General features: G+C 40.6%; 5 protein-coding genes, 1 long non-coding RNA gene and 1 pseudogene across 8 annotated transcripts in view; 3 read left to right on the forward strand and 4 right to left on the reverse strand.

Annotated features, from left to right (window-relative positions):
• The window catches only part of LOC146575919 (peroxisomal reductase activating PPAR-gamma-like), a 4,846-nt gene extending 1,061 nt beyond the window's left edge, over positions 1-3,785 (reverse strand). The window contains exons 1-6 of the mRNA XM_085270854.1: positions 3,492-3,785; positions 2,825-2,999; positions 1,247-1,365; positions 919-1,129; positions 652-744; positions 401-553 (exon numbers count right to left, since the gene is read on the reverse strand). Of these exons, the coding sequence (XP_085126980.1) occupies positions 401-553; positions 652-744; positions 919-1,129; positions 1,247-1,365; positions 2,825-2,978 (730 nt within the window). The 5' untranslated portion in view covers positions 2,979-2,999; positions 3,492-3,785. The remainder of the gene's footprint in view (positions 1-400; positions 554-651; positions 745-918; positions 1,130-1,246; positions 1,366-2,824; positions 3,000-3,491) is intronic.
• A 2,724-nt stretch (positions 3,786-6,509) lies between these two features.
• LOC146575920 (uncharacterized) lies at positions 6,510-11,109 on the forward strand (annotated as a pseudogene). Its single transcript, XR_014892338.1, has 7 exons — positions 6,510-6,869; positions 7,118-7,783; positions 7,876-7,921; positions 8,348-8,439; positions 8,808-8,918; positions 9,040-9,320; positions 10,195-11,109. The product of XR_014892338.1 is annotated as an uncharacterized LOC146575920 (transcript).
• On the reverse strand, positions 10,726-12,875 carry LOC146575921 (G2/M phase-specific E3 ubiquitin-protein ligase-like). The gene is made up of 6 exons (XM_085272607.1): positions 12,781-12,875; positions 12,546-12,708; positions 12,366-12,469; positions 12,132-12,276; positions 11,199-11,319; positions 10,726-11,030 (listed from the first exon to the last, which is right to left on the reverse strand). Exons 1-6 carry the CDS (start codon positions 12,873-12,875, stop codon positions 10,726-10,728), a joined length of 933 nt encoding a protein of 310 aa, XP_085128733.1.
• Positions 12,876-20,110: 7,235 nt separating this feature from the next.
• LOC146575922 (uncharacterized) lies at positions 20,111-21,321 on the forward strand. Its single transcript, XR_014892339.1, has 3 exons — positions 20,111-20,934; positions 21,020-21,131; positions 21,212-21,321. It is a non-coding gene; the product is annotated as an uncharacterized LOC146575922 (long non-coding RNA).
• A 2,629-nt stretch (positions 21,322-23,950) lies between these two features.
• Positions 23,951-30,547, forward strand: LOC146575923 (uncharacterized). The gene is made up of 2 exons (XM_085270857.1): positions 23,951-24,718; positions 29,793-30,547. Exons 1-2 carry the CDS (start codon positions 24,125-24,127, stop codon positions 30,117-30,119), a joined length of 921 nt encoding a protein of 306 aa, XP_085126983.1. The 5' UTR covers positions 23,951-24,124; the 3' UTR covers positions 30,120-30,547.
• LOC146575924 (zinc finger MYM-type protein 1-like) lies at positions 25,184-27,477 on the reverse strand. The gene is made up of 3 exons (XM_085272456.1): positions 26,558-27,477; positions 26,029-26,143; positions 25,184-25,822 (listed from the first exon to the last, which is right to left on the reverse strand). The coding sequence occupies exons 1-3, from the start codon at positions 27,475-27,477 to the stop codon at positions 25,295-25,297; spliced, it is 1,563 nt and encodes a 520-aa protein (XP_085128582.1). The 3' UTR covers positions 25,184-25,294.
• A 1,556-nt stretch (positions 30,548-32,103) lies between the features above and the next one.
• Positions 32,104-36,130, reverse strand: LOC146575925 (uncharacterized). Of its 2 annotated transcripts, XM_085270856.1 has the most exons (4): positions 35,405-35,503; positions 34,646-35,038; positions 33,977-34,093; positions 32,104-33,467 (listed from the first exon to the last, which is right to left on the reverse strand). In XM_085270856.1, exons 2-4 carry the CDS (start codon positions 35,021-35,023, stop codon positions 32,391-32,393), a joined length of 1,572 nt encoding a protein of 523 aa, XP_085126982.1. In that variant the 5' UTR covers positions 35,024-35,038; positions 35,405-35,503; the 3' UTR covers positions 32,104-32,390. The 2 variants fall into 2 exon arrangements, with proteins under 2 accessions (XP_085126982.1, XP_085126981.1); XM_085270855.1 differs by lacking the exon at positions 33,977-34,093 and having other exon boundaries at positions 35,405-36,130.
• Positions 36,131-70,984: the final 34,854 nt, after the last annotated feature.

Below are 70,984 nucleotides of genomic sequence, written 5' to 3' on the forward strand. Positions count from 1 at the left end.
AAGAGACATGTTGCATCATTGATACAAGAGAGTACAGATTACTTCAATTAATTCAAATTACTTTTATTTATATAGTACCAAATCACAACAGCAGTTGCCTCGAGGTGCTTTTTAATGTAAGGTAAGAAAGACCCTACAATAACTTATAAATTACTCTGGTTATGTTGCTTCTTACTTTTATTATTTAGTTATAAAAATCCATTTGGCTTGTAGTCTTTTCCTTACGTAGTCAAAAAAAAAAATCAGTAAGAAAACACAAAATCCCAGCTGGCATCAAAGATCCACACACATTCCAACACCACCTTAATAACTCTGAGATTTATCACCTGTTACCAGCTGACTCTTAAAAATGCTGCTTTTGCTACTGTTACTCTTTTGTTCCATCCTCTCACTGCCTCACCTCCATACTTGGATCCATCTCCTGTGACAGCGTTGATCGACAGGTTGGTTCGGATGTACCCGGGGCTGATCACAGTCACTGGGATCCCGTAGCGCTCCATCTCTGCCCGCAAGCAGTCGAAGTAGGCCTGGGTGGCGTGCTTGGACGCAGCATCTGACCAGCATGAGACAAATCAGAGGCTTGCTTTAGTTACCCTCCTCCTGCTGGCAAACTCATGTTGTGTTTGTTTGCATTAATCAAAGACGACTTACAGGCTGACCGGTAAGGAATGGCTATCTTCCCCTGGACGCTGCTAATCACTACAATATGGCCGCTGCGCCGGCGAACCATGGAAGGCAGGAGAGCTGTGGAGAGAGGAAAGAAATGAAAGAGAGAGGGCTGACTCATATTCATGATAATCTTCACCTAAATCTCTACATAAATGACTTATTAACTTCACATTTAGCTCGGCTCTTTCAACCACAAGCCAAAATAAATGAAAACATCCCGTACGCTGAAACCAACAAGATTAAACAAACCTTGTGTAAGAGCAACGGGCCCGAAGTAATTTGTCTCCATAACATCCCGCTGAACTGAAATGTGAGTCTCTAGTATATTGCCACGGTAACTGATTCCAGCATTATTAATGAGGATGTCCACTTGTCCGTAACATTTCAGGATCTCTTCTGCAGCTCTCTCCACCGTGTCCGTTTTAGCCAGGTCGAAGACAACAGTACAGGGAGTGTGAATCTGGTGGATAACCAAAGCGAAACAAAACGACTCTTTACATATGGATCCTTAGAGGCTAAGCTATAGTTCAGACAGACCAGACTTTATTGTGTTACTCCTTTGTGTGTATATACATACCAGTTTCTGTGTGTTTGCTGAACTCGCTGTTAGTTCTTGGACCACCTGCTGCAGGCGAGCTGCGTCACGTCCACACAGCACAAGCCGTGCACCTGCAGCGTGGAAGACCCGCGCACACTCTACAATGCAGAATTCTCGTTGTAGATTAGTGAGCATAAAACAGGGGTGGGTGCAGAGAGCCACACCACTAAGCTGAACTCAAATCTGCTCAGTATCTCTTTAATTCTTACCAGGAGCACTTTATAAAACTGAAATAAGCATAGAAGAAAACTGCTAACATTTTTATCATGATATAATAAACATTCCCCAAAACAATTGTGCACAAAATGTCCATATTTTTGCAAAATTTAAAAGACTTAACTTTATTTTAAAATAAGTGCTATTGCTATTTTTAATTATTTTTTTCTTGCTCAGCTACAGGAATCTAGTCCGTCTTGAGTTTCTACAAGTGCATCCAGTGAATCAACAGTGCAACAAACTGAAGTTAACGGTTTTAGTTACAACACCAACAGCATGGTTCACTGACTTGCACAACACCTTCTGCTGTACGATTCAGCGGGAAAAAAAAGCAATTTTACTCCTGGCTTCATTTCAGTCACTTTATCTTGCATCTGCTTTAAAAGTCCCACATTTTTCCCTGTCAGATTTTGACAGGTGTAAGTTGTTTACAAACAAACAAACTTTGGTAGTCCCTTTTACTGAGCCTGTGGCTGCTAAACTCTTTTCGTTGTCCCATGTAAAAAATTCATTAACAGGGCTGGGTCATCACAACTGTCATCCACAGCCACCAAGCACTCTTTGATAAACTCCTCAGAGGATGGCTTGTTTGAAATCACAAAGCTGGTCTTGCCTGCTCCATCCCTGGATGTGTGAGGCTTAGTGAAAAGTCCTGTTGCTTTTCGCAGATTTGCTAGCAACAGTCCAGCTCTTTTCTCTCTCTGTTTAGTCTCACAAAGGGGATTCAATCTGTAATCCATAAACAGAGCAATCTGCTCTCCACAAACTAAACACATGGCTTTACCTCTGACTTCAGTAATTAAATATTTAGAAGTCTACGTCCTGTTAAAAACTCTACACTCCGTATCAATCTTTCCTGTTTTTAAAGGTCAGCTGACATCTTTCGGGGCTAGAAACTCTCAGAAACAAAGGATCAGGCACACTTACAGAGGAGATGCATTCGCTCACAAACATGTGTTTGTAAAGTAAAAAAATAGCATTCATGTTCAAAATAGAAGTGACAAATTTGTAATGTGGTTTCCTACAAAAATCAGGAATCCACTCTCTGACCAGGAATTTATCAAAGAGTGTTTGGTGTCTGAAATGGGACAAAATGATTCATGTATACGTATATATGTTTAAATCCTAATTTCCCATTGATCGCACGCAGACTGGTCCGAGACAACCAACGGGCAGTACAATGTCCAAATCTGATAAAGAACTACAACTACATGTTGGCATCTGCACAACAACACTGAAGAATGAGATTGCACATTATCTAAATAAAAGCCTACTAGCACTAAAGCAGTATGGTTTAGAGAGTTTGCACATGTAAGCTGAAATGAATGAATGGAGGCTGACCTTTCCCGAGTCCAGAGCTGGCCCCAGTTATGACCACTACAGCACCTTGGACTGAAGCCCCTTTTCTGAGACGTACAAGTATCCGGTACAACAATACGACTCCCAACCCGGTTAAAACCACCGGTAGCATTCCTCCTGCCATCACACGCTCCATTACTTGGCAATCACCAGCTACCTGCACGTAAAAAAATTAACAGTAAATACCTTATAAGAAATTACTTACTGTACCTTTAAAGTCCATCTGAATGCAACTACCAACATGACAATAATAAACACACATACAGCCAAAAAGGGGGGAAATTAAATGGTAATTCATTGTAATGAGAACAGTAGGAGTTATGGATCTTCCTTTATCTTCTTAACCACTTAAGCCCCACCTGCTAGCAACAACCAATAACTTGATATCACCAGACTTCGGACAATCTTATTAAGCAAATGTTAACTAAATACATGCATCACTTAGCACATTAATATTCGCATGGTTAAAAAGTACAGTTCAGTATGCCAGGTGAACACCTTGCACATGCACCCACTGGGTTTAGCACTAGCTTGTTCTGCGCAGGCAGTGTCAAAATAACGGCTACTGAGGCTAAAGCTAACAACAGCTAGCATCTCTAGCAAATACTACCAAGTGTTGGTTTGTAGTTCTGTTTTTTACAGGTCTCACCTGAGCCGAGCTGCTGAGCAGAGCAGCAGTAATGTGTCAATGTGTCTCCTCTTCTTTTAGCTGATCTTCTTCCTTCTGTTTTGTCTTTATTGACGGTTAGAAAAACAGCTTTTGGTCGCTTTAGCGCCACCGTCTGATCTGGAGTGTGCACTTAACAAAATGCGCTCTTTCAAATGATTAACAAATAAGGAAATAAGCTATTATTTCTCATAAAGCTCATAATTTGATAATTTGCTATATTAATGCTTTACATTTATATTTAGAGGTCTTTTTAAACCACTAGTGCCTATTTAATCAGCTGCTATCTTCTTCATTGCTACATGATCCATTAGAAGTGTGCTCTACATCTCATTTCAGTTTTTCTTTTTAATTATTTAAAAATTCTTAGTTTTAGTTTACTTTATTTTTATTATTTATTACAAAATGTAGGGTATTTGTCAGGGTCATATTCTTCAGAAGTTCAGAATGGAAATTGCATTACAAACACAGGAAGTTGACTCAGAGTCATGCATCCTGACTGTGAATAAATACAGCTGAGGTCAGAAGTTTACAGGGACTCACTATGGACTTTAATTTCATGATCTCTTTGAATTGTCCTGGGTGAAATGATTGTACAGCACACATTTTTAATTTCTTTAAAATGAACAAAAATTAGGTAAACAAGTTTGAACTGGTTTTGAACTTTCTCTAATCCAAGGTTACACGAGGTCAAACGTATGTACCTCTAAGGCTGTTGCAAGTTAAAATTTGTGCTTTATAAATATAATTATAAACGATTTTAATGTAACGTTTTTTTCAAGGGATGATTATACAGCGTACATCTTTAATGACTTTTAAAAAAAGATTTCTTTATTTTGGATTTTCTCTAATCCACACAGGGTCAAAAGTATATATAGGCCCAAATATATACATACACCCCCAGTAATATTTGGTTAAATGTCCTTTAGTAAGTTGCACTTCAACCAGATGCTTTTTGTAGCTATTGATGCTACCACCCTGGTTAACACTGTTACTAAGTTTTAAAGACTCAACATTACTGCCCTGAGCTTACCTCTTGTCATTGTGGCCAAACAGGTCAATCTTTGCTTCGTCTGACCATAAAACTCTGATTTATAAATCAAATCAAGGTACGGTTTATCATCTCATGTGACTTCTGATGTAGTTGTGAGTTCCGGCCACATTTGAGACCTATCCAACACATTTCCCAAGGATACCAAGAATACACCGTTGTGTGGATTGTGATCTGGACTTTCAGAATCAGAATAGTTTATTGATCCCTTGGGGCAATTGTGTAGAAAGCATTATTTTTGCAAGAATTAGTTTCCAACCTGTGTGGTGTTGTAAACAGGGACTATAACTGTTTTGTTTTTTTTTAAATCATGTCTAATAGGATTCTTTTTTTGTTCTAGTTGTTGATGCATCTTTAATTAAATCTTTCCCTGCAGGTCTTCTATGGGTGGAGCCTCTAACCTGTTTGTGAGTCAGTTTTCAGTCCAAGCACAAAGTGTTTTATGTGCTGTCGTCTAAAATATTATAAAATTGCCTAAAATAGAAGTGTTTAAAACAGATCCTGTGCAGCTGCAAAGCAAAAATAAAAAACTCCCTCCAGGCAGAAGCGGCCATTTTCGTATGTGGGGAAAACCCCCACAAAAACAGAGGGGACAGGCTGGCACCAGAACACCATGGATGTGCCCCGAGATGAGTGTGAAAATGTGATTATCAACAAGCCCACCTGGGCTTCAGGTAGGCCGCACGCTTGTCCAGAGTTCACTTTGTCTTCAAGCTTTTTAATTTAAAACATAAACTGAGACCTACCCCAAGCTAAAAGAAGGCAGATTATGTTCTCAGATAAAGCAAGCAATGAGGGCGAAGCAGAGAAAGTACCTGCACAATACATTCACATAAATCAAAATGGAATTTCTTTGAGGACAAACATCTGGGGAGTAAACAGCTGTTTCAATACCTAATCACAGATGATGAGGACGAAGTCGAAGTCCTGCTGGAAACAGCAAAAGAAAAGGTGGTACGTCAGGAATTTCACAACAGCCAAGTTATTGAATTATTATTGAAACGCCACAAAGAGGAAAAAAATAAGATGCAGCAATTTTACGAGGAAAACACTAAAGAACTGGAAGACAAAGCCAATGCTGCAGACAGAAAGTTAGAAGAGGTCATGGAAATGTACACAGCAAATTCAAAAGTGTTAAATGTTTTGGTGTTAATAGTCTTCTTGCAAAAGTAGAGTTAATTTTACTCTAAGCAGAGTCACATTCTTTTAATGTAACTCTGAGGAGTAAAATGATAGTAGTTAAAATCGAGTGTTAAAAATGAGTGTTTCTCTGTCAAATCTGGAGGTGTTACAATGGAAACATTAACTCTTGACCTCTTCACTCTGAACTCCTACAGGGGCTATGACACTAATAGAGTAAATTCACAGACTCCGCCCCCAGCACGGCTCCAATCGAAGCTGAAGTGAAGCCGTTTCAGAACATTTTGCTCTACATATTTGAGTTGTTTGCCATGCTTGGTAAGTCATTTTTTCAAAGATTGTTTCAATTATTATATATGGAGTTAAATCAGGGTCATAATGTTTGTGTAGTTGAAAGAAAAATTTGAAATCGAAAATATGTAAACTGAAAGCAAAAGTCACATTTTTAGAGTGAACTTTGAAAAAGAAAGAGTTGGATTTAAAATAAAATCAAACGTTTTGAATATTTGTATTAACTGAAAACCCAATGGTTCTTTTATCTATAATTTCTCTGAGTAAACTTTATTTAAAAATTTTCAGTAATCTTTTTTTCATTATTATTATTTTTTTAAAAATCTATTCAGTCTCAGATTACATTTTTTCAGATTCAGATCTTTTAAATTAATGTACAAAAAAAATTCTTCAGGTTCGGATTTTTCTCTCAGCTTCAATTTTTTTTTTTCCACTTTCAGATCTCTATTTTTTAGTTACAGACTTTTGGCCCTGTTTTGGCCTGGTGGGCGTGGCTACACAGAAAGGGGCGGGGAATCATGAGTGACAGCAGACCGCTGCAGGCTCAAGATGGTCCATTTTTCATGTTGCCTTCAGGAAACCTGGGAATGAACATAATTTATCAAACACCTCCTGCACTGTGTTATTTGATAATGTTTAGAAAACATGTCATGCATAACTGCTAAAACTCAGTTACTAAAGCTCTTTCAAGCAGTAATGTGTACAAATTACGCCGTAACATCAATTATGAGACGTTTTCCCAGCCACTACGTGAGAAGTGGTCATTTCCCATGCTCTCAAAGTAGCGCGCATTGTATCGGGTGGGGGCTGCCTGTTAACTTGTCCCTCAGTGAACGATGGCGTTGTCTTCCAACAACACTGCTGGCGGGAACAATCAGGTGAGTGTTTAAGTTTGGAACAATTACACTGCAGTCTGTGAATACTACGAATTTAAGACGTGGCTATTGTTACGGTAAATTTTTTGGCTATTCTGTTTTTTTATTTTATAACGATTTTTGCTGAAATGCTAGCTCAACAGAAACGCCTCGCTATCATTTTCGGCTGAAACTTACGTCCTAGTTGATCTGTAAGCTTGGAGAACAACAAAGTTAGTGAAGTAACGTAAAATTCTTTGTATTTAATTTAGGAGCAGCTAAAAAGAGAGATGCTTCAGCGACTACTGCATAAAGTTTCCCAGGTCATGCACAGACAACCCCTCGATGTGGACTATTTGCAGTTTGTTATCGACCATGGTCCTTTTAAGATCTTTGTCCGATCAGGTTGAGATCCCTCAAAGTATTATAAATGCTCTGATAGAGCTGTCAACTGTGCTCAGTATGGAGGACGTCAATGAACGAACCCCCTTCCAGATGTCACTGTCGGAAGGAAAGCTGGGACGTCCAAATTACAATGTATCGCCTGTACAGCTCCAGATACTGACAGAAATGTTCTTATCAATCACCCAAATTGCAAAACTTCTTGGAATATCTGTGAGGACAGTGAAACGTCGTTTGCATGAATATGGCATTTCCATAAAGCAGTGCTACAGTACAACAAGTGATGAAGAGCTGGACAATTTAGTAAGATCTATAAAGACAAGAACACCTCATGTTGGATACAGGATGATGAAAGGGATACTTCAAGCCATGGGCCACCATGTACAGTGGAAGAGAGTGTACTCGTCGATGCACCGTGTGGACTCTGCTGGTATTTTCTCAAGAATGACAAGGCTGGGATTTGTGGTCCGAAGGACATATTCAGTGCAAGGTCCTCTTTACTTGATGCATATAGACACAAACCATAAACTAATAAGGTAGGATGAAGTCTGACAATACTGCTAAATACTGAATTATGTTTTATACCTGTTAATGCCCTAGTTGTTGTTTTTTGTTGTTCTTTTTACAGATTTGGCCTGGTGATATTCGGAGGGATAGATGGGTACTCAAGAAAGGTGTTTTTTCACTTTCAAAATTGAGCTGAATGAGATGTTAATTGAAAAGTGAAATACTTGTGTTTTGGTCTACCATAAAACTTACCATATACTGTAATATAGAGATCCTTCTGTAGAACAAAATGTTCCTAATCTGTTTATGTTTGTCAGTATTTGGTGACTTTAAATGCTTGGTAAACTAATTCTTCAAGTTGCTAAAAGGATTTTTTTTTTTTTTTTACCCTTTGCATTTGGGTGAATAGTTGATTACAAGTACTGCTACATCTCATGGCAGCTTGCTACCTTGGGAATTATGTAGCCTGCTTTTTTTCTTGTACTTATAAATATAAAATAAATGTACCAAGCTACAATACCTGATAAACATGTTTCTATCTTTAATTATAGTAACTTGACCAAGTTTCCACTTAATGATATTTACATCTCTAGATCATGTACCTGGGTGCTGCTGCCAACAACAGAGCATCAACTGCACTTGCTTTCTTCTTGGAGGCTGTACAAAAGTATGGCTTTCCATTGAGGTAAAATCTACACAAAGTTAATTTTCACAATGATTGTGCAAATGTGTAAATATGATCCCCCCCCCCCCCCCCTTGATTAGCAGTGTAATTATTTTGACATGCAATATGTAATACTGTAGCCTATATGATCAGTTGTTTATAAATCCCCATACACTTGTTTAAATGGTTCAAACATTTAGAGTTCTTGAAAGGTGTGCTTATACAGAGCTGCACACTGTTAAATGACCAAAACAATAAACTTCTAATAACCAGTCTAAAGTAAAATTATATTAAAAACACAAAGGCTGCAATAAATTTCAAGAGTGACATGTTTTTTTTTTTTTTAGATTTAAAACAAATTGTACTGTCGATGTTTAATTTTGTTTCAGAGTTCGAGGGGATCAAGGGGTGGAAAATGTTGGAATAGCAAGATGCATGTTCACCATCCTGGGCTGTGGAAGAGGAAGCTTTCTGTCAGGCAAGAGTGTTCACAACCAAAGGTATGTGTAGTATTTGTATAAATGTCCCATGGAAATAAGAAAAATGTTCTTATATATTTTTCAATTCAGTGAATTTCTGGGTAAAATTATGAAAACGTTGCCATATTTTGATGTTGAACAGAATAGAGCGCTTGTGGCGAGATGTGTGGATGGCTGTTTCAAGCGTGCACTATGAAACCCTTCACAACCTCGAGGATGAAGGCCGTCTGGATCCAACTGATGGTTGGTGTCCACATGTTTTGTGCCCAACATACATTTCTTCCACGTCTGCAGAGGGATCTGGATGTCTTCAGACAGGGTTGGGATAACCACCCTCTAAGGACAGAGAGGAATCTGTCCCCACAACAACTGTGGACACTGGGACTCCACCAGAATCCAGTTGATACTCCAGACACAGTGGAGGTACTAAAACAAATCTAAATTATACAATCCTTCTTTAATCAAGTTTCAAAAAGTGCACTTGGAGATGTTGAAAAAAAAACACTGTGTGCTGTCACTGCAGACTATCAGCTTTAAGTTGAGGGTATTTGCATCCAAATCAGTTAAAAGTTGTAGGAGTTACAACAGTCTGCATGTGTACCCCCCCACTTGTTAAGTTACCAAAAGTAATGAGACAGAACATTAATCATAACTGAAACTGGATCGCAGACTTCAGCAGATGTTGGGCTTCATACCTGCTGATGCTCTGTCAGGCCTCTACTGCAACTGTCTTCACTTCCAGCTATTATTGAGGCATTTGCCCTTCAATTTTGTCTTCAGCAATGAAACACTGCTCCGTCAGATTCAGGTCAAGTGATTGACGTGGCCACTGCATAACATTCCACTTCTTTTAACTATTTGTTTTTTTTCTGCAGAATGCTTTAAGTGATTGTCCATCTGGACCATCAAGTGCTGCCTCATGAGTTTCGAAGCATTTGGCTGAATATGAGCATATATATTGCCCAAAACACTTCAAAATTTATCCTGCTGTTTTTGTCAGGAGTTGCTTCACTAAATACAAGAATATCACATCCCTGGCCATGGAACATCAGAGAAGCCAATTGTTCCATTACTTTTGGTCCCTTAAGTGGAAGGCACATATGAAAACAGTTCAAATACCTCTGCAGTTATAGTCAATTGTGTTAGTTTCATTTCAAATCCATTGCGTGGCATATAGAGCCAAAAGTAGAATTCCCATGTTCCAATATTTATGGAGCTGACTGTTTGTCTTGAATTTCCCAACACTGTTTTTGAATTGTCATTTGAAATATCTTTTTTTTTTTTTAAATCATCACAGGAAATCGAGGATGCGTACTTGGATGTCAACTCTATTGGTGAGCTGGATGGGAGCAATCCTGGAGTAATTCTTCCATCTGTTGAATGTCCTCTATCTGAGGAGGACATGGCAAGACTAAGAGACACTGTCAATGTAACAAGGCCCTCTCAGTCACATGGCTGAGACATTTATTTGGATGTACTTAACTTTGTACTAACTCACCGTTCCTAGGCAGCAACATTTTTATTTTGAATTTTCAACCCAGAGAAGGTTCATGAATAGCTCAGACTTTTATTTGATGTGATATACATGTAAAATGAACCTGCCAGGAAATTTTTATGTGAACGCTCAAACATCACATTACAAACTATTTTTTTTTTGTCTCTGGCACATTTTTCAACAGTAAAACTGTATGTTTTTGTGTGCTTCATGCCACTCATTAAAGAACTCTGGCTGTCAATCTCCAACTTTGAAATGTGCTTCCTGAACATTAAATGGAAGGAGCAGCATTTTGAGTTACACCTCAAAACTATTGATAGACAATGCTATGCTTTACACATTGTTAAATTCCTGGCCAAGATGAAAAGCCTCCAGCAGAACCATTCTGAATTGACTATAGGACTTCATATGTTTCACAGGCAGGACAATGGTCTTAGCACAGGATGACACAACAGGATAGCAGATGCTGTGATTTCCAAAGTCAGCTTCACAATTATGATTAAATTTTACCACCACAGCAAAGTCCTTCTTTTCTGAGGGGAGGAGAGGAACATGGCCTTGACCGGTGATCCATTGCAGAAACCTGGCAGGTGTGATAGATCTTGGGCCATCTTCGTCAGCTACATGTTCTTGACCTTCTGTTAGGATAAGAGTGAATTTTAAGACGTTTTGAAGAACCCTGGCCTTTTGGACAAAAAAAATATCTAAATATTTGAATTCGATACAAGTGTAACTTTTTTCACAAAAACCTTAGAATATAATTTTGGAATGTGACAACTATAAACTAGACAAAAATAACCATTTACCTTCTGACTCATAAAGCAAGTCCTGAATGAAGTTAACCAGGTCCAGCTCAACCTGATGCTTGGAGGCTCCCTTCTCACTCAGCTGAGGGTGAATGGACGCCATGACAAACTCGGCACTAACCTATGATGATATTAGAAAGCAAAGCAACCCAACGGCTTGATTACTTCAGGGATGCAGTATTCGGGCCCTAGAACTTTTCCACAGTTTGTCACATTATAGCCACAAACATGAATATATTTTATTGGAATTCAACATAAAAGACCAATAAAAAGTGGTAAACAATTGAGAATTGTAACAAAATTCATCCATGATTCCAAACATTTTTTTACAAATAAATAACTGAAAAGTGTGGTGTGTGTAATTATTCAGCCCCCTCAGTCAATACTTTTTAGAAACACCTTTTGCTGCAATTACAGCTCCCAGTCTTTTAGGGTATTTTTCTACCAGCTTTGCACATCTACAGACTGACATTCTTGCTCATTCTTCTTTGCCAAACAGCTCCAGCTCAGTCAGATTAGATAGACAGCGTTTTGTGAACAGCAGTTTTCAGATCTTGCCACAGATTCTGGATTGGATTGAGATCTGGACGTTGACTGGGCCGTTCTAACACATGGAAATGTTTTGTTTTTCTATTGTTGCCCTGGCTTTACTGTATGTTTAGCAATCATCAGGAAATGTCTATGGGCAACTGACTACACTGAGACCAAAGGGGGCTGAATAATTACACACACCACACTTTTCAGTTATTTATTTGTAATAAATATTTGGCATCATGTATGATTTTTGTTCCACTTCTCTAATGTACACCACTTTGTGTAGGTGTTTCATTTAGAGTTCAAATAAAATAGATTCATATTTGTGTCTGTAATGTAACAAAATGTGTAAATGTATGTAATACATACATGTAAAACTGAAAATACGTTTGTACTCACTTTCACATCTCCCCCTAGGACGAAGAGAGGCTGGCAGATTTCTGGGTATTGCTTAATCAGCAGGTGGAGGCCATACAGCTGCAAACCCTCCTTGAGTTGTTCCAACATTGGCTGCAATCTAAGCACAGCATGGAGTGTAATGGCTCTGTGGGTACAAAAAAGAGATTAAACAACATCTTCAGATGCTATTTTTCTTACATTCATATAGAAAAACGAAAACATGTCACAGCATACCGGACAATCGGTTCCTTTTTTTGAACCGAGATGGCTCCAGTGAATCCACAGTTTAAAATCTCATCAGTAAGGGCCTGAAGTGACTGCTCAGTTGAAGATTCCACCTAAAAGTAATTTAACAGATGAAATTATATAGCTGCAATGTGTACTAAGGCAATATTTTTACTAGTTATACAGCACCTGGTCAATCAGTAACCGCAACTGTGAATCTGCCACTGTATTTTTATCCAGCTGTGTTGGGTTGATCTGCCCATTGCAGAGGTAACTGTAAGCCCACTGGCTGAAAAATGTAGGGGCAGGACCTCCTTGTGCCAAACTGACGGCCAGAATCTCACCAACAGTCCTACTTATACAAACAGCATGAGTGTATTGCTTATAGTATAAAACATTTTCCCTTTCTTTAAAATAAACATGCCTGAAGAGTCCACTGTCAAAGTCAGTAAGGGAATAGCGTGGACTTTTTTGGTGTGGTGGTCCTTCAAAGAAACGAGTCTCGATTCCGGCGACCATTTCTATTGAGAGAAGAAAGTTATGAATTATCCGATGTAAAACATTCATTTAGAGCTGGGTGAAATTAGATTATTTTCATATCACAGTATTTTTTTCCATTTGAGGCAATACTGATATATATATATATATATATATATATACACACACACAACCATCCAGGTTGTTCCCCGCCTCTCGCCCTGTGACCGCTGGAGATAGGCACCAGCACTCCCCACGACCCCACAAGGGATAAGCGGCCAAGAAAATGGATGGATGGATGGATGATTCAAAAAAGAAATCATAGTATACAGAAAGGTGTACTTGAGACAATAATATTGACACCTTTTATCAACACCAAACCAGTAAGCTCATAACACATACCTCTCTTTTCAACCAACGGCAGTCACTCTCCAAATAACTTCTGCTTAGCTTTCCGAGCTTCCCTCGGGTCCTCTTAATCAGCGGTCTCCAACCTTTTTTGCGCCACGGACCGGTTTATGCCCGACAATATTTTCACAGACCGGCCTTTAAGGTGTCGCGGATAAATTAGGGAGGGGCTAATAATCGGCTCAGTCATTTTTAATGATCGTTGAAAGCCCAGATCGTAATCGTGATTAAAATTCGATTAATTGAGCAGCCCTATGAAAATCTATATATTTATTCCTTTAACCTCTTCATGGTTCATGTCCCTGGACATTGTGAGATGTCTTTTACCCAGTCCTGCCTGTGCAAGCTGAAATTCCTCAGAGGAGGTAGGTGTTGTTTCTGCATTACAGTTCAGCAAGTATACATAGAAACTGAAAGGCTTCCATGCTTTAAAAGGTGGTGTCACAGGGATCCTTGGGTTATGCATCTTTCGTTTTCCAAGAAAACTTTTTTTTCCAAAGAAACCAGGGAAAGATTTAAGCATCAAGACCGAGAATGACCAGCACACTGGGGCGATTGTGGCTCAAGAGTTGGGAGTTCACCTTGTAATTGGAAGGTTGCCGGTTCGAGCCCCGGCTTGGACAGTCTCGGTCGTTGTGTCCTTGGGCAAGACACTTCACCCGTTGCCTACTGGTGGTGGTCAGAGGGCCCGGTGGCGCCAGTGTTCGGCAGCCTCGCCTCTGTCAGTGCGCCCCAGGGTGGCTGTGGCTACAATGTAGCTTGCCATCACCAGTGTGTGAAAGGGTGGATGACAGGATATGTAAAGCGCTTTGGGGTCCTTAGGCACTAGTAAAGCGCTATACAAATACAGGCCATTTACCATTTACACTGTTTGAAGAAACAAGGATTCCTCCTGAGGAGCAGGCTAAAGTGACTTGTGTCAAGCCAGCCTCCAATTCGAGACTTGCAGTCAAGCCAGCCTCCAGTTTGTTTTACGTTCCCTGTGTATTCAAAGTATTACGGGAATGGATGTGGAAACTGGATTTCAAAATAAAAGCCAACTTCGAGTGAATTAACAGATATGTTAAGAACATAATAACATATAATTTAGGCTTTTTTTTTTTACAAACTCTAATGTTAGATCTATATGACACAGCCTTGTACCCTAATTGTGCCCTGTCACTATCAAGGCCATCTTATTTTGGATTTCAAAGTAAAAGCCCTGTGAATCTTCATTTTTGAACTACTCTTTCAATGACTTAATAATGCTCTTAAAAGCAAAAGTCGTATTTCCAAATACTATTTGAACTTTATATCAACACTTTCCAACCACAGTCTTTTTACAGTGATACCATATCAATATCAAGTCAGTCTGATTTTGCCTTTCATAGTAATGGCCCTTTGAAATTGTCCATAATTGACTTAATCTTCTAACGATTCAAAATGCTCTAAAATGAAAAATTCTTGTTTCCACAGGGTAATTCCACCTTAGATCAACAGTATACAGCCCCACAGTGATACCATATCAATATCAAGTCATTCTGATTATGCCTTCCAAAATAAAAGCCTTTTTAAATTGTCCATAATTGACCTAACTTTCAGTGATTTCAAAATGTTTTAAAATGGAAATTTCCTGTTTCCACAGGGTAATTCCACTCCAGATCAACAGTATACAACCTCACGATGTTACCATATCAATATCAAGACATTCTGATATTGCTTTAAAAAATAAAAGCATTTTCAAACTGCCCATATCTGAGTTGCTCCTGGAACAATTTCAAAATGCTCTAAAATGGCACATTCCTGTTTCCACAGGGTAATTCCACTTTAGATCAACAGTATACAGCCCCACAGTGATACCATATCAATATCAAGTCATTCTGATTTTGCTCTCAAAAATAAAAGCCTTTTCAAATTGTCCATAATTGACCTAACTTTCAGTGATTTCAAAATGCTCTAAGATGGAAAATTGCTGTTTCCACAGCATAATTCCACTTTAGATCAACAGTATCCAACCCGACAGTAAAACCATGTAAATTTCATGTTGGTCTGATTTCGCCTTTCAAATTAATGGCCCGTCGAATTTGTCCATATGTGATATACTCTTTCAATTATTTCAGAATGTTTTAAAAATGAAAATTGCTGTTTCAACACATATTGGGTTTTCATTTTGAAAAGCAAAATCAGACTCAATTGATTATGACAGAATTGAATCATAAAGATGATGTAAAAGGAAGCTGAAATTGCCACTAGGTTGTAATTGATAGTACGTTTATATTTTAAGTCTGTGGAAAGATGTCATTCTAAATAAAGAAATTACAAAACAGCTTGCAAACCAACCATGACATTTTTAAAACATTCTGAAATAATTGAAAGACTATATCACATATGGACAAATTCGACGGGCCATTAATTTGAAAGGCGAAATCAGACCAACATGAAATTTACATGGTTTTACTGTCGGGTTGGATACTGTTGATCTAAAGTGGAATTATGCTGTGGAAACAGCAATTTTCCATCTTAGAGCATTTTGAATTCGCTCCAAGAGTAAGTCATATATGGGCAAATTGAAAAAGCTTTTATTTTGAAAAGCAAAATCAGACTGACTTGAAATTGACATGGTAACATCGTGAGGTTGTATACTGTTGATCTAAAGTGGAATTACCCTGTGGAAACTGAAATCTTCCTTTTTAGAGCATTCTGAAATCACTGAAAGTTAGGTAAATTATGGGCATTTTCAACAGGCCATTATTTTGGAAGGCATAATCAGAATTACTTGAAATTGATATGGTAACATCGTGAGGTTGTATACTGTTGACCTAAAGTGAAATTATCCTGTGGAAACAGCAATTTTCACTTTTAGAGCATTTTGAAATCTTTAAAAGAGTAGGTCGTATCTTGGCAATTTGAAAAGTCTTTTATTTTGGAAGGCAAAATCAGAATGACTTGATATTAATATGGTATCACTGTGGGGCTGTATACTGTTGATCTGGAGTAGAATTATCCCGTGGAAACACGAAATTTCCACTTTAGAGCATTTTGAAATCACTGAAAGTTAGGTCAATTGTGGACAATTTGAAAAGGCTTTTACTTTGGAAGGCAAAATCAGAATGACTTGATATTAATATGGTATCACTGTGGGGCTGTATACTGTTGATCTAAAGTGGAATTACCCTGTGGAAACAGGAAATTTCCATTTTAGAGCATTTTGAAATCACTGAAAGTTAGGTCAATTATGGACAATTTAAAAAGTCTTTTATTTTGGAAGGCATAATCAGAATGACTTGATATTGATATGGTATCACTGTGGGGCTGTATACTGTTGATCTAAGGTGGAATTACCCTGTGGAAACAGGAATTTTCCATTTTAGAGCATTTTGAAATTGTTCCAGGAGCAACTCAGATATGGGCATTTTGAAAATGCTTTTATTTTTGAAAGCAAAATCAGAATGACTTGATATTGATGTGGTAACATCGTCAGGTTGTATACTGTTGACCTAAAGTGAAATTATCCTGTGGAAACAGCAATTTTCACTTTTAGAGCATTTTGAAATCTTTAAAAGAGTAGGTTGTATCTTGGCAATTTGAAAAGTCTTTTATTTTGGAAGGCATAATCAGAATGACTTGATATTAATATGGTATCACTGTGGGGCTGTATACTGTTGAACTAAAGTGAAATTATCCTGTGGAAACAGCAAAATTCTGTTTAAGAACATTTTGAAATCGTCAAAAAAGTAGGCCGTATATGCTCAATTTGAAAGGGCATTTATTTTGGAAGGCATAATCAGAATGACTTGACATTGATATGGTATCACTGTGGGGCTGTATACTGTTGATCTAAAGTGGAATTACCCTGTGGAAACAGGAATTTTCCTTTTTAGAGCATTTTGAAATCACTGAAAGTTAGGTCAATTATGGACAATTTGAAAAGGCTTTTATTTTTGAGAGCAAAATCAGAATGACTTGATATTGATATGGTATCACTGTGGGGCTGTATACTGTTGATCTAAAGTGGAATTACCCTGTGGAAACAGGAATGTGCCATTTTAGAGCATTTTGAAATTGTTCCAGGAGCAACTCAGATATGGGCAGTTTGAAAATGCTTTTATTTTTTAAAGCAATATCAGAATGTCTTGATATTGATATGGTAACATCGTGAGGTTGTATACTGTTGATCTGGAGTGGAATTACCCTGTGGAAACAGGAAATTTCCATTTTAAAACATTTTGAAATCACTGAAAGTTAGGTCAATTATGGACAATTTAAAAAGGCTTTTATTTTGGAAGGCATAATCAGAATGACTTGATATTGATATGGTATCACTGTGGGGCTGTATACTGTTGATCTAAGGTGGAATTACCCTGTGGAAACAAGAATTTTTCATTTTAGAGCATTTTGAATCGTTAGAAGATTAAGTCAATTATGGACAATTTCAAAGGGCCATTACTATGAAAGGCAAAATCAGACTGACTTGATATTGATATGGTATCACTGTAAAAAGACTGTGGTTGGAAAGTGTTGATATAAAGTTCAAATAGTATTTGGAAATACGACTTTTGCTTTTAAGAGCATTATTAAGTCATTGAAAGAGTAGTTCAAAAATGAAGATTCACAGGGCTTTTACTTTGAAATCCAAAATAAGATGGCCTTGATAGTGACAGGGCACAATTAGGGTACAAGGCTGTGTCATATAGATCTAACATTAGAGTTTGTAAAAAAAAAAAAGCCTAAATTATATGTTATTATGTTCTTAACATATCTGTTAATTCACTCGAAGTTGGCTTTTATTTTGAAATCCGGTTTCCACATCCATTCCCGTAATACTTTGAATACACAGGGAACGTAAAACAAACTGGAGGCTGGCTTGACTGCAAGTCTCGAATTGGAGGCTGGCTTGACACCAGTCTAAAGTGGCTGGGGAGAGGGTAGTCTGGGTCTATTTACTGAAGCGGAGCCCGGAACCAGATAATGGATGGATGAGAGTCTTGCAACATTGCCGTAGCGCAGGTGATGAAGACTGCATCCCAAGCCCGATTAGTTATGGAGTCTTTTAAAATGTTTTCCATATTTTTGGGGAAGGATCAAATTGTTAATATTACTTTATCTTTCGAAGTAAGTTTCAGCCGAAAATGATAGCGAGGCGTTTCTGTTGAGCTAGCATTTCAGCAAAAATCGTTATAAAATAAAAAAAAACAGAATAGCCGAAAAAATTTACCGTAACAATAGCCACGTCTTAAATTCGTAGTATTCACAGACTGCAGTGTAATTGTTCCAAACTTAAACACTCACCTGATTGTTCCCGCCAGCAGTGTTGTTGGAAGACAACGCCATCGTTCACTGAGGGACAAGTTAACAGGCAGCCCCCACCCGATACAATGCGCGCTACTTTGAGAGCATGGGAAATGACCACTTCTCACGTAGTGGCTGGGAAAACGTCTCATAATTGATGTTACGGCGTAATTTGTACACATTACTGCTTGAAAGAGCTTTAGTAACTGAGTTTTAGCAGTTATGCATGACATGTTTTCTAAACATTATCAAATAACACAGTGCATGAGGTGTTTGATAAATTATGTTCATTCCCAGGTTTCCTGAAGGCAACATGAAAAATGGACCATCTTGAGCCTGTAGCGGTCTGCTGTCACTCATGATTCCCCGCCCCTTTCTGTGTAGCCACGCCCACCAGGCCAAAACAGGGCCAAAAGTCTGTAACTAAAAAATAGAGATCTGAAAGTGGAAAAAAAAAAATTGAAGCTGAGAGAAAAATCCGAACCTGAAGAATTTTTTTTGTACATTAATTTAAAAGATCTGAATCTGAAAAAATGTAATCTGAGACTGAATAGATTTTTAAAAAAATAATAATAATGAAAAAAAGATTACTGAAAATTTTTAAATAAAGTTTACTCAGAGAAATTATAGATAAAAGAACCATTGGGTTTTCAGTTAATACAAATATTCAAAACGTTTGATTTTATTTTAAATCCAACTCTTTCTTTTTCAAAGTTCACTCTAAAAATGTGACTTTTGCTTTCAGTTTACATATTTTCGATTTCAAATTTTTCTTTCAACTACACAAACATTATGGCCCTGATTTAGCCTTGAAAAAAAGCTTGCATGTGAATTTTCAGTCAAACTTTTGGTCAAATACACCTAAAACAATGTCTAGAATGTGAAATGTTGGTATAATGGTGCTACTTGAAGCCTGAAAACGATCGCCCATAAAAAAAAAAGAGAAAAAAAAAAACACGAGCAAACAGCAGTAGCTGATGTCCTGACTCGATTCTACGTTAGCATAGATCCCTCCAGAGTTTTGTGCACACGGTTTAGGTAAAAATTAAAAAGGTTGAGGTTTTACATTTAGTTCAGTATTACCTGTTGCCTGTGTCTTTGTCTTTTGGGAAAATACTTTACACAAGTAATGGCTCAAAGAGGATTCCTTTTTTTTTTTTTTTTTTTTTTTTTTTTTTTTTTTTTTTTTTTACTGTGCTGCAATTGTTTACTGGATTATTTGTGCCATTAATTAGTGTCAACTAATTTTTATTCGATCTCCGCACAGGATATGCTTGTGAAGATGGAATATGGGGGAGAGCAGAAGTGCGTTGAAGTTCCACAAAGGGATGAATGAAGGACATGCATATTGTATTGAAGAAATAAGTGATGAGAATGCTGTTATTTGCATTTACCAGCTCACCTATGTCAGACCTTTTGATAAACAAAATTCTAATGAAAGTGAGAACATGTACACTGTTACATCTTTCAGAAAATGTTTTGAAATTGTGGTGCGCAGTTCAGAATAAATGTTTTTCAAAAACCATTGCATCTTTTTAGTAAATGTTTATTTCCAAAAGAAATTTCTAGAAGTTCAGGGCCCTGTTTCAGGAAGCCGGTTTAGTGGAAAAACTGAGTAAGTATACCGTGAGTTAACGAAAACTCTGGGTTTTCGGTTTCACAAAGCGAGTTCAGCTGCAGCCTGAGTGAGTCACTATGACGACACACGCCGTGAAGCTAACCTGCCCCCTAGCAGGTTTACTACAACTAACCCTGACTGTCTCCGCCCCTTTGTCGGAAACCTGACAGTAGGAAGTGTCGGACATGGCGTGCCACTTCCTTGAAGAGCCAGTAGATCGTGAAGCCCAAATTCTCCGCAGAGCTCTCCGCCGGGAGAGAGTGATCAGAGCGCGTTTGGACATTTTATCATTTCCTGATGATTTTCTGTGCGAACGTTACCGTTTCTCAGCACAATCTATAATTTATTTGGATAACATCCTCAGGCCATATATTACGCATGTGACACATCGCGGACATGCTCTCAGTTCATTGCATATTATTTGTATTGCACTTCGGTTTCTTGCAAACGGGAGCTTTCTGTATAATATTGGTGACGCTGAGCACGTTTCCAAGGCTACCGTCTGTCGGGCAGTCAGGAATGTTACAGTTGCACTGAAACGTCTCCTGCACTCGTTTGTGGTGTTCCCCGGTCATAGACCCACAAGATTTATCAAAGAGGGATGCCACAAAATTGCAGGTATCAGGATGACCAAAACTTAATTTATGATGTGGTGATACTTGAACTACTACTTAAATTTTACATTTATTTTCAGGGTTCCCAGGCGTGATTGGCTGTATAGATGGCACTCACATTCCAATTATTGCTCCTTCAGTAAATGAAGGAGACTATGTGAACAGGAAGTCTTTCCACAGCATTAATGTACAGGTACATAGTTCCCTGTAGCATGTCAAACTAACAAATTATTTCATTATAGTAATGGATGCTAATTTGTGTTCTCTGCACTGTGAAGATCATATGTGATGCTGCCAACATTATCACAAATGTGGAAGCCAAGTGGCCAGGCTCTGTCCATGACTCACAAATATTCCGTGAATGTACACTGAGCACAAAATTTGGACATGGTGAGTTGAAAATACTTTAAAATATATAAAGACCAATTGCTTCAGGGACATTTGAACTGAAGTGTATCCTTCTGTCTTAGGAGAGTTCACTGGCTACTTGCTTGGTGATAGGGGGTATCCATGTTTACCCTATTTGCTTACCCCTTACTCTGACCCTGAACCGGGCCCACAGCAGCGATATAATCTGGCTCATTGCAGGACAAGAGCCAGAGTTGAAATGACTATCGGAATGCTTAAGGCCCGGTTCCAGTGCCTGCAAAGGCTCAGGGTCACCCCAGAAAGGGCATGTGACATTATTGTGGCATGTGTGATTCTTCACAACATTGCCACAATTAGAGGAGAACACTGTCCTTCTGAACCAAACAGCAGTGATCCAAACCATGAACATCCTGACCCTCCCACGGACATACAAGATGGAAGTGCAGTCAGAGACACCATATGTCACAATCATTTCTTTTGACCCATCACCTCAACATGTTGAAAGAAGAATAAACAGATTTTTTGTTCAACTGGCTTTATTGGTCACCTGTGTTTCCTGTACACAAAGTATTAAAAGATGTAAACCTCATAAAGTGTCTCTGTTGCTTCCTCCTCTGTAACAGCTGTCAATGTTTCTTCATTATTTTCCTGTAGTAAAGAAATAAACAACATTGCTGTTCTACTGTAAACTCATATAATCTGTGGAGTATTACTCACAACTGCATGTTGGTCTGGCTCAACAGGAGGCTGCACCAGATGCAGTACACCACCACCATCAACTGATAGAATATGAGGTTTATACAGGTCACTTATAACTTACAAGGGACCAAATGGCAATTAACAAACATACCAATCACCTTACACTTCATTGTCATTATGCTCTCAAAGACAACCAAGACTGAGGGAAGGCAAAATCAGTAGGAAAATAACTTCACTACAAAATAATCCATTATGGTAAAGAGTTTATCAAATGAATGAGTAGCACTGCAAAGGTGACTGTGAAGAAAGGATGTATGCACATCATGTATTATTTTGAATTTACCCCCTATGTAGGCACTTGTGTCTTGCGGGCTTATTGCCTCAGAGGATGTCCCCGCAGAGATGCCTTCGGCCACAGGGCGCCCACTGTTTTGGCTGAGGGCCAACTGCTCAGCCTCTGTGAGTGGTGGTGGTGGTGGAGGACCCCCACCTGTTTTTCGGGCCTCCGCTTTTTTTCTGTTGGCTATAACGGGCCACATTTGAGCATACAGAGTAAGCAAATATGTACTTGTAATGTGCTCAGATAATTTCAATAAGTGCTTACAGACAGAAAATTAATGTAGCCTCTAACTGCAATTGATTTACATGGGACAAACAGACCAAGCACTATGGCTCATAATACAATTACACCTCACCTGTTTGGACTATATTTTTATATTTCATTTTTACTTGCTGCCAGGCACGTTTGGGGCCTGTTGGGTTGCACCTGCGCTCACATCACAAAATAAAATGTATAAAATAAAAAATAAAATAAAATAACGTGTTAAATGGGTGGAAATCCCTAGATCAATGTTTAAATTAACACTCACGCATTGACTCTGTCGGCTATGTTTTGCCATGCATGCTCACTTTCTTTTGCAGCTGTCGCTGTGTTACTTTTTTCCGCGGAATTTGCATGTTATCGGCATATGCTGCCATCAGAATTTCGGCCTCAAGCGCTGTGAAATACATTGACCGCGCCTTCTTTCCCTCCGTCTCCATGGTGACTCACTTAATCTGTGCTCCACTGATCAGGGCTTTATGTATCCTCGTCCGCGCGCTTCACTTGGGGTTAAAGCAACTCCGCGTTGATTGAACTACTTGTTATCAGCCTTTCTGAAACTGAATATTCCGAGTTGGACAGTTCGGGGTTACTCAACCCTGCGTATCGTTTTTCACTCTGAGTTTTCTAAACCGGCTTCCTGAAACAGGGCCCAGAACAGTAAAATTCCCGCTTTTTAGAATGAATTAGAAGATAACTCTTACGTAGTTAAACTAAAATACTCTTTGAGAGTTAATATATAAACTCTTAACACCAAGTGTTAAATTATCAACTCCAGACAGATTTGGTGTTTAACACTAAATCGGAGTTAACGTACCAACTCTCCAAAAAGAGTTAAATTAACACTCTCTGGTGTGGACCCATATAGACACTTTAATAGTGTTGAAATCAAATCCGACAGTGTTAATTTGGACATGCTGGATTTGCTGTGTATGATTCCAAAATAGAAAAGCTTGAGAGAACAGTAAAAAATAGTAGAGGTGTGGCCGTCAATGCGGTTAATTAATTTATTATTAACAATAATATAAAATTATGTACAAAAGGAATTACTAGCGTAAAAAAAGTGGTTTTATTCATATATGTTTATTAGGGGTGCAACGATACACAAAATTCATGGTTCGGTTCGGTTTGATACTTTGGTGTCACGGTTCGATATTTTTTCGATACAAAAAAAATGTTCATGCCTTTTTAATTTGTCATTTATTAAAATTATAAATATATATTTTAACTCAAAAGTACAGTTTTTAAATTTAACCCTAACCCTTGTGCGTGTTTTTTATTTTGACAGCGAATGCGCACCTGCGGACCTACGGAGCCCCCCAGGGGACATGGGAGAAAAAAAAATTAGGAGGAGAAAAAAAAAAAAATTAGGGAGAAAAAAAAAAATTAAGACGGACTTTTGCGAGATCTCGCAAAAGTCTGTACCATAGACCTCCAAATCAGCACTGAAACCTTAGAAACAACCACAGCGATGGAGGACACACACCCATTTGAGCGATTCATAGATTTTTACTTTGAGCTTGGACTAAACTATAAAGACATTAAAACTGTGCTTTGCATTAGACACAGTTTTCATATAAGCGAAAGACATCTGAAGAGAGTTCTTAGCGCAAGGGGACACACTCGCCACAAAGCGTACTCTGACCTGGCCGTCTTGGTTGAATTTATAGACAACCAATTGCAGTACTCTGGGCAGCTTCACGGATACCGATGGATGTACGCTAAATGCAGGGAACATGGACTACGCGTGAGGAAAGAGGATGTGCGCTTGGTTTTGAAGGAGCTGGATCCCCGAGGCGTCGCACTGAGGCAAGCAAGACGTTTCAGGCGGAGGAACTATTTTTCAAAAGGGCCGAATTTCATCTGGCACATGGACTCCTACGACAAACTGAAGCCATATGGCATCTGTATCAATGGTAGTATTGACGGTTTCTCGAGAAAAATAATCTGGCTTAATGCATACACAACAAATAGTAATCCGAAAGTGATCGGGGGGTATTACATAGAAGCGGTGCAGCGTTTAAAGGGCTGCCCTAGAGTTGTGAGGGGCGATCTTGGAACTGAAAATGGCCATGTTAGAGGCTTTCAGCGTTTCCTTGTGCCCGTGGCTCCTAATGACACCCCTGAGAGTTACTTGGAGGGAGCAAGTACCGCCAATCAAAGGATTGAATACTGGTGGCGTTTTCTTCGCAGCCAGTGTCTGGAGTTCTGGTTATCCTTATTTGCAGACATCAGAGACAACGGGTACTTTGATGGTGGGTTTCTGGACAAAAACCTCCTTCAGTTTTGTTGCATGGGACTCATCCAGGTGAGTTAATAAAATATGTTTTGTTGCGTGCCTGGATGCATGCGTGTGTGAGTGAGAGATAAAGGAAACTGAGGAAGTGAAACGTCTCCTGTACTCGTTTGTGGTGTTCCCATTATCACAAATGTGGAAGCCAACTGCTCAGCCTCTGTGTGGTGGTGGTGGTGGAGGACCCCCATCTTTTTTTTCGGGCCTCCACTTTTTTTCTAGTGGCCATAACGGGTCACATTTGAGCATACAGAGCAGTGGCGGCTCCTGAAAAAAATCTCAGGGGGGGCAATTTTTATGATATCGACTAAAATGACCCATTTAATGAGTACATCAAACAACACAATTTAAATTTAAATTTAAAATGAACAACCATATTCTGGCCATTTGTATAGATTTGTAAAAATGAACAACCATATTCTGGCCATTTGTATAGATTTGTAAAAATGAACATGAACAGATTTTTTTTTTTTTTTTTTGAATGAATGAAAAATAACTATTGAAAACAACAACTGTAAACTGATTGGGGGGGTGGGCTAAAGAGAGAAAGAGAGAGGGATGGAGAAAGAGAGTAAATATGGTTAAGGGTTCTTATTTGTACAAGAACTTTGCTCGTCTGTCTTTCTGAGTGGCAAATTTCTCGATGACCCTGGTGTTGAAATCAGGAAGTTCTTGTGTGAGTTTTTTCTCTATGGACAGCATAGCCAGAGCGTTGAGCCGATCCTGAGCCATATTGTTTCTCAGGAAAGTTTTTATCCTCTTTAAAGTAGAGAAACACCTCTCCGATTCTGATGTTGTCATTGGTGTGGTGATGAGGATGTTAAGAAGACTTACAGTTTCGGTGAATGTGTCTTGAAGGTTGTTTTCCATCAGAACCTGATAGAGCGCCAGCGCACCACTACAACTCTGAAACTCCTCGTTGTCGTAGATCAGGGACAGTTCTGTTTTAAGTCTGGCTTTGTCCAATGAGGGATAGGCTTCCACTGTGGTTTGTAGTGCTGCATCTGGAAAATTTTTGCTGTGTTGTTGGAACAAGTCTCCTTGCAACAGAGTGGCGCTGACAAGGTGCTTGGTGAAAGAAAACCTCTCCTTGGCATGGCTCATAATGGTGTCGCACACCTATCCAATAATATATAATTGGTAAGAGTTAGATTCAGTGGTAAGACTTTGGCACATGTCTCATGTTAATCATTATTCTGAAAAAAAAATCTGTCCATAACAAAACAAAACAGTCATGACCACTATATCAAATGACATCTGACAGCATCGTCATTAGATTTTATCTGATGATCCGATTTAAATCAGACCAAGCAGCTAGTGCTTACCTCCAGTGCCAAATGGTGTTGCCTGTCTTCCCCCAATGTTCTCCGTCTCTTTGTGGGTGGGTCTTGAACAGGTCCCCTGTACTCCTCATCCACAACCAGATTAGGAAGTGCCTCCCTGATCCAATACATAAGTTTCATTAATGGCTTCTGAAAACTGAATAGGGATATATTAACCAAACACAAACCAAACAAAGGTTGTGTTCTAATTACCGGATTTAATTAATAACCGGACCTGGTTTAATGGCTGGGGGAAAACCAGTGCAAGTAAATAAAGGCCCTGGCCATAATTTCAGGAAATAGCCTATGGTATAGGCTACATCAAATCATTACTGGGAATATACTTCATCAAATATACTTAATCAAATATTTTTCATAAAATTACTTCAAAGGCTGATATAAATCAAAATTATCTGAATTCCATTAAACATTTAAGTCACAGAACACAGAATATATGCAGAGAATTTGATAGAATCTATGCATAGATAATTAACATTTATTCTAGGTTACATATTTATGCTTTTATGCCTACCTGATAGCCTGCATGCGGCTGATGAATGTCTGGGTGATCCCTGCGATGGTGACAGAATCGATGTTTCTCTTCTGTAGGTGGTTATACAGCATGTCTACATGTGGCATTATCTTGTGAAACAAGGCCAGGAAAAAACAGAAAGCTTCGTCTTCCAGCATTCTCACGAAACCACCGGCATCTCTCTTTGTAGGGGCATCAAATCCTTCACTGTTACGGATGGTCTGAAAACACCTCACCAGATCGTCTTTATGTTCATACACTGTATTCACAGCACGACTGTTGAAGTTCCAACGGGTTGCCGATGCACTTGGAAGTCGGTGCGCCACCACCTCGTCAAGCACTGCAGTCCTCTTGCTCGATTTAGTAAAAAAAGAAGCGAATCCTGCTATGTCGGAAAAAAAGTGACTGATTTGAGGGATGTGGGAGGTTGCTTGTTGCATTACCAGGTTTAACTGATGGGCATAACAATGTACGTAGTGAGCGTTAGCATAAATGTCCTGTATCTTACGCTGCACTCCTCCAGTGGTACCCCTCATTACAGCGGCCCCATCGTAGGCCTGGGCGATCAACTTTCTCTCTTGTCCCTGGGGGAGGATGAAGCGCAGCCTCTCCGATAAGGCACTGGCTATTGCATCTGCACAAGCATTGGGTAGCTTGATGAATTCAAAAAAACGCTCTTGAATACGGTTTCGTTGGTCAATGTATTTTAGCACCATGACTAACTGACAGTGTGTAGAAATGTCAGTGGTTTCATCAGCTTGAATGGCTAAAAACTTCGCTGCCTTTACTTCTTCCACGATCCTTTCTCTCAGAACTGCCAACATGCAATCCAGGATCTTGTTCTGGACTGTTTTCGAGGTGCCTTTAAATACAGTAGCATTTTCAAGGTGTTGCCTCAAGTCGTGATCAATTGATGCCATCAAGTCGACTAAACCTCTAAAAATCCCTGGATTGTCTGAGGAATCACTTTCATCATGTCCCCGCATTGCTAGCTCAAAAGCACCACAAAACTTAATACAATCGATGATTTTAGATAAAATATGACGGTTTTTATCTACCTCTTCGTTGTGCCTTCTTAAAGCAATCCGATGTCCATCATCTAGCTGCGCCGCTATGCTAGTTTTCCCTAGCACAGCTAGCTTTACACTGTTGTCCATATGAACTCGTGAGCTTTCATGTTTCTTGATTCGTTCGGAGAGGTGCTTTAAGTCGGTTTGTCCAGATTGTGTCCACGTCAAATCACACTTGTCACTTTTGAACAGTATGCACGGGAAACAAAAAAGTGCATTAGCTGTTCCACAGCCTGTCAGCCACGACTTGCGCTGGAACCAACTCCGACAAAAAGTCCTGTTGTATGCTTTTGACTTCTCCTTCGTTGCCTGGGTTAGTTGAATTTCGGGCTTGTCAGGTCCCAACTCTTTAACTTGCAGTTTTTCTGCCATTGTCCTTCTGGCAAAAGGGTAGGTTAGAAGCGATCTAACCGAATTTGGGGGAGGCTGTGCCTCAACCGTTAACAATACCGCTGCCATCGTCTCTCTCTGACCTTATAGCTCACTTAGGCTACTGACTGAGGTAAAATTCTAGAACAGCAAATCTTCGCGCGTTTTCTGCAGGGGCGCAATTTTAAGCGCCCCCAAACCATTTAATTCAGCGACGCTGATAGGTCAAATATTTATTATTTTCCCCTGGCAACCATTTAATGATAGGCTATTTCGCTGCATATCAAGGGCGCTTTGACGAGCGCCCCAGAAGAAGAAAAACACCGTTTGTTGGTTGAACTTTAATGAGTCAGCTGGTGAAAATGTTAAAATACGCCTGGCTGTATATGGGCACACACATAGTAAAACTATCATTGATGAATTTTTTAAAAATATATATTTTTACTCCTCCACATTTGGGGGGGCGGAGCCCGAGCGCCCCCTATGGGCCAGCCGCCACTGATACAGAGTAAGCAAATATGTACTTGTAATGTGCTCAGATAATTTTAATAAGTGCTTACAGAAAGACAATTAATGTAGCCTCTAACTGCAATTGATTTACATCGGACAAACAGACCAAGCACTATGGCTCATAATACAATTACACCTCACCTGTTTGGACTATATTTTTATATTTCATTTTTACTTGCTGCCAGGAACGTTTGGGGCCTGTTGGGTTGCACCTGCGCTCACATCACGTCACAAAATAAAATGTATAAAATAAAAAATAAAATATAATAAATAACGTGTTAAATGGGTGGAAATCCCTAGATCAATGTTTAAATTAACACTCACACTCTGTCGGCTATTTTTTGCCATGCATGCTCCCTTTCTTTTGCAGCTGAGGCTGTGTTACTTTTTTTCTGCAAAATTTGCGTGTTATCGGCATATGCTGCCATCAGAATTTCGGCCTCAAGCGCTGTAAAATACATTGACCGCGCCTTCTTTCCCTCCGTCTCCATGGTGACTCGCTTAATCTGTGCTCCACTAATAAGGGCTTTATGTATCCTCGTGCGCGTGCTTAACTTGGGGTTAAAGCAACTCCGCGTTGATTGAACTAATTGTTATCAGCCTTTCTGAAACCGAATATTCCGAGTTGGACAGTTCGGGGTTACTCAACCCTGAGTATCGTTTTTCACTTCCTGAAATAGGGCCCTGTACCAGGTTTAGGGAATGGAGAGACTTGCAGGAAGAAAGAGACAAGACAGGGAGAAGCGGGTGAGAGGAGCAGGGAGTAAATGAAATCAAAAATTGTGTAAATACTATAATTTAGGTTTAAGCAATCGGCCGCCTTAAGGAAGAGCTCAACAACCAAGACTACAGTAACATCTATGTTGTTTATGTTGACATGGCATATGAAATTTTCTTATCTATAATATTAACTATTTACAATTTGGAATTATTTCGATTGGGATATCAAAATAACTTACAAATACAAAATACAATGATCAGTGACATAAAACAAATTGATTATTATGAGGTGAGTAGATGAGCCAAGCAGGTAGTAATAAGACTAATAGTACTAATGTAAGATATCACAGCATAACAGTAACCGTAGTTAGTGTGTGAAACACTTGTACAGATGACATTAGGTAAAGTACATGATTACAAAAATGCACATGATTGTTTAAAAATAATAAATTGCATAAATCTAATAAACCTTCCTCTCAGTGAGTGAGTTGTCTCATCGTGATTTGCGTATATGTATATACGTACATGCGATCGCATTTCTTAAATTTCTGTATTCTTTTTAACAGGATGAGCTGGATGACACTGCACAGGTTTGGAATACACACTCCATCAGGCCATCAGCAAACATCAATATCCCCAGTGGTCGACCTAATGTAATGTATACATTACCTGAGCTCTACGGGACAAGAGACTTCCTTTGCCCCACTGAAGAAGAACATGTTGAAATGTGTAAAACTGAGTGTGTTTTTCGACTGACCAAACCATGTGACCCCGATGTATATGAACTGTGCAATATCATCATGACTGAGTCCCATCTGACTCCACCAACAGACTCATATCAGGCTGTGAACTTGTACATGCATTTAAGAGAGAACATCATGGCATTAGTGTAAATTGCATACACTGCAGCAGAGAACATTACTCAAAATTGACCTGTGATATGTGCGAAAGCTAACTTCTGGATGTTAAACAGACTGTAAACTGTAAGCTTTCTAGTACACAGTCATTTATGAGAATATCTTATATAGAAATATTTATTGTTGTGTTCCAGGAGGGTCAGTGAACTAAAGTATAAAGGGGAGTCTCTGCCTGTTAATGATATTCTGAGTGTTCTTTAGCACAAAAACACTGTAATGTTCTGTCAAATGTTATCAAGTTCCATGTCTATGTGTATTACTTCGAATTACTTTAACTGTGTATTTGGCTTGATACATGGATCAAAACATAAGACACATCTTAATTTAATGTGTTAGGAGTTTTAATGTACAGTGTTTAATCAGATAATGGTGGTTTATGTTGAGTATTTTGTAATAATTTTTAAATGGTGAGTTGGTTTTTATTTACACCATCTGTATTTGTTAATGATGGGACTGTTTAGTTGTTGATATTGGCTAGAATACTGTTTAAAATCGAAGAGATATGATATTATGCCTTGCTGCTTTATATATATTATAACGCCAACTGTCACATTGGCAGGCTACATGAAATGGTACTAAGGGGCATCATGATCTGAGAGGGGGCACCTTGGCATTTTTCTGAACTCCAGTTTCTCTGGCTAAAAATATAGTTATTTCATGTCATTTTTGCTTCTTTTTTTTTAAACTATTTATTCTGATTCCAGAAGAGCTTTAGTTTTTTAATGTTGGTTAAACAAAACTGAAAAAATAAAGAACTAAATAGAGACCTTTTGAACTCTTAGAATTTCTAATAGATATAAACATTCTTTTTTTGTCACTGAATTTATCTGAAGCTTATTTTATCAGCTGAATAACAAATTCTTTGCACCCACCTGTTCTGTTGATGAACAGCAATTTCATTCGAATGCTATTTTTGCAAAACTCACCACTTCTGAAAGGATGATATGTGTTGTTGAACTACCGGACAAATAAACTGAAATCTAATCAATTTCTAATTATTTTTGGACTATGTAGTACAGACAACTAAAAAATTGCAAATGACAAAAGCATATCGACAACATCTGTGTATTGACTGCCTGTGTTCCCAGGCACTTTAATTTCAGAGAAGGGTAGACAGAAGTGCATAATCTGTCAAAAATGTAGCAATACTTTATAATTAACCATATATACTATTTAATCTAATTAGAAATCCTGGCCTACAATCTTGTTTATCCTAGAAACTGTTAAATCTGATTATCATTGCTTGTTAATTTGTAATTATATAAGACAGTATAAAGAATTGTGAATCATCTGTATGTCACATTATGGCAAAGTCCTTTCAAAAAAAAAAAAACTTGTGATGGCAATATGATTTTTAACAAAACAACTAGTAAACATTTTGGAAGCTAATCAAGGGAAAATAGGACTTATTGTTACAAGATGATGTTTATAGGCCACATCAGCTTTAAGAATTTGTAAACAGGGTCTTATCATTAACTTTCAATAACTTCTTTCGCAACCATAGTGACATTCTTTACTAATATTAATGGACTTTTCACCCTAAAATCAAATTTACAAATTTTTCTGTTCGCTAGCTGTAGTATTCCTTAATCCACATTGTTTTAGTGTGAGTTGCCCAATTTTAGAGATATTGACTGTACAAGCCTACCCCTCTCTTGTTTCACATGGTACTTAATGCTTAGTAGCAAAGTCCTTATGTAGACCTTATGTAGCTTCATGTTGTTTTTCAACAAGGAAGAGATCTCTACAGCTAATATCTCCCAAAACTAGGCAACTCACGACAAAACATTCTAGATGGATAAACAGCAAGCCAATGTGTGTCACTGCGGGGTATGCAGGTGTGTTGAGAGAACGTACCCAAAAGCAGACAAGGAGAGAGAGAGGACAATCAACTTAAAACAAAAGCGAGCCTTTATTCTGGCTGATGGCTGGAGTAAAAGAAAATAATGACAATGTGTACAGCAAATTTTGATGTGATCTGTCCCTCTAACGCTAAACACAAACCTTGTTTTCAACAGAAGTTAAAGATGTGGTCATTTTCAAAGAATTTTAAACAATAAAGAGTCCTTGTGAAATCTGACCTAACATACAACTAAACCATCAGAAAATTAAATTTGTGACTGCTTGTTATACGGCTGAATATATCAAATGCTTCAATGACAAAATGAAACAAGACAGAATTTATGAACTCAAGGATAATCATACAAATAAAAATTACAGCTCTAACCATTAGTACGCTCATCAAGTTCAAATGATGTCCATTTCAAAGTAATTGCTGGAAAGGACATTGTCGAACTCTGTGCGAAATTCAGGATAAGAACTGTAAGTGCATGGCACTTCAAGGGTAGCTCCACAGGTGTGAGCAACAGGCCTTCTGTTGAGCCCAGTTTCAGCATTAAAACACACCAAAATTTTGTCAACACATATCACAGAAGATCCTGTGCAGAAGCGCAGGATTTTTTCAGCTTTGGTTTCATCAGCGTTTTTAACATAACGCTGAAGATGGTTAAACGTTGTTTGTTCTCCGTGAGACAGCATGATTTTTGTTGCTTCAAATAGCTGCACTAGTCTTTTGCCTGTGGCCTTCTTTGTCTCATACAGAGATAACACACTTTCCTTGTCTGCCAGTTTCAGCTGCAGATGTGCCATGGGTGTGGAGAAGCAATCCATTATATACTTTGGCTCTTGGAGAATGGCCTTATGAGCCATTGTTTCAATGGCAGGCTGCATGTTGTTCTTAGGTGGTAGGAAGTGGGAACCCATCCTTGTAAAAAGGTCAAGCAGGTCCTCTTCATCATTTTCATCCATTGTGCCTTGGAGAGCCTTCTCAACAGCTGATCTCTCAACAGGAGGCAGATAGTTGAGAAACGATGCAATCAGAATGTCTACATCAACTGAGTCCATTCCGTGGATGCAGGCTAAAATGAAAGCCCTTGACAGCCTCACTGGAAAGACACCATGGTCTAGTAAGCCTTTCACCCATATCTGCCCAACTGCTTGCCATTCAGCCTCACTAAAGTCTGGCCTCAGCCTTGGAACTCGTTCATTTTCACCTTCACACTGTTCCAAAAATTGCTCCCAAAATGCAGTGTAAACCTCCCTTGACACCCCAGCATCATCAACAGCATTTTCATTTACAAAGTTCATCTTTAAAGTCACATTCAGAATGCGACTGTCCATAAATACAGCCAAAAGATCATCAACAACTTTTATCCTGCGAATTGATACATGTAGGGGGCTCTGTGGGTCTCCTGAATTTGATGGGGAAAGTTGGTTGCTTGAATCTAAACGCAAACCTTGTGCGATGAAATTCAGTCCATGGTCCTGAGTAAAAGACAAAACATGCACATTCCATAAGAAATGCAAATGAATTGTACAGATTACACAATATCAATGTTCTGAAAAAGTTTGAAATTTATTTGTCTAATTTTAGTGGGCTGTACATTCCCAAACCATGGTTGCACTGACAATTTATATATAACATTAACATTGTGGCCTGATGGATGTCCTTGTATGCCTCACAGAAAATTATACAAGTGTTCTTTACATGTATGAGAAGACTCACTTATGTGCAAAATAGGTAGAGAACACAATAGTGACACCAAAACAATGTCTCACTGCTGTGTTATGTAAATAATTTGATTTCAAGACAAAATTTCCTGTTTAATCTTATGTTAATGTAAAACACTGGAATTGTCTCTCAACTGACAATATCCTTTTAATTCAAATAGACCCACAAACTGCCATATCCTCAGAAAATAGCATGACATTTTTGGCATCTCTACAGTATGTAAAGGTAGGTGTTTATGGTTGCCTGAATTGATCCATCTTACCTGTGCAATCTGGGGTGCTTCCTCTTGTATTGACTGCATATGGGGTGTGGGCAAGCCATTAGCTGAAGACAATGGTAGCAGGAAACCATCCATAGGTAATCCATTTGTGTCGGCATTCTGAGAAGGAAGTATTGCATTAATTGACAACAGACACCTTAACCCTTCAAGATTAGAAGACTCTTCTTCAATCTTCTACCTTGGCCTATTCTAAGTCATGAATGTTCTTAAAAAGTCTGCAAAATATGTCAATAGGTATTAAGAAATAGAACAAAAATACACCACTTTATTTTCAGCCTACATGTCTCACTTACAAGAGTAAAAAGACATATTACAGTGGAATCCCACAGGTTTTTATCAGATCTTGATGTACTTATTGCTACTTAAAATGTTGTATTACTGCTGCAAAAAAAATCAAGTTTTAAACAAACAAGAGATGAATTCTGATTAATAGAAATCGAGCAATTCTTTCACAGTACTGTAAGTTATTTCTTTTAAGATCCAAAAGAATATTACAGAAAATAACACACATGCTTAAATTTTGTCCAAGCAGGAATGCATGATCAGCTTTTTTAAAATCAGAACTATGCAAGTTACTGAATTTGATTATTAATAAATTTCCATATTTTGTCACACTTGAACCATATCAACCACAACTGTCCATGGTCTTACCTGTCTGAGATCCTCACTGTTGACATAATTCAGGGTTATCACGACTGTGTCATCACCATCTGCTCTGACAAGATCCTCTTCAGGATTCCATACAACCGTATCCGCTTCGTCTATGTGTGGAAAACGACATTCCAAATCTTCTGGAAGTTTGGCCAAGGACTCTAGTTTGAAGGATTTGTTAGGAACTATACTGGTCAGATCAATAATTTCAGAGCAGTGGTCAGGGAAATCATGATCACTTGAGTCAGTCTGCTGCCGCTGTCCCACGACAGTGTTTTTAATGTCTGTTGGGGTTGAATGCATATGATGGGATTTTCCTGGACTTTGTGTTGTCACTGCCTCACAGAGTGATTTCAGTTCTTTTGGATTGGGTTCCATCTGGAAATTGTGAATCTGTGAACCAGAAAACAAACACAAGACACAAACGAAAATAATTCAATTATTTTTTCAGCAGCCAGTCATTTTGTACATGTTAATGAATACAAAGCTGTAAGTCTTTCACAGATGTACCTTACCACACAAGTCAACAACAAATTCCTGGAATAATTTCATCCTTCAGAAGTGCAAATATTCGTAGATGTACATAAAGCACTTGAATAAGACAACTCTTTATTGCAGTTGCACAGTCAAACCTAGTACAATAGTACAACAAAATTAGAAAATGTCGCATGTTACCACCGAGCACTACTAAACACAACAAAATACAGTAACTTTAAAGTGATCATTATTTTTAATAATAACTTTCTTATTTTAACAAACCTGTTTGCCAGTGTCACTGTCAGATGAATCCCCATGTTCAAGTAGATCTGGGACAAAATCATCTGTCTCACTGTCAAATCCAAGTAATGTCACCGGTGAATCTTCTTCAGTTATGCTGACAGAAAAATCCTCTTCAGATGAGGACTGAACTGTTAACAGTGTTTCATCTTTCATGCAAATGTAAAATCTCAGGAGCTTCAATTTGGTTTGTTCATAAAGTTTGCCAACAGTGTCATCTAAAGCAATCGGATTTTTTTTAAAATCACAGATATCAATGACAAAGTCTTCAACTCTCCCTTTTGGCGAGTACCCATCTGGAAAAAACAGGTCCTTTCCCATTTCCAAAATCTTAGCTACAGTTGTAGTTTTTTCCACAGTTGCATGTCTTGTTCCTCCACCATTTCTGGTTCTCACTTGACGGTATTCATTACTGCTTAAATGAAGCCATCCGATTTCTATTTTTCTGCAGGTCTTCTCTGCTGCAGTATTTCTCTGTCTTGCCATCCCTTCACTTTGCTTTTGGAACACACCTGATGAACCACACAGCACTCCTTTGGTTTTTGATCTTACTTTCCGTGCCGCAATTTTATCTCTTAGGTTCTGCAGAACAGTCTCTTTATCTGTGCTGTACTTAGTTTGTTGACAGAAGGACTGGACAGCTAGTCTGTCACCATATGTCCTTATGTATTTTGCCATTTGTCCATCAGTCATGACGGACAGCACTGCCTTATCCACCTGCAGACATAAAACATTAGAGAAATGGTATTAATATACTTTTACTCTAGGAAGCCACACTAGCACACATGGAATACTAACTGTATTAGAATAGAGTTCTTAATCACTGTTCATGATCATTATCAAAAGTTACTCTGTCAACTTCTGTCTTATTACTTTACTGTTGCTGTGTTAGTATTAGTATAGTAATAGTAGTAGATATTTATATATGTTGGGAGAAAACCCTGCAAAAATAAACCCAGGAGGAATAGAGACACAATGAGACAAAGTTACTTTTTTATGCTTAACGTGTACACGGGTGAGCTGCTGGAAACAACCCACAACCATGGACAGTGGCTTGGCATTTTTATAGGCACAAATCACAGAGACAGTGAGAACAGGATAAGAAAATAATAAACAGATAAAATAAACAACTCCATATATGGTGCTAGTCTCGTCAGCAGAGAGCTGGGAGAGATAAAACAATCTGAAACAATATGTCCCCGAAACAATATGTCTTTGCTGGGAAAGTCTAAAAAGACACTTCTAAACTAATCTAACCACAGACAAAGGGCATCTTTGTACATTTAAAAGAAGGTAAAGAAACATAGAATCATTTTTCCTGTAGCAATATACTACGTTACTAAAAAATATTTTGCTAGTAAGGTATAAGTAAGGTAAGTTCCACCAAGTATTTTGTGCCATGCTGTCCATGTTACCATGGTAATGGCACAGCCAGATAACAGCATCCAAATTCATGGGCTGCAACCTCTTTTTTTTTTTTTAAACTGTATTTATCACATTGTCCAAATTCATGGGCTGCATCCTCCTGAGGACCCTTTTGTAGACCGATTATGTCACAGCGATGCACCGAAGGCTATCCAATTTCGTAGACTCCTTTTTTTTTATTATTTGCACAGAAATGTACAACAATTCTGGCAATCTCTACAAAGATTCTATTTTAAATTCGTAAACTCCTCCGAATGCAGCAGACAAATGCGTCCTCCTTTTCACCTATTTTTTTTTAAATTATTGAACTTTATTAAGAAACAGTATACAGAACATGTATACAACCAGAACAAAATTAACATATGCCAGGGGGTGTAATACAAAGAATTACATTCACTTTTCACCGAATTTGAAGGATGGGTCCGGTGTGTGCTTCGTGGCCCATATCCCAGAATTCAAAGTGCGGCCCAGCCAAACTCCAGTTTCCGGTAATGGCGGCCGTTAATAAGTTTTAAAATGACCGTTATTAATCTTTCTGGGTCACAAAATTTTTTTAAACACATTTCAGGGGAGAACGTGGGTGTATAAACTTGAAATATCTTCTCGGTTTATCAAGATATCGCATATTTGCAAGTGCTTCGACGTTTTCCTTGATGTCTGTTACCCACCAGCTCGATAGGTAGCCGAGAGCTCAAGGGTCACTAAAGCCGCCAAGAACGGCACAACTCGCGGCATATTATTTTCAGATCACCGCGGACTTTAGCTACTCAGGCTAAACTTAATATATAAAACACTTAGACAACCTAAAAATGTTAATGTTTGGCTTTTTTCAGTGTTTCATTTGTTCGTGAGTAAAACGGTTTGGCTGAGATTAAAGTTATTAGATTAAATTCGATAAAATAAAACTTTATTAATCCCCCGGGTGGGTTCCACATTGGTTTTACAGCGCTTAATCAACGTCACACAGAAAACTGATTAAACAGAAGTGCGAGATGGTCGAGAATTTACTCCAGTGTCGTCTTATATTTTAGATAGAAAGGAGCAGACGGACGAGCTTATTACACTCCACCGAGACAGCGGTGACGCTAATCAGAAGGCTAGACCGTCCAATTTCCCCAGCCGTTCTGAGAACCCAGCCCACGTAGACCACGAAGCCCGAGTCCTCGGGAGGATGCAGCCCATGAATTTGGACACGATTTGAAATTTCAAAACATATGTGCACTTAACGAGTTATGTTTAATGAACCTGAACATATTTACAAGAATTAACATTAAAGGCCTGCATATACGACCTCGGTTTTTCAACAAGTTGAACCGCGGTGTTTAATGCTTTGTTGTTTATACGTACTTTGTCTTGTTGCATGTGCATGATGTCGTCGTGTGGGACCTCTCTTGAAATGTTCTAAATCCTCCTCCATGTCTGCACCGTATGGAGCCCCGTACCGTAGCACCGCACCCTTCAACTGAAACGCTATCAAAAAGGAGCGGGATCTTTTGCGAGATCTCGCAATACTTATTGCGAGCGCTCGCAATACTTTTGCGAGATCTCGCAATACTTTTGCGAGCGCTCGCAATACTTTTGCGAGATCTCGCAATACTTTTGCGAGCTCTCGCAAAAGTCCGTCTAAATTTTTCTCCCATGTCCCCTGGGGGGCTCCGTACGGACCACTTATGTGCAGCCCTGGTTATTTAGCTCGTCATATTGCAGCCACAGAAATTATTTTGTCCATGAAACCATAAAGCTGCACTTTCTTTTTGCCTTATAGTCTGATTTGTCATAACTTTTCCGTTTTGTGGTAAGCTTTTCTTTGTCTGTCACTTCTTCACCCTGACCTGTCTTATTTGGCTCAGCAGAACTGAAATATATATCCTGCTGCTTTTACACATGCACTCACATAAGCTCAGCGATTCTCTGCGCGATCAACCTCTCACATGTTTAAGCTTGCTGCGGGAGATTTCACTTGTCATGTTTGCATAGTAAGCTAACAATTAATAAGACGATGTCAGAGGAATTGGTGCACAAATTATCATCACTCACAGATCAGTGCTGTCGCTCTCTATACACAGTTTGCGCGATTGCAAAGTGAAAGCAAAAAAAACAAGCGCAAATTCAAACGCGATTTCAATATGTCACATATTGACAGTGGCTCATCGATGCCAATGACATAATTACCCAGCTACATTTCTGAAAGAATGCAAAAGCATTGACATATATTTTTCCTTCCTACAATAGCCCGACGGGCAGGGAAGAGATAGATTTTGGTAGCCCGACTGAAAAAATCGCTAGCTCCAGGACGTCGGGCTAGCGATATTGCAAGCCCTGTATCTGATTGAGGAATCACTCATCTTTGGAAAAGAGAGTTTATTACAGAGAAATGTCTCTTTCTAAAATAAAAGCTATACTATCCGCTTCTTCTGGGCTATATTCTCAGCAGCATAAGGAGAATCATGTGCTAACAGCTGTCTAAATGACTCGGCTAAAGTTAGTTAGTTGTTTTTGTCTTTGCACTAGGATGATGTCGGCGTAAATGTGCAGTCATATTCGTTGTGTTCCCACTAGTGCTTTCAGGTTAATCTCGTTGAAATGACCTTAACGCCACAACACGGCAAATCTCTGTTAACGAGCTACCGCCGATTGCCCCGTGCATGGGGCTAGACGGCCAACACGTTAACGAGCTAACTGCGCTAACACACTAGTTCCCACCCATGTAATTGAGCATTGCATGGCACATCCAACATACTGTTTTACTTTAGTCCATGACTCGCTTACCTTCAGGGTCATACGTCACATGAAAACCAAAATAATTCCAAACGCCAGATCTGAATGAGGGTGGGGGAGGTCCATGTTGCAAGGAGAGCTTAACTTCTGTCTCGCTAGCTTGCCCTGCGCTCTTCCTTCTGACTATGCTGTCTGTGTTGAGCGCTCAGTGGATCTGCGCTCGACAGTGCAGCCTAGGCGGAGTAGTCGAACGCAGATTCACTGAGCGCTCAACACAGACAGCATCGTCAGAAGGAAAGTTGATAAAATAAATTACAAATTTTGTATTGTTCGATACATATGCGTACCGAACCGAAAGCACTGTATCGAACGGTTCAATATCGATACAAATATCGTTGCACCCCTAATGTTTATATATAAATATATGCGGTGGCCCCTAGAGACAAAACACGTACAAACTTCAAAACACATTTCTAGCATGAACTGAACTTCCAAAGCAGAGCTACTAGATCACTTAAATTACACAATTGAAAGCATGTGTGTATTGTTTGTGTATTTATACACACGCACTCATATATATATTCAAATAATTTTAAAAAAAAGTTCATTTACCTGTTCCACACACCAAATCCGGTCTTTGGTACTTGCTGGCTTGTGTAGCCACTAGGTAACAAAAGCTCAACACTGCGCCTAGCATCCTGGAGCACTTCTGTTGTCTTTTGTACGTGTTTTGAGTTTTTACGTGCTTTGGAGTTTTTACGTGTTTTGGAGTTTGTACGTGCTTCAGGGTTTGTACGTGCTTCAGAGTTCATACGTGATTTGAAGTTTGTATGTGCTTTGTCTGTAGGGGCCACCGTAAATATACTTTTTATTCACTTCACATAAAATGTAATAAAAAAAATCATATAATACAAAAATCAACTATTCACATTTCAACTTTTAACTATTTAAATTTTCAGCTTTTTCCTTTTACAAATTTAAAGTGAAACAACACAAAACACTGCAAACCACAAAACAATTAAATATAAATTAAAATATGAAAACAAAAAGAAGATGCATATTCTGCTGTCTTTCTGTGGTTTTCCTGCTCTGTGGTTAAGGGCCTTTTTTAGGTCTTCATTTTTCTTTTTCAAAGAATCAACTTCATCTTCGACCATAGCCTTCATTTTCTTTTCCAAGGCCAGAGCTCTAATATTACTCTGGCATTTCTGTTTGATCTCCATATTCTGGGCCTTTTGGTCGTGTATTACTTTGCCCATTTGATCTTTCTCATCTGCTAAATCTTTCACAGTTTTACCCATTAATTCATTTTGGTCCTGTAGCTTTGTATTGTGTGTCAAAAGACCCTCAATCCAACACTGCGAGGATTGATGTTGTTCCTCGCGTTCTTTAACCGCATTGACGGCCACACCTCTACTATTTTTTACTGTTCTCTCAAGCTTTTCTATTTTGGAATCATACATTTCCATGACCTCTTCTAACTTTCTGTCTGCAGCATTGGCTTTGTCTTCCAGTTTTTTAGTGTTTTCCTCGTAAAATTGCTGCATCTAGATTCTAGGCTGATGGTGACTCCTGAATTTCCTCCACTTCCTCCTCATCCTTAAAATACTCCCGATGGGTGTCCACAGCATTGTTCAGTCTGATGGCATCCTCCATGACCTGGACAACATGATACCATTAGAATGACATCATAGAATGAGGGGTGTGACCAGAGCCAGAAATGCACTCATTGATCCTTTTGTTGATTTATTGCTATCATCATACACTACTGATCAACTAATCGAAGTGCAAGTGTCACAGTCTGTTATTTATTCTCCCTCCATGCAAGGCAACATCCAGGGGTGGTTCTGTGGGCCATGCTGAACCATCTGGTTCACTGGTGCTTAGGGCCTTTTTTAGGTCTTCATTTTTCTTTTTCAAAGAATCAACTTCATCTTCGACCATAGCCTTCATTTTCTTTTCCAAGGCCAGAGCTCTAATATTACTCTGACATTTCCGTTTGATCTCCATATTCTGGGCCTTTTGGTCGTGTATTACTTTGCCCATTTGATCTTTCTCGTCTGTTAAATCTTTCACAGTTTTACCCATTAATTCGTTTTGGTCCTGTAGCTTTGTATTGTGTGTCAAAAGACCCTCAATCCAACACTACAAGGATTGATGTTGTTCCTCGCATTCTTTAAAGCAACAAAACAACCCGAAGAGCCGGCTCCTTTTAGTGAGCCCAACCAAAAGAGCCGGATCTCTAAAAAGAGCCGGAAATCCCATCACTATTAGGATGGGTTAGGTTAGGGGAATGGAAACTCCTCCCTGCACAAGGAGGGCAGGAGTAGGTGCACGCTCCGCACCATGACCCTTCCTGAGACCCGCCATCCCATCTACCGTATCCGGCAATCCCCAGGTCCGAATTGAGGTAAGTACCGTCCTTTTCTTTTTCAGGTTCAGGTAAGTACCAAATTATGTTTAATTTTTACCAAAGTTGTGTTTTATTTGTCCTGTTTTTTTAGGTTTCTAACTGTGTTTTAATAAAATTTGTCTTTGCTCAATGAATTTAGTCTCTGTGTCGTTTTTAATTCCAATTTTTAGGCTTTTAAACTGTTTTTATCCATAAATTATCCAATTTTTAGGTTATAAATTTATGATATTCCAATTTTTAGGCTTGAATTTTTAGGCCAGTAAATCAATATGTAAATGAAAAAAAACATCAAAAGAAATCCCCCCCTCCAAAAAATAACAAACTAAAACAACAAACAAAAACACTTTTTAGTGCTGACGCATGGCTGTGGCTACGTTTCGGCTGGGCTGTGCCTTCTTCAGGCTGTGCACATGCGTCGCTGGCTAAATTAAAATGAAGAGACTCTTCTCTGCCCCTCCTTTTATAGTGTGCTGTGTCTCCTCCCACTCTTGGGATTTCTGTTTTATTGGTTTTTTTTGTTCAGTATCTTTAATGTTTGTGTCACGGATTGCCGGGGCAAGCCGTGTGGAATTGTAGAAAGGGACCAAAAGGCGGCAGCTCTGGTGGAGGTGAGTGTTTATTCACAGAGGTGGGTAAGTACAAACAAAGGTGGCGACAAAACATGAAACTGGAAACCTAAACTGGGTAAACTAATAAGACAAACCAGAAACGAGGAAATACATACGGGAAGACGCAGGGAGACCGAGGGGAAACAACACAGACGAACCAGCGATTACTAAGACAGAAAATACAACTTAAATACACTCAGAACACAGGGAGATTACACACAGGTGGGAGACACAGCTGGGAGTGATTAACATGACGAGACCAGGGAGGCAAACTGAAAACATTCACATAAGACGCAGACCTTCACAATAAAACAGGAACACACGGGGGGAACAGGGTAAACACCAATTAGAGAACAGAACCAAAATCGCGAAGAGAAAACACAAAACGCTGGGTCAAAAGGACCCAGGATCATGACAGTACCCCCCCCCCCCCCCCTCTCAAAGGCTGGCTCCAGACAGCCCAACAAGAAACAAAACAGCCAGAAAAAACAGAAAACAACCCGACCAGGGTGGGCGGCGGGGGCCCAGGAAGGAGGGCTCGAAGCAAAACAAAACCGGAGCACCAGGGGCCTGTTCTTCGTACGTCGCTTACTACATCCAAGATCAAATGACACATCCAAGACCAAACCATCGCGCTAACCGTGAGCTCACTAATCCGGTTCCCCGAACACACCTGCTGTTGACGATTAGTACAGCTGGACGCAGTAATGTGACATCACTGGGTGTCGTAAAAGGGGCTACGCATCGATAGTAGAAACATTGATCGGCAACCCGCTGATTGGTCGGCGAAAATGTCGAAGGGGCGTGCACGGTATTTTCCGGCAGCAGAGCAAGAACTCATGAGTGAGGGATTCCAGGAGTTTCAGAGTTTAATTAAAACGCAAGAGAACACTGCAAAGGCTGCAAAAGCAAGGAGAGAGGGCTGGCAGAAAGTTGCTGACAAATCAAACTCGTAGGTAATTTAATAATAATAATAATAATAATAATAATGGATTGGGTTTATATAGCGCTTTCCAAGGCACCCAAAGCGCTGTACGATACCACTATTCATTCACTCCCACATTCACACACTGGTGGAGGCAGCTACGGTTGTAGCCAGGCTGCCATATCGCGCCATCGGCCCCTCTGGCCAACACCAGTAGGCGGTAGGGTAGATCTATCATATGACACTATATTATCCAATATCATATGGCATTATATTATATTATAATATGTTATATTATATCCCCTTTCACATTAGAGCCACAACAGGACCCACAAGAACATGGGAACAAGTAAAAGTGGAATACAGGAGTATTCTACAGAATGGTAATATTTATCTCTTAGATTGCTTTTCGTCTCTTGGCAAGGTAATACTGGCCTGTAATACTCTGTTAGTTTGTTCATAACAGCAACCAAGAAAAGGGCAGAGTAAAAAAAGACAGGTGGTGGTCCTGCACCCCCTCGTCAACAAGTTGGTTAAGTAAATAATACCCTCACGGGAATATCGATATCTCTCAATGAGCACACTGTCGCGCTGAGCTAAAGGATCCTGTCTATCCCGCAATATACGCTGAATTCTGAGGACTCTCCTTATCAATCTTGCACCTTCCGCAATGGGTTGGTCGCGTATACGGACAGGACATGGCTGCGACAGACTTCCCAAATCCACCTTCGCTTTTATAGCCGTGGTCTCTCATCTTGATTACACGAAGTAATTTACAATTACTACTCTGAAATATGAATTACATCTGTAATAATCACATACATGTAATAGAATGTTAATGGTACATTTCCCTTTTTTAGGAAATGACCTGTATGTATCTGTGTGACATCAATAAAAGGATCAAGTGCTGCATTATCTTTAGTTACATTGATGTTATTTATTTATGGTGAAACAGTGGTGGAATATCGCTGTTGCTTTCGTATAAATGAAGCGGACATCTAATCCTGTTTACATAAAGTAAACCTGCTCACGAGCAGGTTTACGCTTACGGCTCTGTTGCTATGACAGCAAGTCCCGGATGAGCTTCGGGGAACCGAACGATCCAGGATCACGCGAAATCGTCAACGATCTAATCCAGCTAACTTACTTAGCGAGGTACGAAGAACAGGCCCCAGAAGGCCAAAAGACAAAAACAAAAAACGAGCCCAAAACCAAAAGAAACGAAGCACACCAGAACACAGGAAAAAACAGAGTCCAAAACAGAATTCAGGGGGCCGACAGCACAGGAGTCCAAAACAGTTCAGGGGGCCGACAGCACAGGAGTCCAAACAGTTCAGGGGGCCGACCGTGCGGACGGCAACGGCGGCGACGTGGACACAGTTCGGGGGGCTGGCCGTGCGGAAGGCAACGGCGGCCACACAGGCGATGGCGGTCCGGGGGCCGGCCGTGCGGAAGGCAACGGCGGCCACTCAGGCGAAGAGGGTCCGGGGGCCGGCCGTGCGGAAGGCAACGGCGGCGACGAGGGAGACGACGGAGCAGTTCAGGGGGCCGACCGCGCGGAAGGCAACGGCGGTGACTCAGGCGATGGCGATCCGGACCAGGCGAAGCACAGGCAGAGGCCGGACCAGGCGAAGCACAGGCAGAGGCCGGACCAGGCGAGGCTGAAGGCTCTGAGGCTGGACCAGGCGAGGCTGAAGGCCCTGGAGCTGCAGCTGCAGCAGGCGAGGATGATGATGGAGCTACAGCAGGCGGCTGGACGGGCTGAACGGGCCCCTCGGACCCTCCAGCGGAGGCAGGAGGCTGAACGGGCCCCTCGGACCCTCCAGCGGAGACAGGAGACGAAGGCCGGAGCGGTCCCTCGGACCCTCCAGCAGAGACAGGAGACGAAGGCCGGAGCGGTCTCTCGGACCCCCCGGCGGAGACTAGAGATGAAGGCCGGAGCGGTCCTACGGACCCTCCAGCAGAAGTCACCACTAAGCCAGCAGTCATGGAGTCCTCTGGCAAACACGAAGGCAACTGGCGATGCACTGAGCACTGGCTCTGCCCAGGCAACGCTGACATGGTGCAGTTCTCAGGTGGCGGCATAAACTTCAGGGGTCCAGAATCAGCCGGGGACTGAGACCTAGCCTCTGGGGAAGCCCTGGAGCGGCAAACTGTGCCAATGGCGGCTGAACCATGAAAAGCACCTTGAGGTGAAATTAGACTTTCTCCCTGCATGGAGTGAATGAGTGAAACCGGTGATACTGGAGCCAGAGCTACGGGTAGCGGGGGCACTGGAGCTACTGGGGCCTGCGCTACAGGTGGCACTGGAGCTACTGGGGCCTGCGCTACAGGCGGCACTGGAGACTGAACTGAGGGGGACACTGGAGGCTGAACTGAGGGGGACACTGGAGGCTGAACTGAGGGGGACACTGGAGGCTGAACTGAGGGGGACACTGGAGGCTGAACTGAGGGGGACACTGGAGGCTGTACTGAGGGGGACACTGGAGGCTGTACTGAGGGGGACACTGGAGACTGAACTGAAGGGGGCACAGGAGACTGAACTGAAGGAGGCACAGGAGACTGAGCTGAGAGGAGCACTAGCTGCGGGGGAGCTAACTGAGCTGAGAATGGCTGCGGGGGAGCTAACCGAGCTGAGAGTAGCTGCGGGGGAGCTAACCGAGCTGAGAGTGGCTGCGGGGGAGCTAACCGAGCTGAGAGTGGCTGCGGGGGAGCTAACTGAGCTGCCGGTAGCTGCACAGGCGATAAGCAGCTCGCGTTGACATCCGCCACACAAAATGCAGCCCCTGAATGAACAGTCATGCAGTCCGGAAATGAAAAAGAGTCCTCACTCACCACAGCCGGCGATTTAGAAGTCCGAACGTCCGGCTGTGGGGTGGCGCGCTTGCGGCGCGATCGGCGTTTCCTCCCCGCAGACGGCTCCGACGGGCCGGGCAAGATCACATCCGGCGAGTTGGGCAGCGAGGCAGGAGCGGCTGAGAGAAGGTGGGGTGTGTGCCGGAGAAAAGCCTGCACGGTCGGAGGAAGCGAAGTTAGAAGCCATGGCAGGCCGGAAAAGAGCCGTTGTAGCCGACTTTCCACGGCGCGGCGAAGCTCCTCTGGAGGGTCCTCAAGCCACAGCCCGAGGAGAATCTCCACGTTATATGTAACGTCGTCCCGGAGCTCCTCGGATGGATTTACTGCCGCTGGGTCCATGGTGGCTGGTTCGTACTGTCACGGATTGCCGGGGCAAGCCGTGTGGAATTGTAGAAAGGGACCAAAAGGCGGCAGCTCTGGTGCAGGTGAGTGTTTATTCACAGAGGTGGGTAAGTACAAACAAAGGTGGCGACAAAACATGAAACTGGAAACCTAAACTGGGTAAACTAATAAGACAAACCAGAAACGAGGAAATACATACGGGAAGACGCAGGGAGACCGAGGGGAAACAACACAGACGAACCAGCGATTACTAAGACAGAAAATACAACTTAAATACACTCAGAACACAGGGAGATTACACACAGGTGGGAGACACAGCTGGGAGTGATTAACATGACGAGACCAGGGAGGCAAACTGAAAACACTCACATAAGACGCAGACCTTCACAATAAAACAGGAACACACGGGGGGAACAGGGTAAACACCAATTAGAGAACAGAACCAAAATCGCGAAGAGAAAACACAAAACGCTGGGTCCTTTTGACCCAGGATCATGACAGTTTGTCCTGTGTTAGCTTAGGCTTTTTTTTGTTTTTATTATTTTTCTGGCACCCCCTTCTGTAATGTCTTTTCCATTATCCATCCTTATTTTTCTATTGTTATGGCACCCCCTTCTTATTTGTCCTTTCCGTTAATTTTTTCGTGATTTTGTTCCTTTCCTGTGATTGTCCTATTCGTCCTGCTCTGTCCTTGTTATGAGATCCTCCGTGACCTATGTTGCGTTTTATTGTGTTGTCAAGTGGAATTTGTGCACACTTTCCCGAGGTTTCTTCCCATCATCTGGCACCTGGGAGTTTTTCCTTGTCTTCCTAGAGAGCCAGCTTGGCCTGGGTCAGGAGCTCTATCACAGCAAAACAACAACAAAAAGACTTTTATGAAAGAACGACTTGAATTTTGTGTTATTTAAAAACACGTATTTAATTATTATTCAGTGTTGTGTGTTATAGCAAACTGCCAGCCTTAAACCTGAAAAAAAACTCACGATTTTATAGAACTAGACAATGCATTTCCTGAAGAAAATTTCAATGTAATGATTATTTATTAATACGTTTTGTATTCAGTATTTAGTTTTATAAAGTAAATGCTGACCACACAAGTTTCCTTCTGGATTAATAAAGTTTTAAAAAATATCTGTAAAGTGTTATGAAATATAAAAATGTTTTTGTTGAGAATATGTCCACACAAAATAATTAAATAGGGCATTTTCTGTTATTTAACAGAGGTTTTCTGTTTTATAATTACACTGCAGTTTGGACGACGAGTTTCTGGAACGTTTTTGTCCTTTGAAAAGGCATTTCCACATGCAGGTCACTTCAGAGAAAAAGAAAAGGTGGAATTTAGGGATAAATTCCTCAACTTGAAAAAGAAATACGTAGACGGTGTGGAAGGCATCCCCTTTGTTGGAACAACGAAGGAGTTTCTTCTAGATGCAGCTTTACTAGATAAAACACGGGAGCTGGAATCATATAAAAAGCAGTACAATGATATGGTAAAGTCTTCCGAATACGCTTTATTCAAACAAAAACAGGAGCTCATTGGACCAGTGAACCAGATGATCAGAAAGGCTGGCAATGAAGAAAAAGAGATAGGTCATCTAAAATCTAGAGTGAAAGACGTTCAACTCCAGCTTAAATTAGAAAAACAGAAAGGACAAAAGCTCGCACCGTTGGTCCATAGAGGCGTGATGGGGAGATGTTATGGGGAGACTCCGACTCCGTCTCAGATCTTTCCACAGATTAAACGTCGTCCACCTCCAGTGCAAACTAAATTTATTTTACACTCATCCGTTTTCATTAGAGGCAGAACCCAGAAGCACATCCAGGTTTAGGTCTACTGCTTGGTGCTACACAGAAACAGGCTGAACAGACTGAAACTCACATGAATTTGGACGAATCGAAGTAAGAATGTCACTTCTGCTCAATTGAATTGATTATCATTACCCTCACTAATAGCCACTTAATAAGTTAAGAGCAATGTGCCAAAGTAGGATAAATATTTTAACTTTTGGAAAATCCAGCAGGTTAATTAAGTGATTTCACATCATGTGTTCAAACGGCTTGTCAGTTTTTAATATATCCCATGTGCGCATACTTAAGCTTTAAAAAAATACAGTCCAATGACCTGATAGATGTTTGCTGAACATTGTGGTTTACATCAGCACTTAAATTAATGTGGATGATGGCAGCGGGACGGCTGCGGAACCTGACGGCAGCGGGACGGCTGCGGAACCTGACGGCAGCGGGACGGCTGCGGAACCTGACGGCAGCGGGACGGCTGCGGAACCTGACGGCAGCGGGACGGCTGCGGAACCTGACGGCAGCGACGCTGCAGGCGGTGATGCAAATGGTGATGATGTGAATGCCGTAGGCGGTGGCGTGAATGCTGGTGATGTAGGAGTCACAGGGGATGTTTCAGCAGATGGTAGCTGAACAAACTTCCCCGGACCGCCAGCAGATGTGAGGATGTGCTGGCTGGGTCCTCCAGGACCCTCCAGCAGACGTGGCTTGAGGCCGGACGGGCTCCCCCGAACCCCCAGCAGACGAGACATGAGGCCGGCTGGGTTCACCCGAACCCCCAGCAGACGACACTTGAGGCTGGACGGGCTCCTCAGGCCCTCCAGCTGGAGCAGATGCAGGGCCAGAGGCAATAGGGACCCCTGACTGAGGGTGGAGATGAGAGGCTGATTTAGCAGAAGACAAAGCTAACGATTCCTGCACTAGCTGCGCTACTGACTGGGCCATGGACCGTAATAAAGTCTGCAAAAAATCTGATTGAGGTAGCGACTGAGCCATGGATAACTGAACTTGAGGTGGTAGTGGTGGTGGTGGAGTTGGTGACTGGGCTACAGGTGGCTGCTGAGCAGGTGACACTGGAAACCGGGCTACAGGTGGCTGCTGAGCAGGTGACACTGGAAACCGAGCTGCTGGTGGCTGCTGAGCAGGTGACACTGGAAACCGAGCTGCTGGTGGCTGCTGAGCAGGTGACACTGGAAACCGAGCTGCTGGTGGCTGCTGAGCAGGTGACACTGGAAACCGAGCTGCTGGTGGCTGCTGAGCAGGTGACACTGGAAACCGAGCTGCTGGTGGCTGCTGAGCAGGTGACACTGGAAACCGAGCTGCTGGTGGCTGCTGAGCAGGTGACACTGGAAACCGAGCTGCTGGTGGCTGCTGAGCAGGTGACACTGGAAACCGAGCTGCTGGTGGCTGCTGATCAGCTAACTGAGCTGCTGGTGGCTGCTGATCAGCTAACTGAGCTGAAGGTGTGGAAATGAAAACTGCACCAGTCCGTACTACAGGAGAGAATAGAAGTGTGGTTGGATGATGATGATGATGATGATGGTGAGGGTTGCATTTCTTCTTTAAAGGTGGATCGAACGACTTGGCAATGAACCTTGGTAAAACATACTGCTGATGTCGAGAGCACCAAGTGGCAAGGGCCTCCAGGAGAGCAGCAGAATCCTCCTTCCCTGGGCCGCCCATGCCAAACAGTTTAAAACAAAAACTGGCCCTCAGAGCTGTTACTATTGTTTTTAATCCGTTAATGTCCAGAAAGGTTATGGTGAAGGTAGGGGATGACAAGAAGTTGTCTAGAAACACTACCTCTGGAAGCCTCCTGTAGTCATCCACAGCGTGAATTATGCGCCAGCAATAATCCCACAGCTGTGCGAGGTACTTTCCCTCTGAGGCAAAAGGTGAGTCCGCTGGATCCATCTTGTGGTCGCGTCGTTCTGTCAAGGCTCTGTGTGCGGGCAGGCGGAGAGGAGGATCCAAACGCAGGACTCGAACATAGATTTGAGAATCAAAACCACAGCTTTATTGCTGGCCAGAAAACAAAACATAAACCAAACATGAAAACATGAAAACACAAGCTGGAACACACAGGCACGGTCTGAGGGTGAACAGACGTTAACGACGCGACACTGACATAAAGACACACTGGGTTTAAATACACTGAGGGAGTCATCAAGGAATTAGAGACAGAAGGGGGACACAGCTGGGAGAAATAAGACCTAACGAGACAGGGAGAGCGAAGCCGGAATACTGACATCAGATAGGAACAAGAACCTTCAAAGTAAAACAGGAAACAAAACACACTTTACTAAGACACAGACTAGACAGAGACAGACTAGACGCTGACCAAAGTCTACTAAATAATAATCATAATCACAACAGTATCAGATCATAATATAAAAAAAACACCAAGATAACAGAAACACCAAGTACCAGAGAAACATAAAGGAAAATCCATGATGCAAAAGTACCAAAACATAATGAACTCAAAATACTGGGTCCAACGGACCCAGAACCGTGACATCTGTACAGAGCCAGCTATGCGCTATTAGGGGTGCATTCCATCTGTGCTTTAAAAGAAAGAAGAAAACAAAACCTGAAATTAACAAAAGAAAAAATAAATTCAAAGGGCTTAAAGTGTTTCTTACAATGCTGGTTTTTTGTCTCCAAACAATCCTCAAACCAGTGGGGCTCTAAGGCTGTATCCCAATTTAGGGTCTGCAGCCTTAAAGGCCACATTTTAAGGCCGATTACGTCACAGCGACGCGACGAAGGCTGTCACTAGTCGTGTCCACATTCATGGGCTGCATCCTCCTGTGGACCTGTCCTTCTCAGTCTATGTGGGCTGGCCTTCAGATTTGCGTCAATGCGGTCTCTGTGGAGTTTAATAAACTCAGCTGTCTGCTCCTTCCCATCTAAAATATAACAGGACACTGGTGTAAATTCTCGACCATCTCACACTTCTGTTTAATTGGTTTTCTGTTTGACGTTTTTTCAGCTGTGTGAAAACCATGGAGGAAAAAGTTTTTTTAAATCTAATCTAATAACTTTAATCTAATAACTTATATATTACGTTTAACCTGAGCAGCGAAAGACCGCGGTGATCTGAAAATGATGTGCCGGGAGTTTGCCGTTCTCGACGGCTTCAGTGACCCTCGAGCTCCCGGCTAGCGGTCAAGCTGGTGAATAGAATAGAATAAAATAGAATAATCCTTTAATTGTCCCACAAGGGGAAATTTGGTTGTAACAGCAGCCAGAAAGGCACACATACAAACAAACAATACACAGGACACAGAACAGAAACATACACAATTTTTCTTACATATTTAAATTAAGGACAAGGGTTACTATAAACAGAGTACTGTACAGTTATTAAATTAAATTAACTACAGAAAAGAGGCAAACCCAGGTTGTAGTGCGAATCGGTTGATTAAATTATTGCAGTTACAGTGCAGATGTAAATATCTATGATTGTTGGGAGCAGTTCTGATTGTACAGTCTAACAGCTGCAGGGAGGGAGGACCTGCGGAAACGCTCCTTCATGTATCTAGATGCAGCAGTCTCTCACTGAAGGAGCTCTGCAGTTCAGCGATATTTCCATGCATGGGGTGGGAGACTCTGTACATCAGAGATGTTATTTTGGCCAGAGTCCTTCTGTCTCCCACCACCTGCACTGGGTCCAGGGTGCATCCCAGAACAGAGCTGGCCTTCCTGATGAGTTTATCCAACCTCTTCCTCTCAGCTGCCGATAAACTGTGGCTCCAAAACACTGTAAAAAAAGAGTCATAGAAGGTCTTTACAAGCTGACAGATAACAGATAAGCTAACGGATAACAGACGTCTCTGAAAACATCGGAGCACTTTTGCAAATATGTGATAACTTGATAAAGCTTACAAAGCTACATTCTCGCCCGAAAATATGTTAAAAGTTTATTTTGTGAACCAGAAAGAGTAATAAGAGTAATATAAAAAACTGAGGAGCGGTCGCCATTGTTGAAAACTGGAATTGGCTGAGATGCACTATGAATTCTGGGATATGGTGGGCCACGAAGGACACACTTGACCCATCCTTCAAATTCGGGGAAAAGGAGGATTCATTTGTAGACTGCATTTGGAGGAGTCTACGAATTTGGACAGTCTTTGTCGCGTCGCTGTAACGTAATAGGCCTACAAATGCGGCCTCAGGAGGATGCAGCCCATGAATTTGGACAGCCCCACATACAAGGCACCATCATTAATTCAAATTCATTTTAAGGCCAATTACGTCACAGCGACGCGACAAAGGCTGTCCCAATTTGAAGGCTGCTCGAAATGCGGCCCTCAAATGCGTCCTTCATTTCCCTGAATTTTAAGGATGGGTATGTGTATCCTTCATGGCCGAACATATCCCAGACTTCATAGCATGGCGGTGGGTGTGGATAATTTTGCCGGAAAAAACGGCAGACGGCTGAAGCTTTCAAATATACTCTGCTCAATAGTCAACCTTAGTCTTACAGAGAATTTGATGTTTTTATGGATAATTAAAGTCAGTCATATATACACAAACACAACAAGCTGAAAGTCAGTGATGCTGCTCGGTTTGCAGTCCTGAATATCACGGCACAAGCAGGATTCACTGCACTGTTAACTTTAGCTATGTGATATTGCTGCCTCTGTTCGGTGATGTCGAACCAAACAGACTTTAACGTGTCTTTGAACGAGCTGGCGGTTCACTCGTGAAGCTGAAAGAAAGATGCTTTAATCACAGGAGTCACACATGTGTCCACTGAATCATCTGGGAACTCTTCTTGTTTAGCACTTGTAATAACACAAACACTAAATCCTCCTTCTCTTGTGCTGTTTGTAGCAGTGTGTACACCTGAGACTGTCACCTGTCTGTCTGTCCTGCACTCTCTCTCTCTTTGTCTTTCTTTCTGATTGTGTAATAAAAGTATGAACATGTATTTATAAGTTACACTTGTGTTTGAATCCTGCAGCTTCTCACACATTTGATTTCCATGTGTGACAACTGCAGACAGACTGAGGGACCCTCTGCTGCACATCATCTGTGAGGCTTTGCACCCCTGATGATCCACCAGGACAAACTCAGCAGTGTGTGAGGAAGCAGAGGAGGAAGAGCCAGCAGCAGCTGACAGATGGAGAGAATAGACAGACTGTTCCCTGTTTGTGAAGGACTGCTAGAAAAGTTTAAAATAACTAATTGTCTGTCCTGAATCAGTCTTATTAGGTAATGTTCAAATAATTTGATCATTCCAGTGTTTTCAGTGTGGGAGAAAGTACTCAGGGCCTTCAAGTTACACACTATGAAAGGCAGCAACAAGTTTAATATTCAGAAACATAAAGTCTGTATCAGCAGCAGAATGGACCTAAAAATAAATGTTTGTTTCAGTTCTATGAAGCTTTGAGTATTTTGGATTAGTAGCACTGCTGTGTTTGTTGCATCACATTACTGTAATTGTTTATATGCTTTATATATTCTGAGGTAAGGTGATCTATAGTGTTACATCATATTATATAAGGATGTTATGTGTTTGTATACTTTCTGCCCAGTTTGACCCATTTAGCAGAAGTCAGCCTGTTTAAGGCTCTGATATCTATTCTGTATGACTTGAAGCAGTTATGACATGGTCTGATTTTCTCACCCAATAAAGGATTATTTAATATATCAGTCTACTCTTCATTCTATCAGAAACAGTTATCACAGCTCGTACATTTTCTTTTTACACATTAATGTAAGCATTGAGCCAACATGTTAAAAGAACAATATTTGTCTCTTATATATAATACATGTATATATAAACTGTGAGAGATACTTGTCTTTGAGTGAAGATTTAAGGTGATAGGAAATATAAATAACTGCAACTTGAATCTTTACTGAAGCTGTAATAACTAATATTGATTAATATAATACTAACTTTAATATTGGCCATATTATATTTACATTACCAAAGTGAGATGACTTTAGTCTCATGAACAACATTAGCTAATTGTTATTTACTAACTAATCCTAAAATGACTGTTCAGTACAAACATGAAGCCCAACAATCATGTTTTACAGTCCTCTGGTCTCAGCCTCAGATACTTATCAAATCACGCAAAGCTCATGTTGACACAAACAAACAAATGAACAAAAGATTTTCTCCTTCATTTCTGTCAAACAAAGCTGTTTGAAACGTTTCCAGCAGTTAGTATCATGGTTGCTGGGCAACCTGGGCAGCGCGACAGAGGCTGGACCGTCCCATTTCACAGGCCTCGCACTTCTGGCCTTAGCGGTCTTTGAGTACGCGGCCCTTGTGGACCGTTAAGGCTGCGTACTTTAAGGCTGCAGAGTGCAGACCCTGAATTGGGATACAGCCACTGTCAAACCTAAAATGAGGATGTGGGCACACCTGAGTGAAATAAGTGGAAGCTGAATGAAGCTCCACCCCCTCATGTCACTCATCTGAGAGAAACGAGGAATCAGGCTGTTCCACTTCTTTATTAAAGACAGATGCACAGAGTGTGCAACAAGTCAATCTAGAGCATTTGCATTAAATTATTAGCAGCAAATGACTGCTTCTTACCCTTTTAATTCCCATGGAAACAGTAACAGTATAGTTTTTCACATACTGCTTCTGCATTTTGACTCAACTTTTGCTACATAAACATAGATGTAGTCAATATGTGATAATCTGAGGTTGTATTTACTCATTTTACAACCAGATCACTGATACTAACTCCTGAGCTGACTGTATGCTAACATGCGCCACAAATAAGGGTCATATTTGGATTTAAAACAATCATCGAGAAGCTTCCACTGAATGCTACTTTCCCCTGCATGACACTGAAACCATTAACACATACTAACCCTCCATACCCTGTAGGAAACTCACTTCCTTGGAATAACATTTCAACAAGGAAAGAGTTGAGAGCAAATGTCCTTCTCTTGAAGGACAATATTTGAACAAATCCAGTAACACAGCTCAAGAAAATATTACTCTAATGGAAGAAAAAGGCAGTAATTAATTAACAATATGTGTATCAGTAGTACAAAAAAGCTATTATGGGGCGACCGTGGCTCTGGGGATGCCTCCATCAGTGTGTGATTATGAGAGTGAATGAATAGTGGAATTGTAAAGCACTTTGGGTGCCTAGAAAAGTGCTATATAAATGCAATCCATCATTATTATATCAAAATGTAAAGGGAAAACAGTCTGATGAGCTGAATGGTGAGCTGAAACTGAAACAAAATAAAGCCTATCATTAGGAATTTAGGAGCAACTTTGTTGTAACGTGTTTGCTTTTTACAGCTTCAGTTCTTTTTTCACTCAGTAGGTGGCAGCAAACTACAAACAATGGTTGCATTTTACACTCGTCTGTTTTCATTAGAAGCAGAACCCAGAAGCACATCCAGGTTTAGGTCTACTGCTTGGTGCTACACAGAAACAGGCTGAACAGACTGAAACTTACATGAATTTGGATAAATCCAAGTAAGAACGTCACTTATGCTCTTCAGTTTTCTCAGAAATGGATTAAGCCTACACCTAAACCAACGGATATGTTGACTGACTTTTTCTCTTAGTCTGGAAATACTTAGTCAGCCCATTACGCAATTGAATTGATTATCATGACCCTCACTAATAGCCACTTACTAAGCTAAGAGTAATGTGCAAAACCCATTAGCCAAAGTAGTATAAATATTTTAACTTTTAGCAAATCCAGCAGGTTAATTAAGTGATTTCACATCATATGTTCAAACAGCTTGTCAGTTTTTAATATATCCCATGTATGCATACTTAAGCTTTAAAAATAAAGAAAAGTGCAATGACCTGATAGATGTTTGCTGAAAATTGTGGTTTACATCAGCACCTGCATTAAAATACAAAGACCCTGTTTTGTGTGAGCTGCTCGATACCATGAAGCAAGACCTCTGAACATCTCAGTTTTTACACACACACACACAAGCGCAAGCAAACGGTGTTTTATATGCTGTTGTCTAAAATATTATAAAATAAACCGTCTCTTTTTATATGTGGGGGGGGGGGCACTCAAAAAACAGAGGGGACAGGCTGGCACCAGAACACCACGGATGTGCCCCGAGATGAGTGTGAGAATGTGATTATCAACAAGCCCACCTGGACTTCAGGTAGGCCGCACGCTTGTCCAGAGTTCACTTTGTCTTCAAGCGTTTTAATTTAAAACATAAACTGAGGCCTACCCCAAGCTAAAAGATGGCAGATTATGTTCTCAGATAAAGCAAGCAATGAGGGCGAAGCAGAGAAAGTACCTGCACAATACATTCACATAAATCAAAATTCAGTTAAAGTGATAAGCTAGCCATTCAGCTGACTCATTGGTGATTGCAATGATTGCAGGTTTCATTATAGAAGAATATCAAGGAGAAGACAGATGGAAGGGAGTCAGAAACGGGGGATGGAAATGCAAGATATTGAGGACAACTTATGAGCCCAGGCGTCAGGTGTGAACAACAACAATAACTGGGCTGTATTTAGGTGTACAGATCACATGACCATCAAAAGAGCAGTGTAGGAATGAGAGAAGATCAACAGGGGAGAACACAAAGAGGTTTATGGACACAAACTGGGAGAGGTGGCATGCTCAGCTGATCAGTAGAATACCACACTAGACTTTCTTCCAGGACGGTTGAGGACCCTGTTGTGGGGGCGAAGCTTGGGTCCAGTGTTCCCTCTAATTTTTCATGTGTCTGAGCGAACACACAAACTCTCTGAGCGGTCCCTTCGACCACTGTGAGCAACAGCAGGCGTGTGCACTGTGGTCACGTCAGCATTGAATCCATCCAAGTTACATGGTTTATTAAAATAATCAAATTACAACATTTAAATTTATGTTAGACTTTTTTTAAATTAACTCCTTTAGCCCACTTACAACAAAAATTCAATAAAAAATCTTGTTCATGACCTGTGTAGTATGTTAACACTATTGGAAGTAAAAGTAACTTGAACTCCAATTTTGAAAACACAACTTTCTTTTAAAAAACAAAAAAACAAAAAAACAACAACTCTGACTTGTATTATGAGTATGAGTCTGTGGTCTGAGAGAGAGTCCTGTAACTCTCTGTCTGCAAAATACAGTATATAATGACCAATGTTGGGCAATTAATTATATAATTACGTCTTCAAAAAAGTAACTGATCTATGCAAACAAAGTTTTTTGCAGCTGTTTACTTAAAATGCAGCCAAGCCGTTTTTTTAAATAAACATTTCAAACTATTTACAGAACAATCAGCTGTTCTGCATCAAATTTGATGCCACACATTTGTGCCACTCCAAAAATAATTTATGTCCACTATGAGATAAAGGAGAACAACAGGAGATGTATCACTCCTGTAACACCTGTAACATTCAACAGTCGCCTCATTGTTCTGACACACACAACAAAACTATTGACTACACTACACAAGATTTGCGCTAAATGTCTCAAATCTCTCACATCTCAATGGTTTGGTTTTTGCTCACAGGCTTTTGAACGTTTTCCTTATAAAACGCAGTTTTTACTGTTTCTTCCCACAGTAAATATAAACAGCGATAGTATTCAGGAAGAAAAACAAACATTGCATATATTTTTAGCATAACTCTGGTTTTACGTGGCCTATCAACACAATTTAAAAACTAGTATGAAGTCCACACTTTTCCGTCAATTGATCTGTCTGTCCTGCTCACATCTCCAATGGTTGTACACGGTGTCATTAACGTGGTTTCACACCACATCAGCCACGCCACTTTGCTAGCTAAAACACCGGTTTTAGCCTTTGCTGCATTTTTAGGTAAAAGATTGCATGTAACTTTTGTTGTTTGCAAAACTTGTGGATACATTTTTAAATTAAAAATTTCTATTTGCATTTCAAGTTATGAAGATATTTTGTTAAAAATGTTTGTGGTGTTACAGTAAAAACGTAACTTTTTTTCTACTGGTCTGACATGGTCTGACATGGTTGCTGGCGACTTCAACCACACCAACTTAAAGACAGTCCTCCCCAGATTCCACCAACATGTCTCCTGCCACGCCAGAGGAGACAAGACTTTAGACCATGTGTATTCCAACCTGGCTGGAGCCTACAAAGCCACACCCCTCCCCCACATTGGACAATCGGACCATCTCTCCCTGTTCCTCACACCTAGGTATTCACCACTCATCCAACGTGTGAAACCTGCTGTGAGGACAATTAAAGTGTGGCCAGAGGGGACAGACGCAGTGCTCCAGGACAGATTTAAAAACACAGACTGGAATATGTTCACCCACACAGACCTGGACCAGTACGCCTCATCTGTACTGGATTACATCTCCGAAACCACAGACAGTGTCACCACCCAGAAACGGATCACCATGTACCCCAACCAGAAGCCTTGGATGAACCGGGATGTTCGTCTCCTCCTGAAGGCCCGCAACACCGCCTTTAGGTCAGGAGATGCACACGCCTACAGTACAGCCAGGGCTAATCTAAAGAAGGGCATCAAAAAAGCCAAACACCATTACAAAAAGAAGGTAGAAGAACACTTCTCCAACTCCAACCCCCGACACATGTGGCAAGGACTCCAGACCATTACAGACTACAGGACCACCAAACCCTCCCCCGCATCCTCTGATGTCTCCTTCCTCAACGAGCTCAACAACTTTTATGCTCGTTTTGAGCGAGGGAACCCCACAACCACAACCAAAGCAGACGTGACGCCAGACCACCAACCTCTGACTCTCTCCCCTACTGATGTAGGAGCGGTGCTGAGCAGGATCAATGTCCACAAGGCTGCAGGTCCTGATGGCATCCCCGGGCGTGTTCTCAGAGCGTGTTCTGGGGAGCTTGTAGGAGTGCTCACAGACATATTCAATCTGTCCTTGGCCCACGCTGTGGTACCGGCCTGCTTCAAATCCACCTCCATCGTCCCGATACCCAAAAACTCCAACCCATCTTGCCTCAATGACTACCGCCCAGTAGCACTCACCCCCATCATCACTAAGTGCTTAGAGCAGCTGGTCCTAGCACACTTCAAATCCTGTCTCCCCCCCCACCCTGGACCCCCACCAATTCGCATACCGCCAGAACAGGAGCACAGAGGATGCAGTCTCCATTGCACTGCACTCTGTCCTCTCACACCTGGACAACAACAACACCTACGCCAGAATGCTGTTTATAGACTTCAGTTCAGCATTCAATACAATCCTCCCCTCACAACTCATCAGGAAACTGACAGACCTGGGCATCAGTTCCCTCATCTGCAAATGGTTACTGGACTTCCTGACCAACCGCCCCCAACATGTCCGGCTGGATAACCGCTGCTCATCTACCATCACAATGAACACAGGGCTGTGTGATGAGCCCTTTCCTCTACTCCCTCTTCACCCACGACTGCAGACCTGCTGATGGTTCCAACACCATCATTAAGTTTGCAGATGACACCACGGTGATTGGCCTCATTAGTGACAACAATGAGGCTGCCTACAGGGAGGAGGTGGATCGTCTGGCTGAGTGATGCGACAGAAACAACCTGCTGCTTAACACCGAGAAGACCAAGGAGCTCATCGTGGACTACAGGAGGAATGCTGACCCACATCCACCCATCCACATTAAGGGGACGGCTGTGGAGCGTGTGAGCAGCTTCAAGTTCCTGGGAGTCCACATCTCCGAGGATCTCACCTGGACGACCAACTGCTCCAAGCTGGTCAAGAAGGCTCACCAGCGCCTCTTCTTCTCGAGGACTCTGAGGAAGAACCACCTGTCCTCAGACATCCTGGTGAACTTCTATCGCTGCACCATCGAGAGCATCCTGACCAACTGTATAACAGTCTGGTACGGGAACTGCTCTGCCTCGGCCTAGGCGTTGCAGAGGGTCGTGAAAACTGCCCAGCGCATTGCCGGAGCACCACTTCCTGCCATGAAAGACATCTACAGGAAGCGGTGTCTGAAAAGGGCTGGGAAAATCATCAAAGACCCCAGTCACCCATCACATGGACTCTTCACCCTCCTGCCCTCTGGGAGGCGCTACAGGAGCCTCCGGACTAAGACCACCAGGTACCGGAACAGCTTCTTCCCCACAGCTGTCAGACTCCTGAACTCTGCCTCCTGACATCTGACCCACGTTAAACTCATGGACTGAACATACACACACACACAATGGACAACTGTACACACAATAATAACATGGACTGAACCACCACTCACAACCACTAGCACTTTATATAGCCTCTGTAGGAATTATATCTCACTTATCTTAACTGCACTACTGTATAGTACTGTGTAAATAATCATTCTGTACATTCGATAATTTTTAACCCTACAACTGTTTACAACTTGCATAGTTCCCATTTCTGTATAGCTGTATATCCCAGATTCTGTAAAGTTATTTATTTCATATTCTGTATAGTTTTTCATATTTATATCCTGTTCATATCCTGTACATAGCTTGTACTCACTACAGCCTGTACATACTTATAGTTATAGAATATTCACAACATACTTCATACCGTGTACATTATAACATACCATAATAGACCCATTTCTGTAATATACTCACATATCTATATTATTGCTAATATATATTGTAATATATCTATATCACTAAAGCACTTCTGGATGGATGCAAACTGCATTTCGTTGCCCTGTACCTGTGCATGTGCAATGACAATAAAGTTGAATTCTATTCTATTCTACTCTATTCTATTCTATGACCTCAAACTCTGACAGGCGATAACTTCCAGTTCAGGTTAGACCCAATCTCTCTGATTGGTCAAAGCCAGAGTCTGCCTATCTGAAATTGCTCTATTGATCACTGTTGTTTTTTTTTTCAATGGTAAAGGGTAGGGCCACCTCTAGTTTAAATTGCTTTATCGCTGGATGGAGGAGGAGCCACAGCTCAGGGTTTGCTTCGTGAGTCAACGAGATTGTCATTTTTACCTACAATGGCCAATCTGTGAAGACGCACCTGCCTCTCTTGGGGATTCTCGCTCCAATACAATCACCTCACAATGTGTTGGAGCATGTGTAGACTGACTAATTCAGATTTTGTCATGGTCGGGTGAGTTCTGGATTTTTCCAGCGTGCCGGTTAGTGATGTGCGGATCGATCCTGAAATATCGATTCCTCCGATACCAGTCATTTATGTTCTAGAATCGATTCTCACATTAAAATATCGATATTTTAGTAATTTAGGGTAAATTTGTAGTTTATCATTAACAGGAACACAGTGGAAAGAAACTATCTGGTTGTTCAGTCTGACGTCACTAGCCGTGTCTGGGTCTAAACTCCGCTGCAGGTCCATATATCAAACGATCACTATGGCATTACTGAGAGTTGAAAAACTGTCTAAAGTCTTTCATCTTTAATAAAATGATCAGTGTTCTGCTCTACCGGGTGTAACAATTGAGTTTAACATCCAGGCATCCATGAAAACGGAATTTATGACATTTAACGGAGTTAGAAGTTAGCAGGGAGTTAGCTCACTAGCTTCTATCTAAATACAATATAGCATGTCCTGACTGCGGGGTTTTGGAAACAAATTAAAATGTACAGCTCTGTTATCACTTCCAGCATAAATGAAGACAGAAAACTAAACAGCAGTGATGTTTGTAGGATTACTGAAGTTGGGCTAGCTGGTATATAATGATGTGCTACGTGACCGCTAGCGACACAGCTATGTTAGCATAATATAAACAAGCTAACTTTTTTCCACTCTATAAAAGTTAACGTGAGTGTTCTCGGTGGTCAGGAACAAATGTAATCGCATGGCAGGATGCTGTAAAAGGACCAAACTTCAGCCAGGAGAACAACTGAGATAATCCATCCACAATACGAGGTTAGTCATTCATATACTGCTGCATGGGCTGGGCTGTAGCTAGTTTTAAAAGTTACAGCTGGGCTGTAGTTAAATCCTAAGGTTTTAAAAACTGAGCCGTGGCGCTTTTTCTTTTCCAGGCAATTAGTTTTTTGTGTGAATATTTCTGTTTGCTTTTTTGTGGAGCGCAGTTGCTCTTCCAGTGAGATCTTTTCAGCCAGTGCCTGATTGTGTGCCGTTTTTACTGCCTGTCCACTGCTGTCTTTCTGTGTTCTTCCTTCTCTTTACTTAGGGCCTTTTTTATGTCTTCATTTTTCTTTTTCAGAGAATCATTTTCATCTTCGACCACAGCCTTCATTGTCTTTTCAAAGGCCAGAGCCCTAATATTTCTCTGACATTTTTGTTTCATCTCCATTTGCTGGGCCGTTTTTTCGTTGATGGTCTTCCCCATTTGAGCTTTCTCGTCTGTTAAATCTTTCACAGTTTTACCTGTCATCCAGGGAAGGACGGACGTTGTTTTGCTGTGCTGTATTTTAATGTGAAGTGTACATATTTATTTTTTATATTGCATGCATTGGTTATATTTTTGTGCAGTGTTTTATTTAGTTTGCATGTTTTAGTTGCCGGCAAATTGTCCTGGAGAGACTCCGCCTTTTCCCCCGTTTTTACTAATTGGACACACCTGAGAGAAAAGAAAAGGTAATTTACAGAGTGCTCAAGGACACATAAGAGGTTTGGAGCCGGTGTTCACGAGGGACACGGACAGGGAATGCGAGAAGAATGCGAGCAACACAGACAGAGGAAGAGACATGATCGGAGGGGAGATGACCAGAAAGAGAGAGACGATGAGAGGAAGACGATCAGCGACTGGAGAGGAGCAGATGCCCAGCGACTGAGGAGAAAGAGATTACCAGCACTTGGGGAGCAAAAGATGACCAGCGGCTGGGGAGGAAAAGATGACCAGCGACTGGGGACGAGACAGTGGCAGTCGGATGGCAATAACGATAAGAGCCAGCTTGTGTACTGCGAGAGAACAGGAGCAGTGAGACAGCGGTACCGATTCCAGTTTAAGGAAGCGGCGGGCAGAGTTGAGAGCTCTGCCCACCCGGGTAAGTCTTTGACTTATCCTTTTTATAAAGTAAACTGTCAAAGGAATAGTGACTGCCGCTCCCTCCTTTCCTTCAGTGCACCGGGACGTGGAATGCGGGGAGGAAGGCGAGGACTCCGCTCTTTGACTACTACGCTGGATTTCTTAGTTTTCTGTGACTTTTAGGCCGTGGTGGATCCCACTGGACTTTTAATGTTGTGTGTTATTGATTTTTATTGTGTCTTCCCTTGGCCAAGGTTGTTTTAATTCATTTTACATTTTTAACTATTTAAATATAATAAATTATATTTTTAATTCTACAGTTTTTGTATTGTGTGCTTTTCCCTCGGCGGCTCCACTGCTCTGCCCGCTTTGAGGAAGGTTTCCTTCCTTTTAAAAAAACACAAACCATCTTGGAAACATAATCAGCCTTTCCGCTCCGTTACATACCCATGAATTCGTTTTGGTCCTGTAGCTTCGTATTGTGTGTCAAAATGCCCTCGATCCAAAACTGCGAGGATTTATGTTCCTCCTCACGTTCTTTGACTGCATTGATGCTCACACTTTTACCAATTTCCATTTTCTTCTCAAGCTTTGCAATATATTTATCATAAATGCCTATGACGATTTTTAACTTTGTTTCTGCAGCATATGCTTTGTCTGTGAGTTTTGATGTATTTTCGTCATAAACTTGCTGCATCCGATTTTTCTCCTCTTTGTGGCGTTTCACCAGTAAGTCGACGACTTGGCTGTTGTGAAACTGCTGATGCGCAACTTTTTCTTTTTCCGTTTCCAGCAGTGCTTGCAGCACTTCAACACCTTCTTCATGTTTCCTATTAAGTTCAGCCAGAGTTTTCTCCGTCTCTGCGCGGAACTTTATGAGAGCTTCGTTGTCATCTTTTATCGAGTCCAACCTGTCTGAGATACTGGTCCTGTCGTCCACAACAGAAGACAGCATCTCATTATTCTGCCAAAGTTCTTTGTTTTCTTTAGTTAGATCCTCGATCCGTTTGTTCTTGATTGTGTCCTGTTTTTTGAAGTAGTCAAGCTCAGTTTTAAGCTTTTCAACTTCATCAATCATTGGCTGCAGTCTTTGGTCGAACTGTCTGGCATATGTTTCTTTTTCTTTTTCACTTTTTTTAACCATTGCTTTCAAGGAATTAACATTTCTGTCTTTGTTAGGTTTCGAAGTCATTTCTACTTTTTTATGTGCTGTATCACTTTTGATTTATCACTTTTTTGATTTATCACTTTTTTATGTGCTGTATCACTGATTTATTGCTATCATCATACACTACTGATCAACTAATCGAAGTGCAAGTGTCACAGTCTGTTATTTATTCTCCCTTGAGTTGAATGTCTTTCACTCTAGATTTTAGATGACCTATCTCTTATACTTCATTGCCAGCCTTTTCGATAATTTGGTTCACTGGTCCAATGAGCTCCTGTCTTTACCATACCATTGTACTTCTTTTGAAACTATTCCAGCTCCCGTTTTTTTATCTAGTAAAGCTGTCTCTAGATATTTGCATCTGGTACATAGACAGTTCAGCTGTTTTTCAAGAAACTCCTTTGTTATTCCAACAAAGGGGATGCCTTCCACACCGTCTATGCATTTCTTTTTCAAGTTGAGGAACATATCCCTAAATTTCACCTTTTCTTTTCCCTGAAGTGAACTGCATTTGGAAATGCCTTTCCAAAGGACAAAATGCACTTTACAGTTCTTCTTGGAAGTAGTGCTCTTTCTTCTCCAGCCAATTAACTTTGTGTATAAATTTTTCTCTTTGCTTTATTGTGGAGCACAGTTTCTCTTCGAGACCCACCTTTTCACCCAGTGCTTGATTGTGTGCCGTTTTTACTTTATACCTGTCCACTGCTGTCTTTCTGTGGTTTTCCTGCTCTGTGCTTAGGGCCTTTTTTAGGTCTTCATTTTTCTTTTTCAAAGAATCAACTTCATCTTCGACCATAGCCTTCATTTTCTTTTCCAAGGCCAGAGCTCTAATATTACTCTGACATTTCCGTTTGATCTCCATATTCTGGGCCTTTTGGTTGTCTATTACTTTGCCCATTTGATCTTTCTCGTCTGTTAATTCTTTCACGGTTTTATCCATCAATTCATTTTGGTCCTGTAACTTTGTATTACGTGTCAAAAGACCCTCAATCCAACACTGCGAGGATTGATGTTGTTCCTCGCGTTCTTTAACCGCATTGACGGCCACACCTCTACTATTTTTTACTGTTCTCTCAAGCTTTTCTATTTTGGAATCATACATTTCCATGACCTCTTCTAACTTTCTGTCTGCAGCATTGGCTTTGTCTTCCAGTTTTTTTAGTATTTTCCTCGTAAAATTGCTGCGTCTTATTTTTATTTTTTATTTTCACTCGCTAGATACGGGACTGACTTGAATGAGGAAAAGAAAAGGGAGAAAGGAAGAGGGGGGAGAAACAGTTGGAGAAGAGGGATGGGGATAAAGGGCAGAAAAAACCTCACGTTTTATGGTGACTCCTGAATTTCCTCCACTTCCTCCTCATCCTTAAAATACTCCCGATGGGTGTCCACAGCATTGTTCAGTCTGATGGCATCCTCCATGACCTGGACAACATGATACCATTAGAATGACATCATAGAATGAGGGGTGTGACCAGAGCCAGAAATGCACTCATTGATCCTTTTGTTGATTTATTGCTATCATCATACACTACTGATCAACTAATTGAAGTGCAAGTGTCACAGTCTGTTATTTATTCTCCCTCCATGCAAGGCAACATCCAGGGGTGGTTCTGTGGCCATGCTGAACCATCTGGTTCACTGGTGCTTAGGGCCTTTTTTAGGTCTTCATTTTTCTTTTTCAAAGAATCAACTTCATCTTCGACCATAGCCTTCATTTTCTTTTCCAAGGCCAGAGCTCTAATATTACTCTGACATTTCCGTTTGATCTCCATATTCTGGGCCTTTTGGTTGTCTATTACTTTGCCCATTTGATCTTTCTCGTCTGTTAAATCTTTCACGGTTTTATCCATCAATTCATTTTGGTCCTGTAGCTTTGTATTACGTGTCAAAAGACCCTCAATCCAACACTGCGAGGATTGATGTTGTTCCTCGCGTTCTTTAAAGCAACAAAACAACCCGAAGAGCCGGCTCTTTTTAGTGAGCCCAACCAAAAGAGCCGGATCTCTAAAAAGAGCCGGAAATCCCATCACTATTAGGGTGGGTTAGGTTAGGGGAATGGAAACTCCTCCCTGCACAAGGAGGGCAGGAGTAGGTGCTAGTGATGGGTCGTTCGCGAACGAAATGGCTCTTAGAGCCGGCTCCTTATCGCGAGCCGTCACGTGGGTTTTTTTTTTTTTTTTTTTTTCTTTCTCTCAGCCTCTCTCTCGCACTTTTTTCCCGCTTCACTCTGCACGCGGGCCTTGTGCTTTACGCTGGGCAGAGGGGGGAGGGGCGGTAGTTACACTCAGTAGCACAGGAACAGAGCCAGAGAGAGAGAAAGAGAGGCAGGGACAGCAACATTAGAAAGGTATAGTAATCATCCACAACTATTTTCGGTTGCAGATGATAAAGGATTGAGAAAGTTTATTCATGCAGGTCCATATGACAGAGAATATGCATGTTCTTTTAGTTTTCATATTATAATTTATATTTAATTGTGTTGTGGTTTGCAGTGTTTTGTGTTCTTTTCACTTTAAATTTGTGAAAGGAAAAAGCTGAAAATTTAAATAGTTAAAACTTGAAATGTGAATAGTTGATTTTTGTATTATATGATTTATTTATTACATTTTATGTGGAGTGAATAAATAAAAGTATATTTACGGTGGCCCCTAGAGACAAAGCACGAACTCTGAAGCATGTACAAACTCCAAAACACGTAAAAACTCCAAAACATGTAAAAACACGTACAAACTCCAAAGCACGTAAAAACTCAGAAGCACATAAAAACTCAAAACACGGACAAAAGACAACAGAAGTGCTCCAGGATGCTGGGCGCAGTGTTGAGCCTTTGTTATCTTGTGGCTACACAAGCCAGCAAGTACCAACGACCGGATTTGGTGTGTGGTAATAACAGGTAAATGAACTTTTTTTAAAAATTATTTGAATATATATATGAGTGCCTGTGTATAAATACACAAACAATACACACATGCTTTCAATTGTGTAATTTAAGTGATCTAGTAGCTCTGCTTTGGAAGTTCAGTTCATGCTAGAAATGTGTTTTGGAGTTTGTACGTGTTTTGTCTCTAGGGGCCACCGCATATATTTATATATAAACATATATAAATAAAACCACTTGTTTTTACGTTAGTAATTCCTTTTGTGCATAATTTTATATTATTGTTAATAATAAATTAATTAAAGCAACAAAACAACCTGAAGAGCCGGTTCGGAGCCGAAAGAGCCGGCTCTTTTTAGTGAGCCGAACCGAAAGAGCCGGATCTCTAAAAAGAGCCGGAAATCCCATCACTAGTAGGTGCACGCTCCGCACCATGACCCTTCCTGAGACCCGCCATCCCATCTACCGTATCCGGCAATCCCCAGGTCCGAATTGAGGTAAGTACCGTCCTTTTCTTTTTCAGGTTCAGGTAAGTACCAAATTATGTTTAATTTTACCAAAGTTGTGTTTTATTTGTCCTGTTTTTTTAGGTTTCTAACTGTGTTTTAATAAAATTTGTCTTTGCTCAATGAATTTAGTCTCTGTGTCGTTTTTAATTCCAATTTTTAGGCTTTTAAACTGTTTTTATCCATAAATTATCCAATTTTTAGGTTATAAATTTATGATATTCCAATTTTTAGGTTTGAATTTTTAGGCCAGTAAATCAATATGTAAATGAAAAAAACATCAAAAGAAATCCCCCCCCCCAAAAAAAAACCAAACTAAAACAACAAACAAAAACACTTTTTAGTGCTGACGCATGGCTGTAGCTACGTTTCGGCTGGGCTGTGCCTTCTTCAGGCTGTGCACATGCGTCGCTGGCTAAATTAAAATGAAGAGACTCTTCTCTGCCCCTCCTTTTATAGTGTGCTGTGTCTCCTCCCACTCTTGGGATTTCTGTTTTATTGGTTTTTTTTGTTCAGTATCTTTAATGTTTGTCCTGTGTTAGCTTAGGCTTTTTTTGTTTTTATTATTTTTCTGGCACCCCCTTCTGTACTGTCTTTTCCATTATCCATCCTTATTTTTCTATTGTTATGGCACCCCCTTCTTATTTGTCCTTTCCGTTAATTTTTTCGTGATTTTGTTCCTTTCCTGTGATTGTCCTATTCATCCTGCTCTGTCCTTGTTATGAGATCCTCCGTGACATTTTGTGCTATGTTGCGTTTTATTGTGTTGTCAAGTGGAATTTGTGCACACTTTCCCGAGGTTTCTTCCCATCATCTGGCACCTGGGAGTTTTTCCTTGTCTTCCTAGAGAGCCAGCTTGGCCTGGGTCAGGAGCTCTATCACAGCAAAACAACAACAAAAAGACTTTTATGAAAGAACGACTTGAATTTTGTGTTATTTAAAAACACGTATTTAATTATTATTCAGTGTTGTGTGTTATAGCAAACTGCCAGCCTTAAACCTGAAAAAAACTCACGATTTTATAGAACTAGACAATGCATTTCCTGAAGAAAATTTCAATGTAATGATTATTTATTAATACGTTTTGTATTCAGTATTTAGTTTTATAAAGTAAATGCTGACCACACAAGTTTCCTTCTGGATTAATAAAGTTTTAAAAAATATCTGTAAAGTGTTATGAAATATAAAAATGTTTTTGTTGAGAATATGTCCACACAAAATAATTAAATAGGGCATTTTCTGTTATTTAACAGAGGTTTTCTGTTTTATAATTACACTGCAGTTTGGACGACGAGCTTCTGGAACGTTTTTAGGCATTTGTTCACATTTTGCAATTTAAGCCCCAAGAAACATAAAGATTTTCTTCTTTTATTCCAGCAGCACTCCATTATCATGTACACTGTAAAATCTAACATTGTGTTTAATTAAAAAATGTAAGGATATACTAAACTCAATTTTTATCAGTTTGTTTAAATAAGTTACCAGTAGTTTTTATTCAAAAAGCTGATCAACCCAGTTTATTTGAGTTGTCTTGAATTGGAAAAACTAAGTAAGCTAGAAATTTTGCTTCTCAGTGCAGGCGTTTAAAAGATATGGTTTGAAAATGCCATGTCACTGCTATCCTCCTCACTTTGCACAGATCAGTCTGCATGTTCATGGCACCCACATTTTTTTATTGCATTAGTTTGAGCAAACCTGGGTTCAGATGGAGCAGCTTGAGCTCAAGAGATAATTTCTGTGATTTTTTGCGTGATACTCTGGCTTGGAAGTAAACTGTTTTTGTACCTTCTTTCAGTTTAGAACCAGGTTTTGAACTTGCTAGCTAGCCAGCTTGTTAGCCTAGCATTAGCCTAGCGTTGCTGCTGCTTCTCAGCTCATGTTACGTAGAAAATTAACCCCACAACTTTAAAATTCATTAAAAAATTGATATATATATTCGCTTCCGTGACTTTTTGATGGGTGAAGCAATGTAAGGGAAATTATGTCTTTTCTGTTTTTCTAATTTAAGCTTGAGTTGAATGTCTTTCACTCTAGATTTTAGATGACCTATCTCTTATACTTCATTGCCAGCCTTTTCGATAATTTGGTTCACTGGTCCAATGAGCTCCTGTCTTTACCATACCATTGTACTTCTTTTGAAACTATTCCAGCTCCCGTTTTTTATCTAGTAAAGCTGTCTCTAGATATTTGCATCTGGTACATAGACAGTTCAGCTGTTTTTCAAGAAACTCCTTTGTTATTCCAACAAAGGGGATGCCTTCCACACCGTCTATGCATTTCTTTTTCAAGTTGAGGAACATATCCCTAAATTTCACCTTTTCTTTTCCCTGAAGTGAACTGCATTTGGAAATGCCTTTCCATGCACTTTACAGTTCTTCTTGGAAGTAGTGCTCTTTCTTCTCCAGCCAATTAACTTTGTGTATAAATTTTTCTCTTTGCTTTATTGTGGAGCACAGTTTCTCTTCGAGACCCACCTTTTCACCCAGTGCTTGATTGTGTGCCGTTTTTACTTTATACCTGTCCACTGCTGTCTTTCTGTGGTTTTCCTGCTCTGTGCTTAGGGCCTTTTTTAGGTCTTCATTTTTCTTTTTCAAAGAATCAACTTCATCTTCGACCATAGCCTTCATTTTCTTTTCCAAGGCCAGAGCTCTAATATTACTCTGACATTTCCGTTTGATCTCCATATTCTGGGCCTTTTGGTTGTCTATTACTTTGCCCATTTGATCTTTCTCGTCTGTTAATTCTTTCACGGTTTTATCCATCAATTCATTTTGGTCCTGTAACTTTGTATTACGTGTCAAAAGACCCTCAATCCAACACTGCGAGGATTGATGTTGTTCCTCGCGTTCTTTAACCGCATTGACGGCCACACCTCTACTATTTTTTACTGTTCTCTCAAGCTTTTCTATTTTGGAATCATACATTTCCATGACCTCTTCTAACTTTCTGTCTGCAGCATTGGCTTTGTCTTCCAGTTTTTTTTAGTATTTTCCTCGTAAAATTGCTGCATCTTATTTTTATTTTTTATTTTCACTCGCTAGATACGGGACTGACTTGAA

The sequence above is a fragment of the Mchenga conophoros genome, linkage group LG4 (assembly GCF_057382185.1).
Source record: "Mchenga conophoros isolate Kocher_MC1m ecotype Shallow Benthic linkage group LG4, M_conophoros_male_GT1.1, whole genome shotgun sequence".
Lineage (NCBI taxonomy): Eukaryota > Metazoa > Chordata > Actinopteri > Cichliformes > Cichlidae > Mchenga > Mchenga conophoros.

What these genes read in the sequence shown, in the direction of transcription:
- LOC146575921 (XM_085272607.1), bottom strand. Translation starts at nt 12,875, where the DNA reads ATGGTCGCCGGAATCGAGACTCGTTTCTTTGAAGGACCACCACACCAA. An exon ending in TGCGGTTACTGATTGACCAG is followed by an intron (nt 12,470 to 12,545) that starts GTGCTGTATAAC and finishes AATTACTTTTAG; the next exon opens with GTGGAATCTTCAACTGAGCA. An exon ending in TCCTAGGGGGAGATGTGAAA is followed by an intron (nt 11,320 to 12,131) that starts GTGAGTACAAAC and finishes ATATCATCATAG; the next exon opens with GTTAGTGCCGAGTTTGTCAT.
- LOC146575923 (XM_085270857.1), top strand. Translation starts at nt 24,125, where the DNA reads ATGTACGCTAAATGCAGGGAACATGGACTACGCGTGAGGAAAGAGGAT. An exon ending in GTTGCATGGGACTCATCCAG is followed by an intron (nt 24,719 to 29,792) that starts GTGAGTTAATAA and finishes TCTTTTTAACAG; the next exon opens with GATGAGCTGGATGACACTGC.
- LOC146575924 (XM_085272456.1), bottom strand. Translation starts at nt 27,477, where the DNA reads ATGGCATCAATTGATCACGACTTGAGGCAACACCTTGAAAATGCTACT. An exon ending in AGCCGCATGCAGGCTATCAG is followed by an intron (nt 26,144 to 26,557) that starts GTAGGCATAAAA and finishes GTATTGGATCAG; the next exon opens with GGAGGCACTTCCTAATCTGG. An exon ending in AACACCATTTGGCACTGGAG is followed by an intron (nt 25,823 to 26,028) that starts GTAAGCACTAGC and finishes ATTATTGGATAG; the next exon opens with GTGTGCGACACCATTATGAG.
- LOC146575925 (XM_085270855.1), bottom strand. Translation starts at nt 36,115, where the DNA reads ATGACTGATGGACAAATGGCAAAATACATAAGGACATATGGTGACAGA. An exon ending in ACAGTGACACTGGCAAACAG is followed by an intron (nt 35,039 to 35,404) that starts GTTTGTTAAAAT and finishes TCTGGTTCACAG; the next exon opens with ATTCACAATTTCCAGATGGA. An exon ending in ACAGTGAGGATCTCAGACAG is followed by an intron (nt 33,468 to 34,645) that starts GTAAGACCATGG and finishes TCTTTTACTCAG; the next exon opens with GACCATGGACTGAATTTCAT.